The sequence below is a fragment of the Octopus sinensis genome, linkage group LG11 (genome assembly GCF_006345805.1).
Source record: "Octopus sinensis linkage group LG11, ASM634580v1, whole genome shotgun sequence".
Classification (NCBI taxonomy): domain Eukaryota; kingdom Metazoa; phylum Mollusca; class Cephalopoda; order Octopoda; family Octopodidae; genus Octopus; species Octopus sinensis.
In genome coordinates, this window is record NC_043007.1 from 64,348,717 (window position 1) to 64,420,805 (window position 72,089).

The 72,089-nt window shown below is 35.3% G+C and overlaps 3 protein-coding genes across 14 annotated transcripts in view; 1 reads left to right on the forward strand and 2 right to left on the reverse strand.

Moving 5' to 3' along the window:
- LOC115217321 (MAP/microtubule affinity-regulating kinase 3) overlaps positions 1-11,154 on the forward strand; it is a 108,182-nt gene extending 97,028 nt beyond the window's left edge. For 7 of the 12 annotated variants that reach the window (XM_036507610.1, XM_036507614.1, XM_036507611.1 and 4 more), the window contains one exon: positions 9,584-11,154. In XM_036507610.1, coding sequence (XP_036363503.1) covers positions 9,584-9,929 — 346 coding nt within the window. In that variant the 3' untranslated portion in view covers positions 9,930-11,154. The remainder of the gene's footprint in view (positions 1-9,583) is intronic. The other 5 variants (XM_036507606.1, XM_036507613.1, XR_005001322.1 and 2 more) reach the window with 4 other exon arrangements.
- Positions 11,155-13,690: 2,536 nt separating this feature from the next.
- LOC115217123 (adenylyltransferase and sulfurtransferase MOCS3) lies at positions 13,691-51,672 on the reverse strand. The gene is made up of 12 exons (XM_029786727.2): positions 51,520-51,672; positions 47,162-47,303; positions 45,760-45,852; positions 44,480-44,600; positions 42,891-42,965; positions 40,151-40,268; positions 37,030-37,138; positions 32,852-32,914; positions 29,704-29,864; positions 25,691-25,738; positions 19,208-19,307; positions 13,691-17,510 (listed from the first exon to the last, which is right to left on the reverse strand). The coding sequence occupies exons 1-12, from the start codon at positions 51,613-51,615 to the stop codon at positions 17,290-17,292; spliced, it is 1,347 nt and encodes a 448-aa protein (XP_029642587.1). The 5' UTR covers positions 51,616-51,672; the 3' UTR covers positions 13,691-17,289.
- Positions 51,673-62,555: 10,883 nt separating this feature from the next.
- The window catches only part of LOC115217344 (zinc finger protein 830), a 30,059-nt gene continuing 20,525 nt past the window's right edge, over positions 62,556-72,089 (reverse strand). The window contains exons 8-9 of the mRNA XM_029787007.2: positions 68,636-68,712; positions 62,556-63,398 (exon numbers count right to left, since the gene is read on the reverse strand). Coding sequence (XP_029642867.1) covers positions 63,233-63,398; positions 68,636-68,712 — 243 coding nt within the window. The 3' untranslated portion in view covers positions 62,556-63,232. The remainder of the gene's footprint in view (positions 63,399-68,635; positions 68,713-72,089) is intronic.

Below are 72,089 nucleotides of genomic sequence, written 5' to 3' on the forward strand. Positions count from 1 at the left end.
AGGTATGTGTGTGCATATATATATATATGTGTATATATTTATATACATATATGTGTACATACTTTTATATATGTGTGGAGATGTATTTGTATGTATGTTTGTATTTAAATAGATATACGTCATTTTATGTGTGCATTTTTATGTGCTCAATGTGCAAACTAAACAAAGTATCTAATCGCCTTTGGATACTTTTTTAATGTCATCAAGTAATACTTTCTACCCCTATATATCTTCCCCTCCTCTCTCTCTAATTTTCTGTTTCTTTTTTATTTCTTTTTCCTCTTTTCTACTGTTTTCTTCCTCCCCACTCAACATTTTCTGATTTTTTTCCTTCTCTTTCTTTCGCATGTAACAACTAACTTGTATAAGCATATGCCAGGAGATTTTGTGCATGTGCATGCATACATATATATGCATTTGTATATATTTACTTGATGCATGTTATATGTCCAGGAATGCCAAGTATGGATTCAGGACATCTGTATACTGCAAGCCGACCTTTACTGGACAACACCTCAACTTCAATTCACACCATTCATACAGTGTAAAGAGAGGAATTGCTTAGTGCCTAAAACATCGTGCAAAGAATATAAGTAGCAATCGTGATACACACCACGAAGAAATGATCAGGCTCAATAACGATCTGTTAAACAACAACTACCTCCAATTATGAAGAGAGAGGATGAGGCCAAAAAACTGTTTACAGTCTGTCTACTCTATGTGAAAGTCTCTCTGAAAAGATACAAAAGATATGTGGCCCATATGACATCAGGACAGTGTTCAAGAGTACTACAACACTTAGCAAATATCTCCTTCAAGTAAAACCACCAATAGAAGAGAATATGATGAAAGACTGCGTGTACTCCATCCCATGCAGCTGTGGTAGGTTATACAAAGGCGAAACATGCTGTCCCCTCAAAAAAGAAGGGTAGACATGAGGAGATATTGATAAATCAGGTATAGTTGATCAATATATGGGGAAATGGTGACCACCTCCCCCTTGTGGGATGAAGTTAAAATAATAGACAAAGAACACCACTGGAAAATACAGAAACTAAAAGAAGCAGCACATATGCTAGACTACAACAACCTCCTAAGCAGACTGAGTGCAGATATGAGCAGCATATGGGAACAGGTATTAAGGAAGGATAGAAAAATATTAGATTTATAAGCCCTAAAATTCACTCCATAATCGCCCACGGGCATTTGGTGTAGTGGTTAAGAGTGTGGGCTACTAACCAAGATTCTGAGTTCGATTCCAAGCAGTGACTTGAACAATTATAATAATAACATCGGAAAAAAAAAACCTTAGTAATGAGAATTTCCTCAAGACACTTGAAGAAGGTTGGAGGGTATATCAGCCGAAATGTGTTTATCTTGATGTGAAGATATGTCTTTATATGTTTATGAGGACAAATATCTATTGAATGTAAATAATGTACATAATAGAACAGTAGGATTCTTATGAGATAAAAGATAACAGTCTCAAATTGCCTAATAATAGCAAGAAGTCTCACACCAAAAACAGTCTTTTAGATATTGAAAATACACTCATACTTCCCATGAAAAAGAAAGGGAAGAGAAACCCAAGGTAGTTGAAAATATAAAAGGAACCGTAAATTTGCAGTAGAATCTGTCATGTTGATAGAACCATTGTTTATTACAACAGTCACTGACTGCAGACTCCAGGAGGTTAAACATTTCCAAAGTGTTTTTCACCTATCCACTGGACAATATGCAAATAAGGAATCATGATGAGTTTTTCAACACTGCAGCTCCACACAGAGAAGAAACAAGTATCCATTTCATTGGTGAGAGGAACTCAGCATCAGGTCTTGATTGTTTTCCGGTTATTGTTTTAAAAACAAGAAAGCTCTTGTAAAACTGTTGCCGATTCTTTTACCAGAGTTTCCTTACAAATGGCAACTTTCCCAAAATGTTAGAAAGGAGGAAGTAGAGCAGATGCTAACAAATACAAACCTATCTCTCTGACTCCACATGTCTGCAAAGCCATGGAAAACCTTGTCAGAAAGAAGCTGATCACATCTTAGAAGGAAATGACCCACTCATTGACATATATAGCATGGCTTTCATGCAGGAAAGATCTGCCTCACATAGCTATTACAACTTTATGAGTACTGAAGCAACAAGTCAACCAGCCAATTGTAGATGTGATATATCTCAACTTTGTCGAGGGTTTCAACAAAGTCAGTCATGGGATGATCTGTCACAAATTGCATGACCTTGGTATCATTAGTAAACTAAGGGAATGGTTGTGTGACTTTTTTTTTTAAGTCACAACCAATGGTCTTCACTCTAATTAATACTAATTGAGTTACCTAGGAAACTGTATTAGTTCATGGTGATTCCCTCAGACACGCTTCAATCAGATATTCAAACACTCTCACCAGGTATGCTGATGATAAAAAAAAAGTATCACAAGCAATCAAGGACCCCGAAGATACTATGGAAAAATTTGAACACGGTATTCAAGTGGGTTTAAGAAGTCAATATGCAACTCAGTGCTGTTTTCAAGTATTCCAATATCGACTCACAAACGTGGCAATCAAAATACACTGGGCCAAGGAGTCATTATGACTGAAAACAATAGTAGAATAGAATATATGTGTGTGTGTGTGTTTGTATATGTAAGTATAGGTATATATACACACACATAGTTTATTGTTTCCTTAAAAGTATTCCATCCAATAAGGGATAAATATCATTTAATGTACACAATATAAAGATATAAGCTATTAATAGTTGACTTGCATATAGAGTGCTCAGCCTGAAGAGTGCTTGGAGACACAAGGCATGTTATAAAATCCTGTCTAGGCAAGTGTCTCCAAAGCAAGAAATTATTAGCAACTTGTATCTTTATACTGTATACATTAAATGATATATGTATGAATTTGTGTTCTGTCCTACTGCATGACACCTTAGCCAAGTGTCTTGTGTTATAGCTCCAGGGCGATAGAAGCCTTGAGAGTGAATTTTATAGATGAAAATTGAAAGAAACCCATTGTATGAGTTTGCATATGTTCATGTTGCCTTGTCTTGATATTATGTGATAGTTGTAAAATTATAAGAAGTGTTGTTTTTTTTCCAATATCCTGCATAAACATGTCTGGTTATGTGGAAATATTACCTTGCTTGGAAACAAGTGAGGGTTGGTGATAGGGAGGGCATCTAGCTGTAGAAAAATCTGCCTCAATAATACTTTGTCCAACTCATGCAAGCCTGGAAAAGCAGTGATCTCACACACACACACACACACACATGTATGTATATGTTCGTATTTATCATTTTATTGTTATTTATCAATTGTTAATATACATCAAGTATTTCACTGAATTTCAGATGCTTTGTAGATTATTTTATTGCCATTTGAATGGGGCTCTTCTCTTGGGGTTTTTTTTTTTTTATTTTCCTTCTCTTTTGCACATTACATCATGCATTTAATAAAATTCATGTAGTTTTAGGAGAGGTTGACTCTGATATTTTTGACTGCATTTCCCTTTCCCAGAAAAAAACCTAGCTTTCATAGAAACATCACCTCTCGAGTCATACAAACTTGTTAAATTTTATGGATTTATTAATTGGTTTTTCTTAACACAAAACCATCATTACTTTCTTTGAATTGTATTTTCCTCCTATTCTGATATGTTTAATAACATGTTTTCTCATACACTGTTAAAATGATAGCTTATTGATTTTATTGTATCAGTAACTGTTGTAAGTTTATGACTTGAATTGTCAACTACCAACTTAAGATTTTTTTTTTTTTCATTCATTGTTTGTTATCACTTAAGCATTAGTTGTGAACTGAGAAATATCACACTTGATATGCATCACACAAACTACCTCTGTTATATTTTTGAGGTTTGAAGAATCCATATAAGTATCTAATTAATTAATTACAATAAAAATTGGATGTAAACATAAGGTACTGAATTACTGATAATAAAAGCAGGAGATAAAATGTTGCTACATACACATTTATACTCCAAAGCATACTATTGTACTTGTACTGTTGACCTGAATATAGATATAGGTCCCAATTCATAATCAATGTTAATTGTATGATATGAGAGTATTCGTTCTGGTCTAGTTATTCGTATGTATATATCTAAAACTGTCAAAATACAATGTCTCTTGCTTGTATGAAATAATGGATATCTTGTGACAAAATGAAGAATACAAGATCAAAATACACATATAAATTGTATTGGATGACTACATGTATATATGTATCCATATTCACAGGTGTGTGTTTGTGTACACGCGCACACACATACACACACACAAATTTCATAATATTTTAACTATGCAAATATTAATGTAACTAAATTGTTTGTAAACCACTGTTTCTCATTTCCTGTATCGTATGTGTGTACACACATGCATGTGTTTTCGTTTATAGCCAAATTTTAAAACAGTCCATTATTAAATTGAAGGATCTCAATACTTTTCCATAGAGTAACATATATTTTACAAAGAAATGTCTCTTTGAAGATTCAGCTGTGTTATCATCATTGGACTGCTAATTATTTTGGTTTTGCAAGTCTTAGATATAATTATTTGTGGTTCATTTTGTGGAAAGAGAAATAAAGCTGTATGTGTGGTATTCTGGAGTATTTTCATTGCATGTATAGAAATACCATTATGTATGTTTTAATTGGGTGGGAGAAAATTTTGTAGGAATACAAATTAGTAGTAGAATAAATTTGGTGAGAGGAAGCTGAAAGAAAAGAAAAATGAAAATATCTATAGGTGAGAGTAGGAAAGAATGATGGTAAAAACATTTTTCTGATCAGATATTTAAAGTTGAAATTATTTGGGTGGCTTAATGAATTATTGTTTGTTATTGTTATACTTCATTTGAGCATGTATGTAAAATATAGGTACTGTGAGATTTGTATAGGAGTACAGATCACGGACAGTTCATACTCAGTTTGTTAAAATTAGCTTTGTTGAATATCTTCAGATGATTTTTGACACTAAATATGTCAGAAATTAATGGTTGATTATTAATATGGGTGTATATATAGAGGTGAAGGTGATATGTTAGATTTGTATTGGGGCATAGGTCAAATTTAGGTTAGACACAGCACAGATTCAGTGATTTATGACTGAGTAAGAATTTTGATTTTTCAATATTGGCTTTGTGATGAACTCCAAGTAATTATATAATGAGATTTGCAAACAAGCATAATTTACACTCTGATTATGGCTGAAACTTCCAAGTAACTATCAGTATTTTCCTTGTAGCAGTAAAATAATGCATATGTGTGTGTGCACGCGTACACACACTGTAGTCTTTGTAATATATAGTTGTGAAAATAATACTTATGTTCTACTAGTACATATAATAATATTTCTGAATAACAGCTATTACATTTTTCCATGAGTCTCTGTAAACAAAGGACATGTTTATAAGTGTGGAACACGGCCTCCAAATTTCAGTTGATTCACTAGCTCGTTACTTTGCCTTGCTTTGGGTACTCATCATCAACCAACCCACTTCTAATATCAAAACTTATTTGTTTCTCTATTGTTACTATTTTGATCACATAACCCTCCATTCTTTTAGATATTCAAACATGTGTATTATCTGAAATTTTTTATTTCTATTCCATATCTAAATCTCAAAACTTTAAATTTCAGATTCTTCTCCCTAGATATAAGTAGAGAAATATAGTGGAAAATTCATACCTCTATGTGCTTGTTTAACAGCTGTTGTGAAAGTAAATTCCATGATTTCAAAACAGCATTAACAATTAAAAGCAAAACCTGATAATTTCCCCAAAAGTTTCCAACCCTGTTGTTTGTGTTACATGTATAAATAGTAGTTTCAGAAAAAAAAAATTCTCTTTTATTATTGAAAATCTAGTTGCTTAGCTCTGGGTCATCTATGATCAAGCAGAGCAGCCTTGATCACTTAACTTTTTTTAGGAGATGTGGCTATTATTTCTTACTAATCCGGGAACCATCTAGTTTTATTATCAAACATCTTAAAATAAAGGAGGATTTTTTAAATCTTAAGTCATCATCATATTCTCTGTTGATGGTTAAGGATGATTGTTAGTATCTTAAATCACAAGTCATTTCAAAAGTGAACACTCCCCTCCACTGGTTTTTCTCCTGAGCTGTTGGGGTCCAACTATAGGTATCAATGTTCAATTTTCCTTCTTACATTTGGAATCTGATCATGTTGCTGATACTGTAGGCAATTGTGAGCAGAGTATGTCTCAGTAACTGAGCTTTTCTCCACCCTTTGCACATACTCAAACCAGCTGATATTTTACTGTGCCAACATCTCTTCTATGCTGGTGTGCTTGATTTTCAATAAGAAAATGGTGCTGACCTTATCTTTTCAATTGCTATGAATGATCTACTTTGAGTGCTTCATGAATGCATGCATTATTTTTTTTATATACTTGTTTGCATGCTTGTGATGCATATAATAGTGTGGATAATTACTTTGCATTTTACTTGGGATATTACAAGCTGCTAGTTCCAGTCATTCCCTCATCCTTTTAAATGCAAAACTGGTCTTAGTGAAGCTGCAATCTACTTTATCACTGAAACTACTTTCACTACTGATTGTACTACCTTAGATAAGTAGATTGATTTACCTCTTCTGCCCATCAATAATAATGGGCTTGAATTGTACCATTCGACTAAAGTGAGGATTTGGTTGATAAAATAACTTCAGTTTTCCAAATATTAATATTCAAGCCAAACTTTGTAACTACTGCCAAAAGCAAATACTAATATGTCTGTTTGCAGAGTTAGTTTTGAGGTATAACGCTGGTCTTGTCTGTATGTGTACAATTTCTGTTGAGTTGAAGGATGCCTGCTTGAGCATCTCTGATAAACAAAGTGAGAATAATGTTGGTTCTAGCATTCAGCCCTGCTTGACTTCAAATGGAATTCATCTGTGTTGCCCAAGCCCTTTTGCTAGTGTTGAGATTGTATCATATAAGCGAACTTTTTCAGATATCCCAACACTCTATGTACTTATCATAGGCCAACCAGTTAAATACAATATTAAATGCATTTGTGAAATCTATGACAACCACACAAAGTCTCTTGTTCTGTCCATGATATCTACTGCATCATGATTTTCTCAAAAAATCTTGCTTGAGTAATTATCTTACAAAATGTCTGTATTTGAATAAGTTCAAATGACTGTAGAACACTTAGGGGAATGTTTGTTAGAACAGTATTAAGCATCTATTATTTCAAAAAGTTCCATAAACTACTGTTTAGATTATCGAAACATTGTAAAAATTGATTGAGCATGCTTAACTGCTATGCAGTACTGATGCTAGCATTAAAGCATTTCAATATAGAAAAGTTAGAACTATTGATGGCAATGTTAATCTCAGTTGGTTTTAAATCACATAAAGCCAGCATAATATTTATCCATCAATACGTTATATTAGACCAAAGAATCTTTGATGAAAATTCGACGAACATTTTTTGTTATTTGTGCCAGTATGTACACACATTTATTAATTGCTAGACTTTTTATTTTGTAACACTCAAATTTTTACTTTTACTGTTGCTCAAATAATTTTACAAATGTGAATAGATTTATCTGTAATTCTCTTTCATATTTTGCTTGCTTTGGATTCATTTTGCTTTTCTTTCTGTTAACTCAACCAATTTAACTGGATGTGGTTTTCTGACTGAATATCCTTGAAATATTTGATTTTCTTACAAAAATGCACACTATAACAAGTTTACAAAGACCATTGATCATTCAGCTTTTGTTTATTAATTTTATCTAATCTTACATATTTTATTTCAAATTTCCTTTACACCCAAATCCTTATATAACCCTTTTGTTACCATATTTCTGATGAAATACATTCCCTTTGTTTCAATTAATTTTGAAAATTAGAAGAATTTATTAAAATAACTTCACTGCTAGAAAGCTAGTGTTTGGAATTAAGTCAACATGAAATTTAGATGGATGATTTGAAATTAGATCTCTTTAAAACAGAAAATTTCTATCATAGAACCAGGAGCAGTCACTGGCAGGTTGGTATCAAAAGGGTTAAATATACATTTGTTTTCCTTTATACATTCGAAACTGTACCAGCTATAGAAGCTGAAATACAATTTAAATTCGTTCACTAAAAACACCTAATGACATACTGCTAATGTTAGATATCTCAGTTTTAAGAGGCTTCCAATTGGAATGTTCATTTGAAAATAATGAATTAAGTTTGTCATTTTAGATAATCATTATTAGACAAAGTTTTTTAGATGTAAAATTTCTTTCTACTTTGTTTCCTTTTCCTTTCTAAATGGATGCTTAACCAATGATAATTAAAACCTTTGGCTTTCAGCTAATTCTATTTTCCTCTCTGTTATAATTGCTTGTGAAAAAATCCAGTTGTACTTCTGTTTTTGACCAAATTTGTCTGATACATTCTTGGGACTGTTTTTTCTTTTATTTTGGCTCTGATTTAAATTTTACTCATAACTTTAGACTAAGTATATGAAGAAATTTTTCTAAAATGTTATAAATCTCACATCAATGCATTGCTCCTCCTCAAATCAATAATCAGGAGGATGCAAAGCTATGCCTATTAAATGACTGAACTGAATTGCACCAAGCATTTGTATGCAATTATTTTTTCTTATTATTTTTAGTTTAACACGCTTAACAGTTTTGTCCAATTTAATTGTTATTGGAACTTACCAAACTAGATTTCCTCTCAAGTTAATTACATTTATCAATGTCTAACAATATATTTCATTTGTTTGCTTCCTCATTGTTATTATTTATGTTGAATGTGGTGAAATCAGAGAACACAGAATGTTTTGTTCATTTCCTATGTGTGCATGTTTGTATAATGTGCTTTTATATATGTATGTATGTATATATATATATATATATATATATATATATAAACACAACCACAACCACATACACACATAAAAACTCAAACTCAAACACCTTCGTATATCTACACATACACCAACATTTTGTTCATATTTGTTCAGTTCATTAAATGTTACATGCAAAATATTTACTTCTGTTCAATGTGGCCTTTTTTAATCTTAATATCCCCTATTTACAGTTACTTGGTCCTCTTTCCCAAACCTCCATATAAAGCCTTTATCCTTTCATAGCAATTTAGTTTTTTAACCAGAAATATTTTACATAAATGTTTTAGTTAATCCTATTTCAAGTTCCTTTTGGTTTCTTTTTCTTTCTAGTTTTTTAAAAAGAATTTATTCTGCTTTCTATGAAATTATTACATTTCTTTGAAACTGATGTACTTATTTTACATTCTTTTTAAAAATGTCTCTAGTCTCTTTCATAGATACAAATTTTTTGTTTTGTTCTAAAAAGCTCATACAGAAAGGAACAGTTGTTTTCCTAATTTCATCCTTTTTTTTTTTTTTTGATTATGAGGATTTTTAATTCCTCACAAAGAAATTACTTCAGTTTTTCCAATAAGAACCATTATATTCTTTTTATTTAAATTATAGTTAATTCTAAAATCCTTTTAGTTTATGTCCTCTGATTTCCCCTACCGATTATCTTTCTAATTTTCAGCAAATTGTTCCGCAGGTCAGTGAATGATAAAGAAGATCAAGTTAAGCCGCGTTCGTTGAGGTTCACATGGAGTATGAAAACGACCAGCTCAATGGATCCTAATGATATGATGAAAGAAATTCGCAAAGTCTTGGATTCAAACAACTGTGATTATGAGCAACGGGAAAAGTTTCTCTTGCTCTGCATCCATGGAGATCCAAAAATAGACAGCTTAGTACAATGGGAGATGGAAGTGTGCAAGCTTCCAAGACTGTCATTGAATGGTGTTCGTTTCAAACGGATTATAGGGACATCAATAGGATTCAAAAATATTGCATCCAAAATTGCCAACGAACTGAAACTTTGATCTCGGGGGAAAAAAATTTTTGAAAAAAAAAAAAAAAAGATAATAAATTACCAGATCTTATGTCTTTGGTTAAACAGCTTGAGATTTCCAGCGTGCAAAGTCCTGCTACACAACCTGGTATTGGTTGATCAGTCATCTTGCTCTACAGTGGATCTGTAATTTCTAGCAGTTCATTATCCCCTTTGGTGGACTTACTTTATTAGGCTTTTATTTTGTACAATGTGTAAAGACAAACAAAATTTTAAAAATATCTGAAGAAAAACTGTATCCCAGAACTGTACAAAATAGAGAGTCAATTGGTTAAACCTTTGGATGGTAACCGTGTAACCTTTTAAATGTAAGTATTTCACTTAGTAAAAAAAAAAAACAAACAAAAAAAACCTATGAAACAGGCGATATAGTTGTGGATCATGACGATGGCAATTTAATTGAGTAAGACTACAACTGGTAGGTAATACTGCTATTTTAAATGGAAAAAAATAATATTAATAAAAATAATGAAATAAAGGGAAAACTCTTTGAAATATTAGATGAATGAGTGTGAATTTAAGATTTAAATAAGACACTATTGTTCATCAGTTATTAAGGAAAATTCTGGATTAGTCTTGTACAAACTGATATCACGGAGAAAGAAAAGAAAAACACCCTCCATGTTTTGTATTTGCACATTTGTTTTTTAATTACTCCATAAAGCAGGTTACCAGGATCATGTGGTCTTTGAGCCATTTTTATGGTATTTTCAAAACTGCTCTGACTCCTCTGACTCCTACCAGCTGGGTAATATCTACCTCTTATTGCCCGTCTCTTTCTGTGTTTTCCCACCCTTCATTGCTAGAGTTTGAATGTTAAAAGGAAATGCCAATTTCTTTCAATATTTCTTTTCATTCACATATTCATATGCTGGGGTTATGAGATCAGGCATAAGTACTGCTATTTCAAGTTAGTTACTTTTACCCCCTTTCAAGCTCTTTTTAGTTGATGACTAATCATATATCATTGTTCTCAAAGTTTTTTTTTTTAACTAAAACTAATCAGTGCTTAGCTATTGATTTCAAACTTGAAACCAAATGTGATGAAAGTAAAATTATAAAACCAGCTTCTTTTGGGAAAGGAATTGAGCATTTGTGAAGGTAATATAGATAAGGTCCCAACAATTGGTTTGGTATTGAGGCTAATTTGGCCTTAAGTGCACACTCCAGGTTTAAAAAATAAAAAGGAAAAAAAAGAGCTTATTTCTCTAAATATCACCTGCAGCAAGTTTATTTTTAAGAAATTATATTGCTTATGTTAATTTATCTTGATACTACATCTATATATATATATATATATATATATATATATATATATATAAATCTATTTTGACAAGTGTTCTTGAGACAATTCCTTTAAATTACCTTAGAGCTTAATTATTTTATGTAATATATGTATGTATACATACATACATATACACACACACATTTAAAATTAATTTATTTTACTTAGATTTTTAAAAAAATTCTAATTTTGTTTTATTCTGTATCATTCTCTGAAACCAGACTTCTAGCCCAAACCCCTAGCCTTTTTCTACTATAAAAAAATATTTTCTTGTTCAGCTTTCTCATATTTTGGAGGAGGGGGCTCTAGGTTATTATTTTTCTACTAAAATAGAATTTTTTACTTTTCTTACTGCTGTATAGATCTTTCACCAAACTGGTACACATCTTCCATTTTTTATTGCTGTTTGTTGCTGCTTGTACAGCTGTGGTGCATTCAGGTGATATGGAGTTGCTTCCAGAGAGGCAGTAATACTAATTGCTTTATTTTTCATAAGGGACTGCTAGTATACTGTATTTTGCCATGGTGAAATTGCTGGCAAGACTTTTGCTTTCATAAGCAATATTACTGTCAATGTTTGTTGTCTCAATAATATTGCTGACAAGATGCCTGTTTGCTATGGTAAAGTTGCAGGGAAGCTGTCTGCTGCTGTGGTAAATGTTGGCAAGTTGCTTGCTTCCATAATAAAGATGCTGTCAGGTTCACTGTTGTCCTAGAGTTTGCAGGGAGGCTGCGTGGTTGTAAAGTAAAATGTTGTTGAATGAGCTGTATTATAAAGGCGAGACATGAATATTTTTTTATCGCAGCATTTCATTGAGTATCAAAGCCTTATTATAAGAGTGCAGTGATATGTTAAGCTCTGGCAAGCCATGTCCATAAACTGCTTTAACTTCTACTAATGTTCTTTGGAATAACATAATCACTACAATTCCTTATTTCTCTATTAGTGTAAATTTGATGCTTCATGCCTATATAAATCATTATTGTAATCACAGTGATGGAGGAAGACAAGACCGTGAGAGCAAGATTGGATGCTTTATAAATATTTAAACACTTTCCTGAGATAGTTTCTCCAGAATTGATTTAACCTTTGGTTGAGAAAATAGTGCCAGTAACACTATCCTTTCCTTTTATTTGACATTGTCTCCACTCAAGAATAATGATTTCTACATAGGCACATAACCACAAAATTTTGTGAGGAGTGTAGTTGATTAAGTCAGTGCTTATTTTACTGGTCCTGAAAGGATAAAAACTTAAGTTGGCTTCTGTGGGATTTGAACGCAGAATACAAAGTATTTTGCTAGTGGTGTGGAAACTGAGATGCAGTTGGAAGCTCTTGATGAATTGAGCTGCCTGTTTGGCATGCTATTAAAGAGTCTTGGAAATAAATGAGTTTTCCAGTTCTCTCTTAACCTCTAACATTTCATACGTAACGAAAATTTGTGGTGGATTCGTGGTGCAACTATATACTCTTGGTAAACAGTCATTCTTCAGGTTGGAATGCTAATGCCTATATGAAAGATTTTAATATATCCTTATTCACTCTTCTGTCATGAAAATTTGGTATTACACTCCATCATAAGAAATTACTCTGATGGTAGCCTTCTTTGCAGCAACAAGCTATCGATCTCTAAACCAAATCTCCAACTTGGTTTTGATACCTAATTTGAAACTACTTGCATCACTAATGGTCTTGGGAAAAGCTTCATAACTTCCTATATCATCAATCCTAAAAGTTACCTTTGACTTTATTATTATTATGGCAGTGGTGCAAATGGCCAAGGCAGTAGAACAGTAATCTACTCAAATATGCCTTACAAATATTACCTAACCAAATCCCTTTGTGATCAAGTTCAAAGTTGACTGTCATGGTCAACTTTGCCTTTCACCTCATGGAAATTTATAGATTTGATTTAGTAGGTTTATTATAGTAAATGATTCAAATATACAATTAGGATATTAATAATAACCAAACTGACAAAATGTAGATACGCTTTTTAAAAACAAAAAATATTCTTGTTATTCAGTAACTCATACATTTTATTGTAAATTTTTTTTCCTTCAATATTTCAATTGAAAAGAATATCACCTATTTCCCTGCCATGACTTGATTTGCTGTATCATCAGTATATGCAACTCTTTACTTGGATGATAGAGCCGAAAAATAGATTTATAGTGTTTGTAGTATTGCTGACTCAAATATTCCAGTGTTGACTTTCTTTCATCTCTGCAGAATGAATAAAAGAAGGTGGTAATTAGGAAAAATTATTTATTTGCATTCTTGCATCAGTCCCCTCCTCCCCACTTCTTAATTATTTTTGTTTCTATGTCAGTGTTTGTTTTAATCATGTCCTAAGTCATTGTCCTGTCTTCTTAATACTTCTCACATTCTATTCTTATTTTAGCCTACATTCAAAGAAATTAAAACTTAGAATTTTTTTTTTAAAAAGATACATGTTTAGAGCCATTTATTAAACCTATGCAATTTCTTCTCCCTTCCTTTCAAATCTTTTATTTCAAGTGACTAATTTTCTTTTGACTGTTGAAGTACATAATTACCTCTTAGAATTATACAAGCCTTCATATCTGAAAGAAGTCAGTGTTATCTAATAAAGTATGAATATACCAAGAAGTAATCTACCTTGCTGAATTTTCTTGGTTTCTATTTAATGGGTGTGTACATGGATCTCTTTCTGAATGCAATCAATGGCAATATTCATTAAAATCTAAAATTATATTTAGTTGTCACCTCATAATTTATTTACCTTAATGAAGTTTCAAATAACTCTAGGAGATACTTCCCTTTGAACATTGTTGTTTCATGCCTTTTCCTTTTATTATCTCTTGGAGAAGTCAGAGCATAGTCCTGCTAATTTTGAGCAATTGTAATGGTTCTACTCTAGATGCACAAAAGATATTTATTTTTAAAAAAACTGTCTTCTAACTCAATACGTTTTCTTTGGTTAATTTTTCTCTTTCTTTTCACATAAGAAAAAGAAAATTGTTTAAAAGATTTGGGTTGTAAAATTGGAGTATAAAAGAAAAATTGTTATGAGGCAAGAGCTTGAAAGGGGAATTTTCTCTCATTAATCTTATTTTTCTCCAAATATTTTTCATATTTGACACTGGTTGACCTCGTTTCCTTCATAAATACAGCCCAAATTAAAATATGTAAGCTAGAATGAACAATGTCTCCATCCAAAGAAAAATTACATCGTTACTTGACATAGTGTAGTTTGCCTAAAAGAACTGAATTAAGATTGAAGAGCTAGCCTTTCCTTTTAATCTTTCTTCACCACTCCCTTAGAATTTTATGTCCAACTTACCAGCCGTCCCTCATGTGCAAATCTTAACTGCCATCCATATTTTGTGTTGACATGTCCATAAGCTATTCTTGTATATTCTATTTCTCTCTTTATTGCTGTCTGAACCACACATTGTGTGCATAACTCTCTTAAAATTAGGGAAAATGTCACTTGATCTCTACTGCTTTATACAACTATCAGTTATGCTCTTGGGTTTTTATACTGTTGTTATTAGCCCTGTCTTGTCTGGTATTTCAGATAAAAATACCTACACACATCTCTACAAATATTTTCTTGGTTCATGATGCAAGGGGGATGGTATGGAGAGGGAGTTGCTCCCTCTATTTTGCTGGGAGGGAGAGGGCAGCAGATTATAGGAAGACTGCTATGGATTGTACAGTTGTAAATTACTGTACCGTAATTACTTCAGAATCAGGCATAACCTTACATGGCACCCTTTCTCAGCCAGGACATGACTACCATTCATGAATGTTGTATTGTTATAACATCCTGTCCATAAGATTTCAGTTCTTGTCTTATCTAATCTAGCCACAAGCCTATGTTTGTTAACTGTCAGTCTATTATTTTCTGTCTTACTTGAAATATTTATTGCTCAATCTTCTTAGAATCTCCATTTTTATTTCTTAGGCATCATTATTATAAATAGTTTTCACAATATTTCATTTGAATTGTTAGAATTAATTCTAACTTGCCCTGGCCAGCTATTCAATGTTTGTATTGGAATGTCAAGCCTAGTCTTGCCCTGTAGTTTATTTTGATCTCAAATAGCAGACAAAATATATATTCTTCAAGACTTTAATTTGCTTTTTGTTCTGGTTTCTCTTAAGAACTTTGTTTCGTGTGACTACTAAATGCTAACAGCACAGTAACTTGGTCTGAGATAATTATTTCCTCCCTTACCATAACAAAAACAATTATTGAATAATATACAGAATTAAATAAATAAAAGTGGAATATTTGGTTATTTTTCAGCCTTTAAAGAACACATTTTAGTCTTTATATTTTTTTTAATTAAAAGTCCTCTTAAAGTTTTAACCAATCATAATTTCTTATAGACTACAATATTTATTCAAATGAAAACAATAAATAAATTAAACAAATTCTTTTCATCACTAATATCAAAGATATGATTCCTGATGAATGAATGGTTTTTGTGTAGAATACAATTTTGATGGAAGACAAATTTTTCTAAAATAGGTATTTTAATGCCCACTGCCACCCTAAGGCCCTTTAAGAATTATTTCAGATGAGGTGTTAGTTGATATTGTGCAAACCTTCTCCCACCCTGCCCAACAATATAGCTTCTCTATATACTGTGTGTGCAAAGAGGTTTATGTAAAATAACTTCGTAAATATTCATACAGATATAGTTTCCTTTGGAAAAAAAATTGCTCTTGTTTCTATTTTTTTAATTCAATGACTTCAAATTGTACAATGGATAAAGAATAAACATTTTAAATAATTATTTTGCAAGCACTTCAAAGCTTTTTTTTTTAATCCTCCTACTTTTCCCCCCCTCTTTCTCTGTTTTAATTAGTTTGCCTTTTTTTTTTTATATTTTTACTATTGAACCTCTTTGGAAGTAAAAGGTTTTTCTAACAAATTTTTGGTTTGATAATATTTTTTTCCACATTCTTGTGAGAAAATTTAATATTTTGATTAAGAAAGAGTACGTTTCTATCTCTCCTATTTTTATTTTAGTCCTTTCTCAAATTATTAAAAAGCTGTTTATTTCAACTCGCATTTTTACAAATGCTTGTAACAGATATACTAGTGTTTATGTGTGTATAAATATATATGTCACATATATACTTCATTACACATATATACATACCTATTGTTTATCCACTGGTGGTTGGAAAGAGGAGTCTAAAAATATTTGCAAATATGTATAACAAAACCCTTAAATATTGAAATGCATAAAATATTTTCATCCATCTTACTTGGATTTCTTCTTTTTTTTACTATTGATTTTTATTTATCTCACCTCACATATTATGACCTGAAAGTTTATTTAAAATGTACATAAAAATGAAGTAGGAACATTTGCATTTCTTATAACTTGTACCTCAGTTCATTACCTCAAAGATTGAATCTAGTTTCTCTATATTATTTGAGTATTAGCCTCAGATAGGCAAGGTCCTTTATTTGATGATCAAAATGAGGATGACATAAGTACAGTTTAACCTTTCCCCTAACCATATTAGACAACTGAAGTGTTTCCTAATTTGGTTGTAGTTACTAAAACACCTAATTTTTATACTTATTTCTGCATTATGCTGTTGTTTCACACATAAGTAAACAAATATGGGTTCTTACAAGAAATTATTATAGCAAGTTAGTTTAAATACAAGCATTTAAGTTGTAAGGCAGAGACAAAAGATTGTAGTAAATGAGAAGTTAGTTTATTATTTCATTTTTTAATTATTTTCAATATTAAACATACAGGAAGTGTATTAAAAAATGTGATAACAAAAAAAATCAAAACTGTCAATGTTGAAGCAGAAGCTTCTGAATGTCCAGAGAAAGTACCTGTCAGCTAGTCGTGTTTTCTCAACACTGATAATAGCTTTTGAGATATCATTCACTATCATGGCTCCTTGTTGAATAGAATGCAAACAACTCATTTATTTATATGCCAAAACTTTTAAAATCAGATTAATTTTTCAAAACTTAGCTTAATTATGGCAAGTTCAGAACATATTAAGTAAGTTCTTCCATCAATATTGAGGAAAATTTGGTACTAGTTGGGCCCAAGCTGAGATACCACCTCGTATGTCTTTTATAATCAGGTTGGTAAAAACTTCCTGTAGCTTTTTCACTGCAATTTGTGAATCGTTACCATGGTGACACACCACCACAATCAATTTACCCTGATCTTGGTCTTCTGAAAGCAGTGACTTGATTTTCTTTGCATTTCTTACGTCAGACATTGGAATATCTTTCTGTTAAGGAGTAAAATTCCACACCACTGAAAATCATGTACAGAAGAAAATCACTTGCAATAAATGTATACACTAAATATTACTGCAACACTAAAAGTACCAAAATATTAAAAAAAAAATCCCAAAACCAGTATTTAGAAGTAATGATAATGGTTACTTTCACTAAGTTGTTATATTGAATAAGAGCTGTGATTACCTAAATTTAAAAGTTTTTAATGAGAATCTGAAATCTATAAGTATACAATATTTTACATATTTGTTATGTAGATTTTCAATCATCACAAATGCACCAAATTGCATAAGATGAATTCAATATAAATGAATTCATAATTAATTGTACAGAAAATATAAAATTGTAAACCACCTATTTATTTATAGTGTTGAGATTTCAAAACAAAATTTAACACTAGAGACAATTTATGATCATCACATTTCCATGCCTGCATGGGAATTGGATGAGGCAGGTTTCCTATGGCCTGTTGCCCTTCCTTTTGTCAACTTCACTTGTTTCCATGAAAGGTAATACTGCCTCATGGCCTGACATGTTCTCATGGAAGATTGGAAATTGTGGACACCATTTGTACAATGGTGATACTTCTTTACAACTAGTAAGCGATATCAAAGACATGGATACACCTATATATGTGTGTGTATGTATATAACAAATGCCTTTCCGTTTACATCTCCCAAATCAACTCAAGGTTTTCGGTGGCCCAGGGGCTATAGTTGAAGACACTCAAGTTTCTTCTACAATTTATGTTTATATCATTTGTTCCACTGATTATCTGGAGTACACATCTAGTACACATTGGAGGATTTGACCGTGGACCTTGTGAGTGTTCATATTTCACACTTATAAAGCAGAATTATAACAATTTCTTTGAATATTCTCTTTCCAAACTGTCTGGAAAGGGCTCTACATATCTTGATACCCTTCTCCAAGCCTGTTATGAATATCCTGCTGAGTTCACATCCTAGCACTGTTGTTGTTTAGCTCCAGGTCAATTCAGTTTCAGCAAACCTATGATCAAATGCATTCCAGCCATGACTATTCAATCTTATATTCAGTGTGTAACTTAGACACACAACTATGTCCTTGTTTTAGGTTATATGATAAGACAGAAATTAGCTACTTTTAATACATGAGCTGTCATATAGAGGTTCGTTCCTTTAATACATTGTATCTACAGGCAACACATTTTCAATGAACAACTCCCATCTAGAAATAAGTATTGCAATTAGCTTGATTCAGCAAATTGTGGCAATATAGTGCAGTTGGGTATTTCATTAACTTAGTGTAGCAGTTATTGTCCCTCATTCGTCATTGACATCAATGTTGATAACTGAATTGATAACCTATAGTGGAGTTAATGATTGTTTCATTTATATACAGCAGCAGAATTATAGGCTTTCATATAAAGCCATGTAAAGTTGAAAACATTCTATCTCTAAGAACATTACTCTTTCATCCATCTAAAGGTTGATTATTGTTTTCTATTAGGAAACCATACCTTTTTGTTTTTAACTTATTGTAGATATTAAATCTGGTTTCTTCTCTTTCAACTACATTAATTGTACATTTTTGTTTGAAATTATAAGTTTTACAGATTTCCCAAAACAGTGGCTCTTGACTATTTGCAAAAGTAATCCAAATAATTCTGTCACAGTTTTCAATGCAATTCATAAAGGATACTGATGGCCTTCTTTGGCAGAGAACAGATTTCTAATTCAACAGGTTGCCGAACATCAATAAGGACATGAGACAAGTGTTGGTCAAGAAAAGTTTTGTATTCCTGCAAACAACAACAATAATTTCTAATTTAGGGACAAGGCCAGAAGTTTTGAGGGGAAGAGTTAGTTGATTATACTGACCCTACTACTTGACTGATATTTTCTTTTATTGACCTGAGAGGAATGAAATAAAAACTTCACTTAAGGATTTGAGCTCAGAATGTAAAAGAGCTGAGAGAAATACTGTAATACATTTCATCCAACATCCCACAGATTCTGCTTAAGGCGGCGAGCTGGCAGAAACGTAAGCACGCCGGGCAAAATACTTAGCATTATTTCATCTGTCTTTAGGTTCTGAGTTCAAGGTCGACTTTGCCTTTCATCCTTTTGGGTCAGATAAATTAAGTACCAGTTGTGTACTGGGGTCGATCTAATCGACTGCCTCCCTCCCTCAAGTTTCGGGTCTTGTGCCTAAAATAGAAAAGAATAAATTTTAAATTTATGGACAAGGCCAGCAATTTTTACAGGGGGGTAGTTAGTCCATTATATGAACCAAGTACTTGATTAGCACTTTATTTTATTGACTCTGGACGGATGAAAAGTAAAGATGATTTTGACATGATTTGAACCCAAAATGTAAAGAGCTGGAAGGAAATACTTTTTCTAATGCTAACAATTCAGACAGTCCACCACCCTTCATTGCTCTTATGGTAGGCACTAAAAATCAGTGATGCTGCAAGAATTATCAGCAAATATGTAAAAGGTAGGTAAAGTGTGGTTCATCATATATAAAGAGTTGGATATTAGTGTTGAAAAACCCCTGGAAAGGTGGAATATTTAAATCTTGGAGTCAATTTTTGTATCACTATGCTACTTAAAACACCAAAGTGGTTATTGTGGGGTGTTAAGTCTCCAGATTGAAAAACTGAAATTGTTAGTGTAATTAGAAAAAAGATAGGTTAATTTGGAAGAGATTTAGCTTAAATGAGATGCATAATGAGGTCCTACCAATAACCTCTTTCTAGTGAGGCAACTTCTGAAGAAGGTCTTTCAGAGAGTACCATATTTAGAATAGTAATGTTAGGTGCAGATTGTGGAGGTACATGGCTTAGTGGTTATGGTGTGCAATTGTGATAGTACCTGGACTGGGCAACATATATTCTTGAGCAAAATACTTAATTTCATGTTGCTCTAGTTTACTCGGCTAACAAAACTTACTAATCTTGTGATGGACCAGCTTCCTGTCCAGGTAGGGAATATATTTGCCACAGAATTCTGGAAACTAGCCTTTTGAGGTGTAGCTAAATAGTTTGTGAGAGACCCATGTCAACCATATACAAAGATAAGTCAAAAAGGTAAAAGTTAGCAATGTAGACAGGTGTCTCACCAACACTAATTTCTCAGCTTATCCTTGTTTATCACAGTTCAACAGGCCATAATATAGGAGTTTAAGACCAGCTATCCATGTAAGTTGATGACCTAATTCTCATAACTGATTCTGTCAAAGAATTAGAGAAGAAATTCCAAAGGTTGAAAGAAGACCTAGAATGATACTTTATACTAATTATCAGATTACAGCACACTCACTAGGAAGAAAATGGGATTATGAGCACAAAACTGAACCAATATAGTGTGAAAGACTCAAGATATTAAAGTGTGTGAAGAACAAAACCACAGTAATACACAACAAAAAATATTAAAAGAAAAATGTGCAATATGAAGGGAAATTCCATGATGCCTATCTTTTATGTTTAAGATTTTTTTTTCAAGTAGAGTGACTTAGATTGTTCAACAACAAGAATGCGAGTGGCTGTGTGGTAAGTAGCTTGCTTATGAACCACATGGTTCCGGGTTCAGTCCCACTGCGTGGCACCTTGGGCAAGGTCTTCTACTATAGTCTCAGGCTGAATAAAGCCTTGTGAGTGGATTTGGTAGACGGAAACTGAAAGAAGCCTGTTGTATATATATGTTTGTGTGTCTGTGTTTGTCCCCCCCCCCCTCAACATCGCTTGACAACCGATGCTGGTGTGTTTACGTCCCCATAACTTAGCGGTTCAGCAAAAGAGACCGATAGAATAAGTAGTAGGCTTACAAAGAAGAAGTCCTGGGGTCTATTTGCTCGACTAAAGGCGGTGCTCCAGCATGGCCACAGTCACATGACTGAAACAAGTAAAAGAGTATCAGGGTAGTAAATTAGATGAGCATGCTTTTATAAGAGCACTAAACTCAATATAATTAAAATACATCATGCTAAATTGATATGAAATCAGCTGTTACACTGATTTGAACAGGAAGACTGCATCAATTTAATTACAATAACAGTAACAAACTACCAAAATTTATCAAACAGAAACCCAAGTTAACAATAAGATATCTCTCAATTGTTTAAGTAAATTCAACCTAAATAACAATAAATGGTAATTATAAGTTTAAACATTAAGCAATAGCTTATTGTCTTTGATGTTATGACTGCATAATGTATCCCATTCCATTTCAATGAACAAAATATTTAGTACAGTCCTTAAACCATATTAAAACAATATCTGCTGTGTTTTGGAACAATGGCCTACATTGCTCTTCATGTGGTTACTTCCATGCCATAAATCAATAGAGATAAGAATATCTAGTGTCAACCACAATAGAAGCTGCAGCTTCCTTAAAATACAACAAATAGAAAATAATATATTTTGTCTTCAGTAACCATACAATGAAACCAGGTACGAGCTGGATATATGTGTGTGTGGTATAGTGGGACAACAGAAAAAGCAAACCCAAACAACAGATGCAGACAAATTCAGCCTCCTCATCAGTTGACAAAATATCATCACAATTTTGAGCTTTTTAACAATATTGTCAAGTTTGTCAGAGTCAGCAACATATGCTACTTATGTATAAAGGACAGAAATTGAGACAAGTACAATAACAAGAAAAGAGGTTTGTAAACCAAAAAGTAAATAAAGATGAGTTATGAGGAAAATAGGCAAGGATAAAACAACACAGATATTTGTAGAAATATAAAATGTCTTCTGACTGAATGACAAAAATCAGAGTTGTGCAAAGTAATGCTAATAGGAAAGATGAGAAAAAATAGAAAAGGTTTTTGGGTTTTTTTTAAATGAAAAAAAAATAGACAAACCAGATGGAAATAAAGCTACTGACAAATAGAATGAGTAGTCAATTGAAAAAAAGAATGGGTAACTTGAAAACAGGAAGATCAAATGGTATCTTTTGGGAAGGAAAAAAGGGAATTCATGCAGATGGATTCAAAGACAGAGAATGAGAGAGGAAGGGCTGTAGCAGAGATAATACAGAGTAAGTAGGGGTAATATGAAAAAAGGGAAAAAACAAAAAGATAAACAGCTACAAAGAAGGAAGGTAAGCGGAGAGATAAATGAATGCAAGAAAGGTATGTAAATAGAGAAAAATATAAGGATGGTTACCTGAATGATGCGATGATAGGTGAGCCAGTAGAGAGTGTCTACCATGATCTCTGATCAGTGGTTCCCGCTCTAGCAAAGATCAGCCCTGAGATAAACTTGTCCAAGTCAGAGGTCAAGAACATCAACTGCAGCCTCCATCTTAGAGGTATGTTCACTACTTCATCAAGTACAGGTGACCTCAAAGGAGGATATCCTTACCTTTGGTTCACTGATCTTTCTGCTTGCCATTCTCTCCACCTTCAGGTCTAAGCTCCTGCAGCTTGAAAAATGTCCATCAAGCTCTGTTCCTGTAAAGGAACTGCTTCACCATGCTAAAGCTATTGTACATCCTCCACAGTGCTTCTCAATGCCTGTATTCAACAGGTCACTAAAGAGATATGCAACATTCAGTTTGACGACAGTGGATGGCAACAGGTCATCTTACTCATCACATATGGCGACCTTGGCTTCATTTTCCAGTCTCACTGGCCTTGCTGGCTTTTCTCTCATTGATGACTTCTTACCGTGTCTTCATTAATAGGGTTCTTCACAACACAGCTGAACCACCTGTGATTGAGGCATGTGAAGCAGCTTATGCAACATGGAGCCAGCTCAGCCTGTGTCCCACTGATGTCCATCTCCTCTCCTGTATGGACGTCTGGACCTCTCAAAAGAAATGGGACATCATCCAGTGTAGTATGACAGCAGACAAGTTAGTGCACCAACTTGACCAGCACTGTCTGGCATGTTTCTGCTCAGCCTCTGAGCCTCACAGAAAAGCTTGGATCAATGCAGTGCCATCACTTGCAAATGGCACTAACCTTGATGGCAACTGCCTGCACATTGGTGTTTCCCTGAGGCTTGGTCTTCAGATCTGTGAGCCTCATGAATACCGCTGCAGGTCCATTATGGATTCTTTTGGCCTCCACCCACAGTCATGCTGTCATAGTGCTGACTGCCTTTAACAAGATCATAAAGCATGGTGTAGATGTCACAGGCTTCCCTTCCCAGCTCAAGCCAGCAGGGCTAGACCGAGGGGATGGTAGAAAGCCGGGAGGTATTACAATTTTCCCATTCTGTGGCAGTAGACCACTCATCTGGGATGCCACATGTTGTGACATAATCTCCAGGGGTATCAGTTACTCTCTGACAGGTTTATGGTTGAGCCTGTGGCGGTTGAGACCTCCAGCATCCTTAGTCCGCAGACCATATCCCTGCTCACTGCTATCAGGGCAGAGATTGCTGTCTGCAAATGGAAGCCCAGAGAATCAGAGTGGCTGTTCCAGTGCATCTCCCTTGCTATCATCCAGGGCAATGCCTTTTACATATTGTCTGCTGGTGCCATGAGAAATGTTTCTATATTGTGAGAGTCAAGATTCTCTGTATTTGAGTAATACAAAGAGAATGGGAAAAGACATTATTTTAATGAAAACAATAGGCATAGAAAGCTAAGCATAAAGAAATAAGAAAGGGTAGATAAATATATAGAGATATAAAGAGAAGATATCACATGATAAAGGGCAAAGATAATGTACCTTTCAGCCTGGTTTACACAAACAAGGGGATAGGAAAAAAAAAAATTAAGACTGACCGTCAAAGTGATCAATTCAAAACAATGGCTAGCTTGAAAAATGGGACGGTCATGTGGTGCCTTTTGGGAAAGGAGAGAGAGGAAGAGTAGAGGTAGGTAGAGAGTAAGATAGAGAAAGAGAGACAGATAGGGAGGGGAAGGGCCATTGCAGAGATAAAACAGCTGGGAAGGGTGAAACAAGATTAATAAAGTGAACAACAAAGATAAATGGATACAATAGCAGAAAGCTAAATGGATGTAAACATAAAAAAGAAAGATACATAGAGAAAAAGATAGAAAGATAATTAAGTGGAGCTGGTAGACAGAGTAAGCAATAGAAAGGTAAGTATAAGGAAGAAGAGACAAGTGGACAGATGGATAGAGAGAGAAAGAGAGGCCTCGAGTAAAAATCTCAAATTAAACACCAGGAGATGGAAAAACACCATTAACCAGTAGAAAGGTCAATTCAAAAAAGAACTGGTGGTCTGAGATTCAGGAAGAAGGCTTCATGATGCCTTATGAGAGAGGAGAAAGAGAAAGGTACAGGTGGGTTGACAGAGAAGGAGTGCCATTGCTGAAATAAAACAGAGTATGGATGCAACTGGTACTGTTGGTTACAATGATGAGAGTTCCAGTTGATCCGATCAATGGAACAGCTTGCTTGTGAAATTAACATACAAGTGGCTGAGTACTCTACAGACATTTACCCTTAATGTAGTTATCAGAAAGATTCAGTGTGACACAGAATGTGACAAGGCTGGCTGTTTGAATTACAGGTACAACTAATACAAAGATAGTTATGAAGTGAAAATGATGGACAATGAAAGCAATAAGGAAGTATAAAGAAAGAATGAAATCATCATCTAATATCTGTTTTCCATGCTGGCATGGGTGGGATGGTTTGACAGGATCTGGTGAGCCACAAGTCTGCATCAAGCTCCAATGTCAACTTTAGCATGGTTTTGATGACTGGATACCCTTCCTAACATCAATCATTTTAGAGTGTGTACTACGTGCTTTCTTTGTGCTACCAGCACTAGTGAAGTCACCAAGTAACTTGCAAGACAGGAAAAGAACACAAAAAGGTAAAAGTCCCTAAGTGGAGAGGGAAATATTTGAGGAGGGTGGAGGTGAATTTATGCCAAGTGTTGGTGGGTAGTTTAAATGCAATAAGGAACAAGCCTGTCTTGCTATAGTGAAGATACATGGCTAGCCTACATGGGACAAAAAGATTGTAGTGATGGGGAGCGAGAGCAAATACTTAAGGAGCTATATATCAGATATAAATAACCAATCAGTTATGGCTGCATCGTAGATTTTCTTGATGGAGCTAACAACTCCATGAACACAAATTAAAAACTATTGTAAATCAGAACACTTACACATAATGTCTGGTTGCAATAAGGAAAAGGAAATTTACAAGTTGTGTGGCAACTAATTGGTTGTATAAACTTACCGCAGCTGAAATTCGGTGTTCATTTGACAAAGTGGATACATGAGTTTCCTGAAAATATATAATGACCAAAATTTAATGATACTTGGCTTTGAAGGAGTTATTGTGTTCCAAGACAAAAGTACATCATTCCATTCGTGTTTTATGAACCTAACTGAACACAAAATTATATTTGCCACATCACAATTTATCAGAAAATATTATAAAAAGTTAAAATAAAAAACAAGCAAAAACATTGATATTAAGTCATTACCATAATTGGCTTAACATTGACCTTCCAGTGTGTATACAACAGTTTCTCAAACTGGTTCTTTGCTTCATGTTAAAGCCTCACATCTTAAGAGTTAATTACTTTGTCCTAAATCTTTCTCAGCCTGCCTCTGCTACCTTAACCAATTCAAGAAGTACTTTGAATTCAATATATACATATTGGTTTACATGTCCACACCAACTTTATCTGGTTATCCTTTACCCTCACACTTGAAGTTCTGTACAATTTATGGCTACAAATTCTGCTTCCTCAGACCAACAAAAATATAAAATGAGATGTTTATCGCATACACCAAACAATTATTTCAAATGTACATGTGTTTAGTTTGTCATTCGTGTTCATGCTTCACATTTAATATTACATTCATCATATAATGAAGGATTTATCTCTTCACTGCATTTGTTTATCATTTCTGTTCATCCCATCTGGACATTGGTATCATACAATAAACTTTCCATGTCATTTAGTGCCAGTCAGTCCTAATCAAGTAGATCCATGATCAGAGATATTCCAGAACTGGCCATCTTATTTATCCAACATCATAAAGTGATATCCAAGAGAGATTTGACTGCTATTCCTAGGAGGTTGAGCAGCCATGTAGAAACTTCCATCATGAATTCCTTTGTTACTTTCAAAAGTACAACTCAAAACATTAAGCTATAGTGGGTTATATCACCCCTCTAATTAGATTACATATCAAAATTTTACCAAATACAACCAGCTAATTAACATTGCTTGTTAAGAAATTTAAATTGTATTTCAAAGACTGATTCTAAAATAAAATAATTCAATACAAGCAAATGCGACAGCAAAAATATATTGGATCAGGGCAAAAGAAGCTGAGTATGAAAAGGCAATGTGAAATCACCCATGCTTATGTTTAATCTCCAGAATCATCAAGAGATGAATTTTGATTTTATGGTTTTATAAGCAAAAACATGTATGTGCTATATTTAGACATGCATATATTTCAACTAGAGGCATTCAACATTGCATACATTCTACTATATCTTTCTTTGCTGATAACAGTCTTATGGTAAAGATTTTACTCAAAGAAAGAAACTTAAAAAAGTATTTCTTTCTTCATATTGGTCATATATAGCTACAAAAACTACTGCCACCACAACTACCAACAATTAATGAGCTTCTTAAACAACTGCTCAACATATACTTGCCTTAGAGGGAGTGCTTTGTCCCTGGCAATTCTAAAGAGCATTCTCTAGCCTTGTTTCTGATGAGGCAATCTTTCAAGTCCTTTCTAACTTTATGTCTTCATTCATTTGTCAATCCATTTAGAGAGTGTACTGGGTGCATTCTGTTGTGTCCCCAGCAAGACTTGTATCCTCACTGCCTACATTGCCACCACCCATTCACCAATTACTTTACTGAGTGTATTGGGTGCAATTTATTGTGACACCAGCATTAACCAGGTTGTTTCATTCCCAGCAATACTGGAGTTTTCTGTATTCTGGTTTCCCTCTTCCCTTAATTATCGTCATACACTCATTCCTTTCTTTCCCATACAACTGATGGGAAAAAGAGTCAGAGTGGAGGAAAGAAAGAATAGAAGCAAGAGGATGATAAAAGAGAAAGCAAGGGAGTGGTAGATAGCTACATGATTGTTGTTTGTAAGGAGATTGGATAGAAGCAACATGACCAAATGGGTGATAGGAGAAGAGTAATGGAAGGGGACCAGATTTATATGAATGAGAGGGAGAAAGAGAAAGAAAGTAAAGAGTACATGATGATGGAAAATGGATTGAATAGAAACAGCATAAGCATTATGATTGGAGGCAGTGCACACTATAAAGTGAATGATGAATGAAAAGAGACAACATATAGTAGGAAGGACTAGAGAGATTGCCTTGTTGCTAGAACAGACTCTTTAGCCTTGCTAGAAACAAGACATCCATGAACAATAAGGGAGTAATGAGAGAAACAACAGGAGAGCAATGACTGGCAATAAAGGATGATGGTGAAAAAAATTGAAGATAAACAAATTCAACTTGATATCATCCCACATCATGCAGATAATGTGATGGGAGAGAAAAGTGATAGAAGAGAGACACATTGATAGAAGGGTGAATGAAAGATGAGGAAGTAATGAAGACAGAGGGAGAGTGGTAAATGCAGGCTCAATATGAACTTAATAGTAATGAGCAACCCACAGATATTACAATCCTAATCCCCATGACCACTACCATCATTTTTACATATATTTTTCCTGGCTCGCAAGTTAGGTAGTTCCACTGCAGCATAGCATTTCACAAGTCACAGGCCCCTGTCATCTCCCTTATGAGGTTCTACTTCTCAATATTAGTCTTCACTACTTTGTCCAATGTCTTCTTTGGTTTCTCTCTTCCACAGATTCCATCTATTTGGAGCATTCAGCATTCTTTTATAGTATGGACATACTCCATAGGCAACAGTGTAGTCTTTTACATCCAGTTTTCCACTCACCCTCAGCTCATTTGTGTTCCATCACTTATGCAAACTAACATTCTACATCCAGTACAGCCAGCTTGACTCATTTCTTTTCAGCTTTCCTGAATCCTCTGCATTCAAGGTCTGTGTCTACAATGCATCATTACATTTCACATACTATCATTGTAAATCTGTCCATCAATCCTTGTTGCTAGCAGAGGTAATAGTATGCTAAACTTTGTTCACTCAGTTCTTATTCTGGAACTATGCTTTAAAACATTTACACTACTAATCTGGTCACCTGCATAACAAAAGCTACCTCAATTAATCTAGTTTCCAGGAATAAGTACATGTTCTTCAGGAAATGTTCTGTGAATGTTGTTTAGCGTTACAGCTCCAGATTAGTCCTGATTGAGTAGTCCTAAAATCAAAGATGTTCCACATGTTACAATCCCATCTTTACTTCAGCAAAGTATATTTACAACCACATTATCCCAATGTGTTCTTCCTTTTTTAAGGGAGATTTGACTGCTCTTTCTAGAAGGTCATATAACACATGGAGGCACCATCCCTGGCTCATGTTCTGTGAATATATTTTCATTGAATGAATTTATCTCTCATCAGTATAACAGTGTGGGATTTGGTATATGGGTCATTGTTGAATGGTATTAGCCATATGTTGTTACATAATAAACCAAATGTGAAATTTGTTGAAATACATTTTATTGTTATTGAAGTCATTTACAATATTTACATTTATACATAAAAGTTTCCCAGTAGTTGCTAATAGTGTACTGTATAAGGCTATAATTGGACATAGCTGTAATTAAATTATGGATAGAATGATTAGTATCATGTGAGAGGCAAACTCCAGGCTGAATTTCAGCAAAGAAAAACTTGATGTTGTAAAGACTAGTTGCTTATGCTTCAAAGGGCTGCTCTTTGTTTGATCTAGTCAGCTTCTACCTTTATAACTACAAAAGCACAGGAACCTCTAGAACTTTGTAGAATGTTCTATATGACATAAGATTTCTGCTAGCTGATTGGTTAATAACCAGAAAACATCACCTGGCATGAGTGTGGTCTTGTACTGGTAACTAAAACTGTGAGATTTTTATTCTAGGTCTCACTACAACAGTATTGAATCCAGAGCTCATGAAGACATCATTTATCATTAGACACATACACACATTGTTGAACAGTTTATAACAACCAACAACAAAAACAACCTTAATGCAAAAAAACATTTCATCAGGTGTCTGTTCCAGAGAATAATGGTAAATTTTGTGAAAGGAAGAATAGCTACATTATAAAAACCTACCTTATCATTTGATCGAGAGCCACAAAACTGTTCGTAGTCTATCAGCTCTGGTTTTGACCCATCTCCACAAGCAATGCAGTTCTTTTGACTAGGACGAAGTTTTACTTTGTGAAACGAGCAATCCATACCATCAAACAGAAGTAAGTGCTGTTTCAGAGAAGCTAAATCTATTGTTAAGGCATAATGCATTTACCATATTACAGTTGTCTTTGTGTTTACAAATTTATGCAAATATGTGACAGGTACAGGAAATTAATTATAAAAAGAAAAAAGGATGAAAGTGTGGATATGTGGTTAAACAGTATGTTTTTCAAATGCATTTCTGTGTTTGATACTATAGCACTAATGAATGACTTAAACTTTGTAAGTGAAATTTTTGTATCATTCTGTCTTATTAATAATATTAACATGCCAATTTATTCTTTTTATACATATGGAACTGTGGCATGAGTCACACTTACTTCGGAGGAAGGTGTGAGTGACAAAGCAAGAAAAAGGTAGTGAGAGAGAAAGAGAGAGAGTGAAAGAGACAGTGAATGGTAACGGTGTTTCTTTTGTGTTTTTAAATGTTTCAGAGAGGAAGTAAGAGAGAGTGAGAGAGAAAGAGTGAGTGAGAGAGAAAGAAAGAGAGAGTGAAAGAAATAGTGAATGGTGACAGCGTTCATTTTATTTTTAAATGTTTATCACATCGCAAGGAAAGTAGACACATAAATCGAAAGAAAAGTTGATACATACACACATTGTTAAATTAAAAGCAGGAGAGAGGAGAGACACAAAGAAAGTGAGAGAGACAGTAGATACATAGATCAAAAGAAAAGTTGATATATAGATACATACACACATTGTTAAATCAAAGACAAATAACTACAGCAAATACTGGATGTCACTTTCACTTTTCATTACCACATGAGGATAAAATTAACTTGCAAGTGGCTGAGCACTCCATAGATATGTATATCATTACCTTAGTTTTCAGAGAGATTCAGCCTCACACAGAACAACTCATTTTGGCCAACTGAATGGACTGGAGCAAGATAAACCATCAAGAAAAAGATCCTATACAGGGGCAGGAAAATCCTTTTAGTCATTAGGGTCACCATGAGTGTTAATCAGGTCCTAACAGCAGCCTTTGTGGGTCGCACAGATCTGGAAGCCAAGCCCCCAGATAAACACCAATGAGCAGGCTGTTGTTATCAAACTGAGCATGAGTCAAAGGTAAATACACAACAGAACAACAATTATTTTGTCGTAGCTTTCACTGCTTATACTAAACACATGACGTTTTTGCCTTATGATATGGAACATTTCCTTTCCTTTCACTCTTTTTTAAAAAAATGGCACTCGGTCAGTTGTGATGACAAGGTTCCTGTTTATCTGATCAATGGAACAGTCTGCTTGTAAAATTAACATGCAAGTGGCTGAGTACCCAACAGACATACATACCATAAGGTAGATTCAGGGAGATTCAGCCTCACACAAAATGTGACAAGGCTGGCCCCTTGGTTTTGCCAGCTGAGTAGACTGCAGCAAGGTGAAGTAGAGTAATTTGCTCAAAAACACGGTGCGCCACAGGGAATTATACTCATGACTTTACGATCATGGGCTCAATATCCCTAACCACTTAGCCACATATCTGCACTCTATTAACTGTAGAGAAAAGGAATGAGGCGATAGAGACAGAGAAAGGAAAGCCTCAGTCATTTACAATGACAATTATACTGAAATACAATTGATCTTTTCTAGCTTCTTTACTTTTAACAATGAAGAAGAGGGAAAGACATTTAGTAAGGAATAGAAGGAAAGACTAAAGTGATAGTATGTTGTCAACTTAATGTGACAGTCCCATGAAAGGGAAGAATTCCACTGTTATTTAGCCCAAGGAAACACCATTTCCTGTTGGACTTGACACATTTCCTGTGTCCTTATGTTTTCAAAGTGGAGATAAGCACCTCCACCCAGCAAAGCCAGCATCCAGAGACTAGTTTCAGAGTCATTGCTCATCATCAGTCTGGAGTAGAATGGCTTGCTAGCTGAATTTTTTTATTTAGACAATAATGTCACATATAGATAATACAGCACAGGACAACACATACAAATGAAGTTAATGTGAGTTCAAATGAACCTTATTTGAAAATTTTAATGAAAAGATGAATTTTATATTATATAGTCTTTTTTTTTCTCCCTTTGCCTGGAAAAAAAATGACCTAATTATTCAAAAAGAAAAAGAGTAACAGGATTAGATAGAGCGAAAAATGGGCTTTAAAATGATATATAAAGTGATATATATATCATAAAATGATATATAAAATGATATATACATCATTTAAAACCAAAATTAAAAATTCCAAAAGAGACAACCTAATAGAAAACCAGAGCCAGAGATGAAGGATCCTGTCACGAGTCCTTGCATTCTAGTTTTCCACACACATTCTTTCAGCACAGCAACTGTACAGAAAAAAAACATACTTCACCTTCATTATTTACATTCGATGGATATTTGTCCTCATTTTATTTGTTGTTAACACAACGTTTCGGCTGATATACCCTCCAGCTTTCATCAGGTGTCTTGGGGAAATTTTGAACCTGGGTTCTCATTTCTAAGATATTTTTTGATATTATTACTATTCTTATTGTTCACGTCACTGCTTGGAATTGAACTTAGAATCTTGGGTTTAGTAGCCCATGCTCTTAACCACTACGCCATATGGAGTGAATTTAGGGCTTATAAATCTAATATTTTGTATGAATAGATTCAGTAGGTAGAAACTGAAAGATGACCATTGTATATTTACACATATGCATGTGTGTTTTACACTTGTGATTGCTTGTACAATGCAGCAGGTATGATGTCAATTTCTCTTGTCAACAAATTATCCAATCACATCGAGCCTTTGAAACCATGTGGAATAAGAGATGTTTTATTCAAAAAACAGATAAAGATTCATATCAGGAAGGGCATCTGGCTGTAAAACAATGCCTCAGATAACATATTCATCAACCCAAGCAACTATGGAAAAATGGACATAAAACAAATGTATCAATATTTGCATATTCTAGACTTTACCAAACTGTCAATAGCTCCTAAAGTAAAAAAAATACTGATATAGATCAGACAAAATACAATTATCAGCTGTCATTTGAAGGATACACTGTAAACCACAAGCAATTTTAATGACTTCTAAGGCCTGTAAACATCCAATAATTCCAGGAACTGAAAAAAGATAACATTATCATCATCATATCAGTAATTATCATTATCATTAATGACTACTGTCATTAATGTTCGTTTTTTTCCCTCCTATTCTGGCAGATGAGATATAAATGAAATGGATAGTTCTAGCAACCCTTACAATACTTCACTCAACATTAAACCAGCCAATCAATAACAATAATAATGGTTTCTAATTTAGGCAGAAGGCCAGCAATTTCTATTGTGCCATACAAGTAGTCCAATAACGCAATGCAGAGTGGTTGGTTGTCTATTCGACTGCTGTTCCCCTAGCCACTGAGCTGACCACCTTTTATCAGCGACAGTGTATTTAACAATGTGAAACTAAGTACATTTAGTTTCGTATCATTACAATGTCCACCTTTCCTTTAAGCAATTCACAGACAAATAAAACTGACAAATGAAAATAGGGTTTCTTCTCCCTCAAAGAAAGAAAAAAAAAACTGTTTTGTTGCAAGAGCAATACGCAACATGCACTTCAAATAACATGAACAGTTTTATGGTTTTTGTAGTGCTCCGGTGTTTTCAATGTTCTGCCTAATCTTGTGATTCTTCTGGGGGTTGGCATTGAGCACTTCTCATGCATCTAGCCATTATTTTGTGTTTCTGTGTTGTTATCAGGAGGAGCATGTGTAATTTCTTTCCTTGAGTCAAGTTGAGTAACATGTTCCATAGAGTTTGTAGGGTCTGCTGGATGGTTGTCTGTCTCTATATTGTAGGGTGATCTGGCAGGTGTTTCCATCTGACTGGTCTGTTCATACTGTCTGTCTATGTCTATGCTAGTATCTCTCAGTTCTCTTCTGTTTCTCTTCTCTGCAAATCTCCATGCATTGTTTTCACAATGTAAGACTTTGGTTCTTTACATTGTCTTGCTTTTCTCCAGGTATCCAACATTTGTTGTTTTTGTCAAGGATTCATATAGCTTGTCCTTTGTGCAATGGAGGTAATTCCATCTTTGCATGCTGGTCATATGCAGTTTTCATTTGTATTTTCTTTTCTTCAAGAAGTCTTCTCTGTCTTTGAGTTTCATGACAATAGCTCCAGTGTAATGGCACAAGTGTTGCCCAATAGGATCTCAGCAGGTGACGGCATCTTTGAGTTAAATGGTGTGGCTCTTAGATTCAACAATGCATTGTTTATGTTTGCTTTGCTTTGTTCACATTTTTGGATTGTCTTTTTAATTATCTGTACCTTCTCTCTATGAATCCATTTGATTGGTGATGATGTAGTGTGTTGAATTCTCCATTTCTGTGAATTGTTGAAATGGTTTTCCGGTATATTGAGGACCAATGTCACTGAAAATTTCATCAGGTCTGCTGAAGAGAGACATAGTCTTTTTGAATTCCTCTGTGACTGCTTTGCTTGTGGTTTCGCTGAGGTGAGATACAATTGGAAATATGAAGTAGTCACAAATGAGCAGATAAGTTTTGCTGTTGATTTCAAATAGATCTGTTCCTAGTTTTTTTCATGGTGCACTGGGAATGACATCAGTGGTTCTTTGTTGTTGGCAGTTGCAAATTCTTGGCATATTTGACAGGATCTGCATTTCTTCAATGTCTTTGTTGATGTTTGTCCAATAGACATCTTCACAAGCTGTACTAGAATGTCATGTTGTATCAACACTTGTGTCCCTTCGAAGCTGATTCCATCTTCTACAACCAATTCATCTCAAAAAGACCAGTATGTTTATGTCATCTAAGAGTTGTTTGATGCTGTCCGGTCACCCATAGGTGATTGTTTCCATCAGTGTAGCCAAAGTAGAATCTCTGCTGGTGAACTCATGCAGTTGGTAACGTTTGTTGATGGAAAAATTGACAAGGTCAAATTCAGATTGGTGGATTTCTCTTGCAGTCAATTCAATCCCATCCACTTTCAAATCCAGGTCAATGTCTTCATTGTCTTCATGGTTTGAGAGGTAAGAGAGGGTGTCGGCCAATGTCATGGTATGAATTGGGCAGTATTTGATTTTGAAACCATATCCCTGAATTTTTTGGAGCATCTTTTGTAGTCAGCATGGTGCTTGAAGAAGGGGTTTTTCTGTGATCCCCATCAGGTGCAATACTATATGATAGCTAGTAATGGACACAGTTGCTCTATGAAAGTCAGATTTACAGTTCTCTGTTCTAAGAACCTAGCTAAAAGATATTTCTTTAGGTTACCAGATTCTTGTGCCAAAATAAATGTTAATGGTTCAGAGCAGTGCCACTCAACAGAACTTTGTAAAAATACTCTTGATCCTAAGTGGAACCAACACTATGACTTATATATCGGCCAAAAAGATTCTGTTACCATAAGTATTTGGAACCATAAAAAGATCCAAAAGAAACACGGCACTGGCTTCTTCGGATGTGTACAAATCACTTCCAACAGTTGAAAGATACTAGCTTTCAACAGCTGGAATTACAGAAAAGAAATGCAGATTATCATAAGCCTTATATCCAGAGACAAAGATAGTTCAGCCCCTGCTACCATTATCACACCTTCTATTCAGCCAGTTATACTAAATGACCCCAATGAACTTCCTGATGGCTGGGAAGAAAGGACAACTGCTGATGGTAGATTTGAGTTTGTCAACCAATGTTACAAGAACAATTTGCTGTGAGCAACCTACAAGGCCCGCATCAGAAACACCATCCAAACGTTTATCAACTGCCATTATCTCAGATCCAGCTGTGGTCATGTCTCCTGATAAAGAGACCACTGGCAATGTCAGAAGTAGTAATAGCCAAAATACCAGTAATACTGGTGACAGTAATAGCAGCAGCAGTAACTGTACAAGTGTAAACCACAGCTCGTCAGCAAACAACAGTAGCAGCAGTAACAACAACACTCCTTCTATAGCTACAAACAATAACAACGGAATGAGCAGTAGTAACAACACTGGTGGTGATGGCAATAATAGTTTGGGTATGTTCTCCAGAAGACAGTCTATGCGGCACTGAAATTACTTGAATAGATTCCATTGCTATCATCAGATTGTGACATACAAGAACTCCAATAACGCAATGCAGAGAGGCTGGTTGTCTATTTGACTGCTGTTCCCCCTAGCCACTGAGCTGCCTGCCTTTTATCTGTGACAGGGTATTTAACAATGTGAAACTAAATACATTTAGTTTCGTATCGTTACAACAATTTCAAAAGGAGTGGTTTAGTAGTTACCATCATTGGAGAGATAAAAAGCATTTTGTCTGTCACTCTAATGATTCTGCCTATTTACAGTCTGTGCACAAAGCCAACAATTTTGAGTAGAGAGATTTACTCAATACCATCATCCCTGGGATTTGACTGGTACTTTATTTTATCAAACTCAGAAGGAAGGCAGAGTAAATGTTGGCAGAATTTGAAATCAAAATGTAAAGAGCTGGAAGAAAAACTACAAGGGATTTTGTTTGATGCTCTAACGATTATGTCAATCTACTGCTTTCATAATTGTTTCTAATTTAGACACAGGACCAGTAATTTTAGGGGAAGAGGTTAGTCAAATCAATCTATGAATTTGACTGGTACTTTATTATTTTATCCACTCTGAAAAGATGAAAGGAAAGTTGACTTCAGTGGGATTTGAACCCAAAATATGAAGAGCCAGAACAAATACTGAAAGACATTTGCTTGATGACCTGATGATTCTGCCAACCCACCAATATTAACAATAATAATTCTTTCAAATTTTGGCACAAGGACAGCAGTTTTGTCAGGAGTAGAAAATCAATTACATAGACCTGTGCTTTACCTGTACTTATTTACCTCAAGAGGATGAAAGGAAAAATTGACCTCAGTGAAATTTGAACTCAGAAAGTAAAGATGGACAAAATGCCACTAAGCACTTTGTCTGGCATGCTAATGATTCTACCAGCTTGCCACCTTAACAACAATAATAATAATGCTTTTTTTTATTTAGGCACAAGGCCAGCAATACCATCAACCCAGTACTTAACTGGTACTTATTTTATTGGCTCCCAAAATGAGGAAACCCAAAGTTGACCATGGTGAGGTTTGAATTCAGAATGTAAAGAGTGATAAAAAATACTGCAAAGCTTTTTGTCTGATATTCTAACAATTCTGCCAAATAATAATATAAATTAAATATAAATACTTACTCACGCCCAAAACCCCTCCATCTGAGCAGTTAGTTACTGTTTCTGGTAAAGGAGGCTGAGGGAAGAGACAGCGGTAACAGGGACCTCCATCATAGTTGTAAACAGTCAGCTGTAAAACAAAATAAAACTATGAATGCCAATCAGGCTTTGATTTGTTTGGTTTATTTGTTAATCTTTAATTTTAAAGTTAACTTAGTAGATTATCAATTAGTAAGTTTTATGTAGTGAGGGCGCGTGGTTTAGTGGTTAGGGCATTCGGCTCATGATCGTAAAGTTGTGAGTTCGATTCCCGGCGACGCGTTGTGTCCTTGAGCAAGACACTTTATTTCACGTTGCTCCAGTCCACTCAGCTGGCAAAAATGAGTTGTACTTGTATTTCAAAGGGTCAGCCTTGTCACTCTCTGTGTCATGCTGATTATCCCCGAGAACTACGTTAAGGGTACACATGTCTGTGGAATGCTCAGCCATTTGCACGTTAATTTCACGAGCAAGCTGTTCCGTTGATCGTATCAGCTGGGACCCTCGTTGTCGTAACCGGCGGAGTCTTTTGAAGTTTTATGTAAAGAAGGGATTTTTTAAATCTTTAATATAAATAAAATAGATTTAATAAAAGAGGAGAAACATGCTCATTTACATTTAATGAAGATAAAAAAAAATATTCTGCTTTGTATTTTTATCTTTTAAATATGTGATCCTATTATAACCATAATCATCAACAGTAATGTTAATTCCTCTCACTACTACATGCCCATTATCACAACCTGCGTTATAACTTCCACTGGCACGATTATAAATGTAGAGTTTTCATGCCATTAACACTGACATTGTTGCACTCAAGTTTCTTTTTATTAGGTCATCAAGTATGAAATTTGTAGAAAAGAAAAAAAAGTTTGCTAATGTTTTATAAATACAAGGAATAGTTTTATTCATCAAAGTATGTACCCATATCGTCAATACACTTTTGCCATTTCAGCGATAGCTTATCCTGCCTGGAACTGTAAAAGCCTGGCAATCTTGAATCAATAAAATCTTGGAAGGCTTGTTTTACAGCATTGTTGGAATTAAATTTTTTTTCTTTCAAAAAGTTATCCAAATTCTGGAAGAAGTGGTAGTCAGTGGGGGCAAGATCAGGTGTGTATGGTGGATGATGGAGAACTTCCAACTCCAACTCCTGAAGTTTCGCAAAAGTCATTTTTGCGATGTGTGGTTTGGCATTGTCTTGCGATAAAATAGGAGTGGATCTATTGACTAATCTAGGCCGTTTCTTTCGTAAGTTTCTGCATCATTTGGTCCAGTTGGCTGCAGTATACTTCGGCTGTGATTGATGAGCCAGGTTTAATGAAATCAGAATGGATCACACCTACATCAGACCACCAAACACACACCATTAGCTTCTTTTTGATGAATTTCGCTTTTTATACTGTGTTTTGGTGGCTCGTCTTTGTCTAACCATTGTGCTGAATGTTTACAGTTGTTGCATTGGATCCATTTTTCATCACGTTACAATTTGATTACAAAATAATTCATTTTTGTGACAAGAAAGTAGCATAATGCAGGCTTCCAAACTTTGCCGTTTCAGATTTTCCTGGAGTTCATGTGGAACCCACTTGCTCAACTTTTTCATTTCACTGATTTGAACTAGGTGAGTCAATATTGTTTACTTGCAAACACCGAACAACAACGCTAATTCATGGGCAGACTTGACAGTGGCTTTCAGTTCATCATTATCCACCTTTGCTTCTGGTCGGCCGCGTTGCTCATTTGTGAGGTCAAAGTTACCAGAACGAAATTTTGCAAACCAATTTGATACTGTCTACTGTGTAATAACATTAGAATGAAATACTCCATTAATATTCCGAGTTGTCTGTGATACTGTATATCCAAGAAAGAACTCAAATTTCAAATCTGTACAAATTTCCGACTTATCCATCTTTTAACAAAAATAGCAAAAAACAATTTATGAATACTTTATAAATTGCAGAATAAGTTAGAATAAAGAAATAGATGTATCAGCTTTGTAACAAAAAATAAAGATTGTCAAAATATAATAAAGGCGCAAAATGAGCAGCTGTCAAAGATTACCATATACCTTACTACAAATTTCATACTTGACAACCTAATAAATGTGTAAGGCCCCTACCTACCTGTATTTGTAATAAATACATGAGTCAGATTTTGGGTGGTGTATTCTAAATGCAGTCATTTTTTTTTCTAGTTTTTCTGTCCAGTTCATTTAACCCCTTGACAATGGTTGATGCAAATATGCGATCACACTTTTGCTTGCCTACCCACGGTTAACGTAAATATATGATGTAGAGATGCCCTACATCTATCACAAACTTTTTAGCGGCTGATGTATGTTTATGTTTGCTATTGTGTACTTTATCTCTTTAGGTGCATGCGCTCTCAGCCCCGTGCATTATCTTAGCTATTTTAGGTTCAAGTCATGAGACTAGCAGTAGACCAATGACATGTGGATACTTTACGTGCATAATACCGTGTTTTGAGTTGTACCACACACAAGTTATTTTTTTAACTTGAGCAGAATAACTCATGCATATCATATTATGATAAATAGCTTCATATAGTTCGTTTTCATAAACCGGGAGACATAAATGTACGATGCTATGTTATTGTAACGGTGAACATAAGTAGACGCGAGCTCGTTGGCACTTGTGTTTTTGTGTGGCCTCGTTAGATAAAAAAAACCCAGTGTCTTGCATGCTTCGGGTAATATTGGCGTCAAGGGGTTAACATTCAGTTGAGAATGTTATAACTACAACTTATTAGTAAGTCATTTAGAGTATTGATGCCTATAATCTTTTATTTGCATTTAACTCTGCAGTAATTATTAATATGTCTATAATATTCCTTCCTAATCTTTCATGTGTTTCTGTTGTACCTTGTTTAGTACATTGAATCCTAAATATTCCTGCATTTGCTCTAATTTTTTTATCTGTATATTATTTAATGTTATTAGTGTTCTTGATAAATTTTCCCCTTTTCAAAGTTGCCATGACACATTTTTCAAATTTAAATTTTATACAAATTTCTCAAATAAAAAAAAATCCCTAAAGCAAATAAAACAAGTGTCTTCAAATAGATTGAAGAACAAACTCACCTGTCCTTCAAATCGTAGAGCACTACCAGAAACCAGAGGCTTGCCAGAGATGACACATGCATCATTAACAAGGTATCGTGTGGCAACATTGTCAGAGGCATCTATCACAATGTCATAACACAGATAAGTTAAGGAGAGCAGAATAATAGGATGGTTTAACAGAGCAATGTGAATAACAATTTATGATATGAATAGAAAACTTTAGTCATATTTTTTTCATAGGTTAGTTACAAAGACTATACCCATGATCTTTTCCAGGTCCTTTGGGATTGTAAGCAGAGAAGTTATTCTCAGTCCAGAGAATGCTGAATGCTGACAACAGAACTGATTCTGTTAAAAGTATCCAATAACCAGGTGCTAGTATTAATCAAGGCAATGTGTTAAAACTACTGTCTATCTAAGAACTGGTACAGTCCCCCTGTCAGACATCCATAAAATTTCTACCAAACGAATTACACTCACAAGATTTTAGTTGACTTACAGCTATGGAAGAAGATATTTAAACACTTCAAAGTGTAGAGTAGTGAGATTAAATCCAAAACCATAGTTGTGAAGCCAAAACTATTCTTTACATCAACACAAGAAAAGGAGATATAGTAATTCAAATTGATTCCAATATATTACTGATATTTATTTGATTAACACCAGAGTACTGAAGAACTCATTCCAATCCTTTTGATGTTTTAACATGTATAGTTGAGGTATTGAGGTCAGATTAAAGGTAGGTGTAATGTACTACTAAATATTACATTTTAATACTGATATTTTCAAATTATAGCATAAGGCCAGCAGTTTTTAGTGGGAGGAATGATAGTTGATTATATCTACCCAAGTACCTGATTAGTATTTTTACATAAAGGATGAGAGACAAAGAGGCCTTTCGTAGTGTTTGAACTCGGAACATTAAAAAAATCAGGAGAAATGCTGCTAAGTATTTTGTCTGACACACTAATAATTCAGCCAACTCACTGCCTTCCATCTTAATACTAATAATAATAAATGTGAAACCTGAGGTCTTTTACAAATGTGAACGTTGGAATACTAATGCAAGGGCTTAAAAAAAAAACAAAGAAAATAGTTCCAGCTAAGGATTTAATTGAATACCTTAAATGCCACACCATGGTGATAACTAGTGTGAAAGGGAAGAGGTTAGAAGTCCTCCCATGACAACTAAGCTAAAACATGTTAAGCTGCTGAAGTGATGATCAGAAGGTCAAACCTTGACATGGATACCTTAGTAAAAGTACATCACCTAAGGCTGTAAAATAAACATCAATTTCATTTCACTTTTGGATACACAATGTAACTTTTGGTACATATGGAATAGATATGTCAGAGGTGGCAGAGTCATTCAATCCATGTTGATTAAATACTAAAATACATGTTAAACTATTAAAACAATATATTGTTATTTAGTTCTGGCCAGTAGATCTATGGACAAAGTATTTTAAACTGTGACTATTCTTTCTATTTTCACACAAGTATATTCAAGTGTACATTATGCCAAGTGTCATCCCTTCTTTAAGAGTGTGTTATTTGTTTTAGCAAGTCAAACAACTACCTTTCACACATTCATTCACTTGTTGTACCTGGAAGCAAAGTGTGTGATTCTACTTGCCTAAATTTGCCTAGCTTTGATTTCAAACACACACACACGTATATATGTGTGAATTTCTGCTAGCATGTTTGTCAGTCAGTCTTATTGTCTATCTGTCTGTTTGAAAACTAAATCGCAAAAGCTTTTATTTTCACCACCATCAGTCACCATTGCTTCTATCACATTCACTACACACAAGCATGCATGCACGCATGCGCATGCATGCACACACGCACTTCAAATCAACAATCCCTAGGTAAATTTTACATTTTCAAAACTATCTTAGCCATTCTATGGTAGGAAACTGGATGTTAATGAGAAAAACACTTTTTAAAAAATGATTTTAATATTCTAATTCCCATCCAGTCTCCATTGGCATAGATGATAGAGAGATGGATTACATATATTCATCAAGGTTTCAATTTTAGAGTTCCATAAAAGTAAACTTTGCCTTTAATCTAATTAAAGGAATAGTAAAATATCAGTTATGTTAGAAAAATAGCATAGGAGGATCAATACATTGCAATAATATAAAAAGATTATACATACAACATTAATATAGTAGGGTCAATACATAGTAGTAATGTAGGAGGCTCAGTACACATAGCAGTAATTATAGTTGGGACACTAGAAATGTAGTAGTGATATAGTAGCCTCAGCATACATAGCAATATTGTAAGATCAATATACAGAGCAGTAATATAATAGAGTTTACACACATAGTAGTAATATAGTAGATTTAATACACATAATTATACACTGATACATATTTAAGATCCGTTTCCCAAAGAAAAGTTAATGGAACCAGTTAAAGATCCCTCAGTATATTTTGGTAGAGAAAAGATTGATGCTAAATGTTCCACATTTGAATAAATAACAGAAATATCAGTTTTATGTCTCTCTGATGAGGTCATAATAAGACTGAAACACATGCAGAGTTGTTTTTTGTAACTGCCAAGATAATGAAAATAACACTAGTCATGGTCAAATACTGTTTTCTTTTCTCTCACACTGCATAATTCATTGTAGTTAACATTTTTTTTCTTAAATTCTAACACAAATTTAACCATTGTCAGACAATTGATTAGGTTATAATTATTCAGTCAAATGATCCACCAAAGTATAGAAGCAGTTAAAGGATACTGTTGAATTATCTCAATGGCATTGCTGCTGGACAACTGTAAATGGTATGGTATATACTGTACACTGGAGTTTAGTCTAACAAAGGAGAAAAATTTGTGAAAAATTCAAATCAAAACAAAACACAGTATACAGTCTTATAAATCTCTGGCCCCACCAAGAAGATGTCCAAGTGCTGTTAGATCATGTGAATTCAATAAAGTCATCCATACAGTTCACAATGGAAAAGGAAAAAGACAATCAGCTAGCAAGTATGGATTCAGGACATCCGTACACCACAAGATGACCTTCACTGGACGATACCTCAATTTTAATTCCCACCATCCATACGGTGTAAAGAGAGGGATTGCTCAGTGCCTAAAACATCGTGCAAAGAATATAAGTAGCGATCGTGATACACACTACGAAGAAATGATCAAGCTCAGTAACAATCTGATAAGCAGCAGCTACCCCAAAAACATACTATCCACTCCAATTATGAAGAAGAGAGAGGATGAAACCGATAAACTGTCCACAGTCTGTTTACCTTATGTGAAAAGCCTCTCTGAAAAGATACAAAAGATATGTGGCCCCTGATGATTACATCAGGACAGTATTCAAGAGTAATACAACACTTTGCAAATATCTCCTTTGAGTAAAACCACCAATAGAAGAGAATATGACCAAAAACTGCGTGTAGTCCATCCCATGCAGCTGTGGTATGTTATACAAAGGCAAAACATGCCGGCCCCTCAAAATAAGGGTAGAGGAACATAGCAAATCTGTGATAAATTGAGTATAGCTGATCATGTATGGAAAAATGGAGACCAACTCCTCCAGTGGGATGAAGTTAAAATAATAGACAGAGAACACCACTGGAAAATATGAAAATTAAAAGAAGCAGCACATATGCTAGGACACAACAACCTCCTAAGCAGACCGAGTACAGATCTGAATAACATATGGGAACCAGTATTAAGGAAGGATAGGAAAATATTAGATTTATAAGCCCTAAAATCCACTCCATAATTGCCCATGGGCATATGGCGTAGTAGTTAAGAGCGTGGGCTACTCGCCCCAAGATTCCAAGTTCGATTCCAGGCAGTGACCTGAATAATGATAGTAATAATATCAAAAAATACCTTAGGAATGAGAACCCAGGTTCAAAATTTCCCCAAGGTACCTGATGAAGGTTGGTGGGTATATCAGCCAAAGCGTTTTGTTAACAACAAACAAGATGAGGACAAAAATCCGTCAAATGTAAATAATGTATTTTTTGTTTGCTTGTTTATTGATTTTGCATATTATTTGTAAGTAAAACCGCTGGATTGAAATGTTTCCAGTTGAATTTATTATTTATTCACTAATTACTGTTTAGAACTTTATATCTAATAGGTGGCAACTTTTTTTCAGCAAGACAGTGGAAAGCGAAAAGATATAATAGCTCTAGCAGATTTAAATCCATGAGTATTTGGTCAGGAATTGGAGACATTAACTTTATAGTGATATTAACATATTAACATGTTCAAATTTGCTGAAAAAGGAAAAAGTGTCTTTTTGTAATGCTAACATGGAGAAATTAACAGTGAGCAAGCAATAAAAGGAAATCTTACTGAGCACAAGAAGTTGCTAAGGATGCAGTTTTGGAGGTACCAACTCTTTTCTCTGTATGAAGAATTTGTCTGTGTAAATTATTGAGTTCAACATCATCATAATCTACAACACCAAGCCTACCTGGAACAAAAAATAAAACAAATTAATACCTTTCTGAAAAATACAATCAACATAAAATGTATACAGCTTAAATAATTTTATTTGGACACATTACTTCTGATATTGAATACTCTCTTTTTCTCCTCCTTGCATACTCTTGAAAGTTAAAACATGCACATATTTTGTTTCAGTCATTTGCCTGCAGCCATGCTGGAGCACCACCTTTAGTTAAACGAATCGACCCCAGGACTTATTCTTTGTAAGCCTAGTACTTATTCTATCAGCCTTTTTTTCCGAACTACTAAATTATGGAGACATAAACACACCAACATCAGTTGTCAAGCAATGGTGGAGGTGGTGGTGGGTGAGAAAGCGCGACGATACCTAGTTGATCCTGCCAGTAGTCATATGCTTGTCTCAAAGCTTAAGCCATGCAAGTGTAAGTTGCATGCATGCATACATAAATATATGACAGGCTTCTCTCAGTTTCCGTCTACCAAATCCACTCACAAGGCTTCGGTCGGCTCGAAGCTTTAGTAGAAGACACTTGCCCAAGGTGCCATGCAGTGGGACTGAACCTGGAACCATGTGGTTGGGAAGCAACCTTCTTACCACACAGCCACTCCTGTGCCTATATGTATGCATAAAAAAAATAGTCGTCAAATGCAAGTGATTATGACCTAGATGCATGCACTATGCTTTCTTTGATCGTTTCAGTTACTCATGTAGTTATGAACAGATATAGACTCTCAAAAGCAAATATAAAAATTCAGTAAACGTAATAGCTCAATTTATGATTATTTTACATTTTGCTCTTAGGCAAAAGGTAAGTGATTATGTCATACAGTAGCTATCAATTTGGAATGAAGATTGTGTATGTTTCCTCTGAGGAGTGGTTAGAAAACTTGAAAACAGTCTGTCAGGAGACATCCTCTTCCTTTTTACTGCCCATCAAAAGCCCATTGAAGGAATGTATGTATATATTCTTATAATTTCAATTAACAACTAACATTCAAATATATTTCAGCCCCACTGATTCATACCTTGTTATGCATAAAATATATATTTATATATGTGTGCACGTGCTTGAAAACAATCAAACACCAGTGAAATTAATGAAGTAGACAGTATTAGAAAATGAAAAAAATAATAACAATAAATAATATATAAATTGACATACCAATACCAGCTGCTGCAAGATAGATTGCTGCAGGACAACCCAGTCCTCCAGCACCAACAATCAAGGTGCTGGTCTTAGATAATTTCTTCTGTCCTGGAAGAAAAGAATACAATAAAATAAAACCATAGAGTGAATAAAAGAGACATTCTCAGTAATGGATACATTACACAGTGTGCATATTTTCAGGTTACATCAGTAAAAGTATTAATGTAGTAAATCCCAGAGAATGGTAATCAGAATGAAGCCGACTGAACTGTATCTGTAAATAAGACACCACATGTCATTTCTATAAGGCTGACTGAAAAGTAAATGCTTCACCCACTCAAGTTATTGATTGTGAAAAATCACTGGTTGTAAATCTACTGAGGCAGATTTATAGGATGAAGATGAAAGATCATTTGAAGGACCTCAAGTTCTGCACCCCAGATATGCTGTAAAGCCTCTTCTCAGTTTCACTTTTTTTCTTTAAAATTATCATTAATTTTTTTCTATTCCTTGTCTCTTGTTTTCTTTTTCTTTATTCTCAGTCTAAAGTAGAGGGGGCTCTGGGTCTAGCAAAAGAACATTTTTAGTGCCAGTACTCAGATAAAATTCCATTACCATCTTGAAAATCATTTTTGGGTGGTATGTCTAAAATGCTTTCTGGCTTAACATCATCACCTGGCCCTTAAATACTGTTAAACAGAATACATTCTGCTACAAAAACTTGGTTACTGACTGAAGATAATAATAACTTCTAATTAAATGTTTTTAACTACACTTTCCTTTATACAGAGTCAATGTTTACCAGAGAATACAGTTGGGAAAAGTTCCTAATAGATGGTAAATATGACAAAAACTGAAACCAGTGAGTAATATCTTGATAAGCTGTTCTATGAGCTTGTGCATAACCCTGTATCCTCTTTTCAGTTTTGTGATGCATCCAGATAAGCACAGGAATTCAAGAAACCTGCAACCACTAGATGAGTTATAGAGAGCAAAGTAGTATTTAACAGCAACCCATGAACAATAGAATCAGATGAGAAACACTAACAATCTATTCAACAAACCTTCTTCTACATATCTCTGAACTTCAGTCCAACTTAGACTGAGCTCAGCAGTAACGTGTCTTATTCCTTGACGAGAGGTAAGGGGATGAGCGTTTTCCCGGTCCCTATAACTGTGAATGTGTGCGTGTGTGTGAGTGCATTTATTCACCCTGTTTACACATGTCTATATACATAATGGTTGATAAATCAGATCATCAAATAACAGCAAAAAATATTTTGTAACATTTAGGAAGCGTTATGTCCCTTCCATACAAAATACAGGGTTTATCAACTAAAACTTTGTAGCTGGTGACTCAGCATGGCCACAGTCCAAAACTGAAACCCTTAAAATAATAACTGAATGCTCCTAATACCTTTCACTCCAATTTCAGGAAGAATAAGTTGTCTGCTGTATCGGGAAATAGCCTCATTACTAAGAGAAGTCTCTTTATTTGTCATCAGTGGCACAGTTGTAAGTTGTTCTAATTCAGTCAGTGAGTGAAATGCTGGTGATTCCTAAAATATAAAAGTAAAAAAAAAAGAAAACTATTAATTTATATTTTTAATATATACCTTGTGGGTATACATACAATGTAAAATCCTTTACCCAGCTGTACAAAATCCAGAACATTCCCCTTTCATTCTCCCTGATATAGGGATCCAATGTGCAATACTTAAAATGATGATAACTCCACCTGATATCAAGTAGTGTCTCTGGTTCAAAGTGCCACCAGTATACCACTGCTTCTATGCTCCATAAATCATATAACTTGGGACGGTGTCAAAAGGGTTAATATATATGAACTGCATCTGTAGTTCAGAGGACACACTGAATCTGTTTGATGATTATGTTAAAGAGACAAATATATATATATATATATATATATATACAGGGGTTGGACAAAATAATGGAAATACCTAGCAGCATAGAATCATAATTTTGAAATATCTATAAAACTGTCAAAAGCTTGTTTATTTTCGTTTTTTGATTTATTATTAGTGTTGCTTAGTATGTTTTGCTAAAATTACTGTTTCTTTTCAGATATCATCAGAAAAGGTAATTAAAATTCATTAAAATGACAGATCTATCAGTCTTTCAAAGAGGCCAAATTGTTGGTGCTTGTATAGCAGGCGTTAGCATAATGAAAACAGTCGAAATGTTTGGAGTATCAAGAAGTATTGTCTTGAAAGTAATGACAATCTTTGAGAAAGAGGGAAAAACCTCCTCATCGAAACAAAACTTCAGAAGAAAACCAAAACTTTCAGATAGGGACTGTTGGACTCTTATGTGAATTGTTAGAAAGCATCACAAAAGTAAAGCTAGTATACATGTGGAGACAGCCAAAAGAAGCATTTGACCCAGACTGCCTTCTTCCATCTGTTAAACATGGAGGAGGATGTGTAATGATCGGGGAGTGGGGGGCTATATCTTGGAAATCTGTCAGCCCAATGGTTTCCCTTTATAGCAGAATTAATAGTCAAGACTATTTAAGCATTTTATCTGATCAAATTCATCCTATGGTTGCAGAACTATTTCCAGAGGTAAACACAATCTTTCAGGATGATAATGCACCAATTCACACAGCTAAAGTTGTTACTGAATGCCACAAAGAACATTCTAGTGAAGTTGAACATCTTAGCTGGCCACCACAGTCCCCAGATCTCAATATTATTGATGGTGCATTTTAGAAAAACAAGGACGGAGTCGATATCCTCCACCATCATCACTACAAGAACTGGAGACTGTTTTAGTTGAAGAATGGACAAAAATTCCTTTGGAAACAATTCAAACTTTGTACGAGTCCATACCTCATAGAATTCAAGCTGTAATTACTGCCAAAGGCAGTCCTATCCCATATTAAAATAAATTTTTTTGAAATTTTATTTCCATTATTTTGTCCAACCCCTATATATACATATATATATATATATATACACATACAGACACACACACACACTCACACTAATAAGTTATTCCTGCAATATCCAATATCTAAGTAATCCTACACACATATATAGCTCAAATAATAGCCAGAACTGAATGAATAATTTGTTCACATGAAACATTATTTGCTGTAGAATGTAATATATCTAGTAATAACAGATGTAGAAATTAGGGGCAATATAAAGTTGGAGACCTGTTAACAAAAACAAAAAGGAGCCAGCCTGCTAGGTGTTAAAAACTGTGTGGTAAACGAATATGAAAAAAAATTTGTACAAACGATCATGGGGTAGTGGGGATAGGACTTTCAGAAAATTCAGAAAATTCGATTTTTCCCTCATAACTTTCTGGAAAATGGATATATAGTGATGAAATTTTATAGAATTACTGTTCAAATGGCACAAATTACGATTATAAAGACATTTCAGGGAAATTTTTTCCAGAGTGGTGGGAGAGGACTATCGGAAAATTCACATGATCTGTTTTTTTCCCCTCAACTTTCAGAAAAATGGATATCTTTTAATTAAATTTTACAGTAACATCTTTCAAACAGCATAGATTACGATTATAATGAAATTTGTGGGGAAAATGTTTTCTGAAGGGGTGGGGAGAGAACTGTTGGAAAGTTCACACCATCCATTTTTTTCCCCCCTCATAACTTTCAGGATCAAGTTTAACACTCGGTCACCAAAAGGTCTTTTTTTTTTACCTTTCACTGGATTCCTACTTTTTCAATGACAGAGATTCTGTATATGCAAAAAACCATGTTTTCAAAATTTTTAATTCCAACCCCACTCCAAATCTTTAATTTTTATCTTTTTTTGAAATTTTTTTCAATCATGTTAATGACATAGATGCCAACTTAAAGAATGCCACAGTGCTGAAATATGCAGATGACATCAAGCTGTACCTCGAAATAAAGAGGTCAGATCCTATACACTATAGATCTCTATTGCAATCAGACCTGGACACAATGCAGCAGAGGATCATGGACTGGCAACTCAAGCTGGCTGTGGACAAATGAACCAACATGCATTTTGGAAGAAGAAACCCAGCGTCTACCTACTCCCTCCACAACACTAATCTCAAAAAGTCTTCGTGTGAACGTGACCTGGGTGTTATTGTCGACAGTGATTTGCGTTGGACAAAACACATTGCAAAATTGCCAAAAAGGCTGAGGGTGTCTTGGCATCACTCACCAAGTCCTTTGTGAGCCGCTCTCTGGCTATCTATCTGAGGCTTTATATAGTTATGGTGTGGCCTCACCTGGAATTTGCATCACCAGTCGGGAACCCCTATCTTGCCCAGGATATTAATTGTCTGGAAGCCGTTCAGTGACGTGCAACCAAAAGAATACCCTCCATCCGGCATTTGCCATATTCTGAACGCCTTACTTCCCTGGGCATGGACACATTGAAACTCCAACGTATGGCAGCTGACTTGGCAGACACCCATAAAATTATTAACCATCTTACAAACAATAACTCTGAGCACCTTTTCAAACTCCACCAGTCTAACACCCGTGGGCATATTTACAAAGTCAGAAAACAGCACAGCTCCCATGACTTTAGGAAACATTTTTTCACGCTGAGAGTTGCTGAAGCATGGAACAAACTGCCAGCATCAGTTGTTAGTTGTCGGAGCACTGCATCCTTCAAAACTTCCATGCTTTCTGAGATTCGCCAACACTACACCTGATTTTCTCCCCTCCATACACACACAAGCATGTATCTGACTCATACATTGTTCGCTTTCCAGACATTTGTACATTACTGCATATACTTTATACGCACTTTCTGACAAGTTGTGGTGCACCTGAGCACTGTATACAATAATTTCATTATTATTATATTCTAAACCCCTTGAAAGCAGTGTCCCTGTATGGCCGTAATCCAGTGACTGCAACAAGTAAAAGATAAAAGATCAAGAAACTTCACAGAAATAGCTAAATGCAATGCCTTGTAATACTCTGTGATCGATATGCACCAGTTGTTTACCCCAATTAATCCCAAGTGATCTGATCTATGATGAAAAGGCATTCAAAAAGTGACAATTCTGCCTTCTACTCACAATCAAATATAGTCTAAAACCTTATCCACGGAGACCTTGACTTTTTTTTATAAGATGGTAGAGCATGAATCAAGAGATATGTAGTTGGCATTTCTAGTAGATCGAGCTTTCACATAGTAGCACCCGTGTTGGTTGGTCGGAAATCATTCAGTAACTTGAGTAGTTACGAAATTTAGTAAGTTGTGCTAAGACAGACCTTTCCCAAGTATTTAACTAATGTAACTGTGATGTTCCTCTCATATTTTGATTACATTTCGTCCTCCGCTATTTATTGTTCTTTTGGCAGAAGTGCAGCTTGTAACAGCCAGGTGACGCACAACAAATGGGTGATGAGGATATTTTAATATAGAATTGTTAGTGTTGTTTTCGAAATAGCTGTCCTTCGAAGTTCCATACATCATGAAAAAGGAAAACAGGGTTTTTTTTTTATTTCTTTCATTTTTAGCATTCCCATGCTTCGTATAACTATTCAGAAAAAATATTTTTTCCTAAAACGTACAAAAAGTTCCAATTTTTTTTTTTAGGTTTTACCAACCCCACTTCCTATGCTATTATCCTTTTCCATGAAGTATGATGACTTCGAGGAACAGCTTTCCAAAACACCGCCAAATTGTTTTAGAATGGCTAACATACACATGTTAACACGCAGTTTCTCCTCTCTCTTCAAGTCCAACATCAAAATATCTTATTAGTCATATAGAAAGTCTATATTTTCAATACCTTTTTATCTAATTCCTCCTTTAAACGTTGTATCTCTTCATTCTGTTCGTTTATTATCAATCGCAATGTTTTGATTTCGTCAGTTTCATTTGCCATGTTGATAAATATTCTTCATAGGGATAATTACCTGTAAATTGAGAAGAATTATCTCCCTTTATGAGACAACGCACGGCGCCTCATGTTAAAATCTCTTCCGCGATACAGTTCCAGAAGTAAAATTTTCAGAATAATTTGACACGCATTTTTCACAAATGTCTAAAAACACCAATTATTATTATGGTTTGTTGCCTTATACAAATGATGTAATTTTTTGACAAATTTCTGTAATATTTGTTCCTATAACAACGGTCCTATGATGTGTACTAATTATAATTCCTGCCAGTTTGTGCAATCTAATTAAAGTGTATTACAAGGTAATATAAGTTTTGTGCCTTGCCTAGCACAGAAAAATTACTTTTTTATTGGAAATAAATGATATGATGAATCTACATTGTTATATCTACAAGGATGAACTCAAGTGAGTTGAGAAAATGGCTGTCAGAGGTATGTATAAGTGAGCTTGAGAGATATCCATGCTGGTATGGACATGTTATGTGAAAAGCAACATGTACCAAGGTGGTAGTAAATAGCAGCAAAAATCTAACCTAAATCACATTTAATCATCTTCAAATTAAAAAAAATATTAAAAAACCCCAAAAACAAAAGGAAAGATAATGTAGACGTAGCTACACTCAGTCTGAAAATGGGATGGATGGTCATAACAAGAATGCTTTTTATCATAGCTCTTAACAACTGCAACTAGATTTCCAAAGAACTAACTAAAGCAACTGTATTTTTTATAAGCATAGAGACAGTGATGGTATTCTGCTACTAGTGTTAACATCTGTGGTTAAGTGTATATTTCTATTTAATGTCTTTCTTTTTCTTGCATAGTTGCAAGTGTTTGTATTTGAAAGAAAGAAATGATATTGAGTAGAATTCATTTTAAGAATATCTCTAATGCTAATTACTATAAATCTATTACATCTAAAAGTTCTGGTTCCTTGCTAATCTTCCAGAGATCCTGTTGCATCTTTTGTGAATCAGATGCTTGTACTGAGCTCCTACTTAAATATAAAAAAGAAAATTCTCAGCTAGTACTAGGATGTGCTTTACATTACTAGCACTTTGGTCTTTGCTGTGTTGAATTTTTTAATGAGGAAGTCACCCTGGTTTTACTAATGAATCATGTACATCATTGTATAATATAGTGCATGTTTGTTTGTATTAGTAATAAGAGAAACTATAATAACATTGGGATTTTATGCCTTTGTAAAGTGGTACAGTGGATCAGAAGAAGAAACGTTACAAGTTCTGGTGGTTGTTGTTTATCCATCAATTTGATAATTCAGCTTGGATCATCATTGGTTGCAAGGGCTTTTTCATGTCAGTTCTCCTCTGGACAGCAAGATCTGCAAACTTGCCTCAATGAAAGCTCTCACCCTCTTAACCCTTTCGTTACTATATTTCTGACCAAAATACACCCCTCATGAGTTTCAATTAAATTCTAAAATAATCATGAATCTAGGCTTGTTTCATTAAATAACTGTAACTTTTTTACTTATCAACATATTAATGTGATATTTGGAACATAATTAAAGAAAGGGTTCTTAATCAATTCTATTGCATAACTTTTGTCTCAAAGTGACTTTAATTACAGGTAAATCCAGGTAAATTGAGCAAAAAGTAAAAATATTAAAATTTTAAATTGAGCAAAAAGTAAAAATATTAAAATTTTGTTTAAACATCACCATAGAAAATGAATCGTCAGTTAATATTCAAATGGGTGTGCAACAAAATTTTGATAAAGAAGAATTGTGCACATCACTATATCATCAGTTGAATTTAATGCACAACAGGTGTACCATAAAGGTGGAATAAACTGAAATATTGGAATCCACCGTAAGTTTGACCGAACTAAAGAAATCGGTCAAAAAATAATATACGGCCCTGGTTATGGTATGGAAGTGATACATTCCAGACCACATCGTTCCCTAGGCCATGCTGACTAACATTATTTTCCCTGTATAAAAACTAAATCCACGCAGTACCTAGTATTTGCTTCACAAATTTTCCGAAATTTGAACCATTTTGCGTTTGTTTACGTTCTGCGTAAGTTTGTTTCCGCATTGATCGCTGACTAACATTAGTTTCCCTGTATAAAAACAAAATCCACAACAGTACCCAGTATTTGTTTCACAAATTTTCCAATTCGGAATCAATGCTTGATAACATGAAACTCCTATCTATTTTCAAAGTTGAAGAAAAATCGATGCCGAAAAAAATGTGGAAAAAAATCTCCCAAAATTCAGGGAATTAAAATTACGCGTTGATCTTTCTACAAAACTGTAGATGAACTGTTTACGAAGCATAATCACGTGTTTTCACGAATGTACTAAAGAGATTTGCTCTGATATTCTCATTTAAATATGAATAGGCAAATTCGGACGGATTTGGGCGGTTTGGTCACATTAACCAAAATTTTTTCTGGACGGCTTTGGGCGGTTTGGTAACGAAAGGGTTAACTCGATTTGTGGCACCAATTTATGGAGAAAAAGAAGCTCCAGGACACATACAAGATTAGTCGTCTAATATATATTACGTGCAGTGTGACTGGAGCTTCAATCCAATTCCCACTCAACACTTAACTAATCATGACACAGGGCTCAATAAATGTCCAATAACTTGTGTGATAGGTATTTTAATCAATCATAACAAATTAGCATGGTGAACCAATATAAACCAAACTTAATGGTCTTAGATATGTAATGTGGTGTGATGATGAAGGAGTGTGACGGGACGGGCGGGAGCGGAAGTGATGCTTACAGGTCTTGCAGGGCGCATGCGCCGGCGGAAGCGGAAGCGACAGACTGAACGCACGTACGGCATTGACCGGTTGCGACAGACCCCAGCAAGGCACCGAGACGACGAGATGCGAGCAAGTTGGCTGAAGGCCATCCGACTTCATCCCCTGTCAGGTAAGACCTTATTGCACTTCTGTTTCCTTTTTCCTTGTTCTGTTGTGCTCCTTTCATCAACCACAAGCTATTTCGGCAGCTTGTGGTTGATGAAAGGAGCACAACAGAACAAGGAAAAAGGAAACAGAAGTGCAATAAGGTCTTACCTGACAGGGGATGAAGTCGGATGGCCTTCAGCCAACTTGCTCGCATCTCGTCGTCTCGGTGCCTTGCTGGGGTCTGTCGCAACCGGTCGATGCCGCACGTGCATTCAGTCTGTCGCTTCCGCTCCGCCGGCACATGCGCCCTGCAAGACCTGTAAGCATCACTTCCGCCCCCGCCCGTCCCGTCACACTCCTTCATCATCACACCACATGTAATAAAAAAAATTGGTCTCACTACAAATTGTTTCATTCTTTTTGGCTTAGAACTTGCATGCAGTTGATTGCTTAATCTAGTATTAACCAGAGGCTATGTCTTACAATGGAATCAATTAACTCTCACACCTTCCCTTTACTGCATTTTGTTTTGATATGAACAAGTCAATGTGGCTTTCATATTTAGCTGAGTGGAAGGCAAACAGTTGGTTGGTGGATGTTCTGAAGTTTTCATTGTGAACAGTAAGGTTTTTTGTACCACAAAACCATAAGAGTTTTGATCCTTCTTTTGTTTCTTGAATAATGATTGTGATATCATTGCTATGCTAATTTAACATGTTTATACATGATCAAGACTACTTAAGGTGACTACCAGTCCAGCATCAGAGTGTTTAATTATTCAGATGAATAAAGATTTTGGATATAAAGGATTGTATATGACTACAACTTTACTTGCATAAACTTAATATAACATGACAATGGTATCACAGGTTAATAACAATGAACTTATATATAACAACCCAGATATGACAGAAGTTTGGTTTTGATTTTTGCTGCTAGAATAAGAATAAAAATATCCTGTGGACACTGTTGGGAAAAAAAAAAATTGATTTTATCAGAAGCTGGTAAGATGGCCATGTAAAAAGTTTCCATAATGGTTAAACCTCTGGAAACTGGAGAAATGAATTTTTGTTTTTGTGAATTTGAAAAACTGGAACTCAAGGTCAGAATGAAGATGATGAGACAATTCAAATGAGACTATTAGAGGGCATAAAATCATTTGAGCATTAGAGTATTTTCAATCAGTTGATTCACGTCCTGGCCTACCACCTGATGTATGCCCAAAGCTAAGATCTGTAGCATCCTTAAATCGCAACTCTGTGCCACAGGAAAGTTTTAGCCTCCGCGATGATGGGCAAATCTGGAAATTTGTCAAGTTTGGTGAGTCGTGGATAAGGGATACCAGCTGGACTGAGCAAACTGCACCCACAACAACAACTGGCAATACAAAAATCTTGGGAAACTAACCAAGAATAATCAGCCATCCCCTGTATATCATCATCTGAAATCCAGATACAAACTGCTTTCCTTGAATGCCCGTAGTTTATGCAACAAGGAACATCTTTTTGACTCTTACGTCAAAAGTATCAACCCAGATTTCATCATGGTTACGGAAACATGGGCACATTCTGCACTCTGTGGTGGAGTTTTCAGCGTAGCCGGCTACAACCTGTTCCACAAAGACCGCATTAATCGCTGTGGAGTAGGTGTGATGGTTTATCTTTGATCAAATCTATCGGTAATCCCTTGTGATGATTTCAACCAATCTCAGCAGGAAGTATTTTTCTGCAATATACACATGACCATGTCAACACTTCTGCTTGGAGTTGTTTACCGCCCACCAAATTATCATCAAGACACACAGCTTTTTGATATCCTCAGAGCTGCTGCCATGAAAACAGCCCCGTATGTTTATATTGTGGGTGACTTCAATTTCCCTGAGATTGACTGGGAGGCCTTCATTGGCTGCAAAGTGTGGACGATTTCCTTGAACTGGTGCTGAATTCAAATTGGTCCCAAGTCGTAACCTCCCCCACAAGGGGAAACAACACTTTGGATCTGCTACTTACCGCCTCTCCTGAAACAATCATTAGTGTCACTACTGAAGAACCTTTAGGTGACTCTGATCATTCCATGATCATGGCCAACTTGTCTCTGATTGGTTGTAACAAAAACCACAACCATCTTTAAACTGCCCGCTTTGACTGGAATAAAGCAGACTAGAGCTCTTATTGTACTGAGCTGCAATGCCCAAACTGGCTCGAATTTTATGCCTCTGGAGATGTGGACACTATACTCCAGAACATTCTGAATTCAATATGGGCGGCATGTGCAGCATCAGTACCATGCAAGCACAAAAAAACCCACCCAATAGTGCAATTTGGGAGACTGCAGCAGTTCGACTTGCCAGGAAAAGACGCCGTAAGGCTGAACAGGATTACAAATTGCACAAATCAGAGATCAACAGGAAAAAGCGCAATAGGTCAGCCAACCACCTCAAACAGGTGACAAAAAAGGCAGTGCTTGATTTTGAACAACATGTTGCAACCAACCCTGACTGCAAAGTGTTCTGGAAGTATGTGCACTCAAAGCAGAGACCTCACTCTCCAGTTGGTCCCCTTCGCAATCCCCACACAGGACAGATTACTGGCAATCCCAAAGAATGTGCAGAAATCATTGCTGGATGCTATACTGGCATCTTTACTGTTGAAGACCAAAATGTTCCATCTTCATCACCACTGACACCGGACTCTATATCTACTATGCAATTTACACCAGCAATGCTACAACGCCACCTTAAGAATAAACGCAACTATGCCTCTCCTAGTCTCGATGGTGTTACATACCTACTTCTCAAATGCAGTGGGTACTTTCTTCTAAGTCAACTTTCTCTATTCTTCCAATTCTGTCTTGACAATGGTGTTACTCCAGAGCAATGGAAAACTGCCAGTGTTATCCCTCTGTTCAAAAAAGGTGACCGCACATCGCCTGTCAACTATCGCCCGATTAGTCTTACTAGCTGCATCGCTAAACTGATGGAATCCTGTGTCAGGGAAACCCTCTGGAACTTCTGGAAGTCTCACAGCCTCATCCAGCCGTCACAATTTGGATTTATTCCTAACTCCAGCTGCTATAATCAACTCATCGAGTTTCTTGAGGACATTACCCAAATCACTGATTGCGAATCCTGGGTGGATGTTGTTTACCTGGACTTTGCTAAGGCTTTTAACTCTGTGCCACACAAAAGACTTATGGTGAAACTCTCTGCGTTGGGCGTAAGAGACAAACTCCATAACTGGTTGAAGTCCTTTATTTTCGGCTGAAAAGAGGTTGTCACAGTTCTAGGACAGCACTCTTCACCCTATGAGATGACATCTGGTGTACCACAGGGATCTGTTCTTGGCCCCCTTTTATTTGCTGCATATGTTAATGACATAGATGCCAACTTAAAGAATGTCACAGTGCTGAAATATGCAGATGACATCAAGCTGTACCTCGAAATAAAGAGATCAGATCCTGTACACTATAGATCTCTATTGCAATCAGACCTGGACACAATGCAGCAGAGGATCATGGACTGGCAACTCAAGCTGGCTGTGGACTAATGTACCACCATGCATTTTGGGAGGAGAAACCCAGTGTCCACTTACTCACTCCACAACACTAATCTCAAAAAGTCTTCATGTGAACATGACCTGGGTGTTATTGTCGACAGTGATTTGCGTTGGACAAAACACATCGCTAAAATTGCCAAGAAGGCTGAGGGTGTCTTGGCATCACTCACCAAGTCCTTTGTGAGCTGCTCTCCGGCTATCTATCTGTGGCTTTATATAGCTATGGTAAGACCTCACCTGGAATTTGCATCACCAGTCTGGAACCCCTATCTTGCCCAGGATATTAATCGTCTGGAAGCCGTTCAGCGATATGCAACCAAAAGAATACCCTCCATCAGGCATTTGCCATATTCTGAACGCCTTACTTCTCTGGGCATGGACACATTGAAACTCCGACGTCTGGCAGCTGACTTGGCAGACACCCATAAAATTATTAACCATCTTACAAACAATAACTCTGAGCACCTTTTCAAACTCCACCCATCTAACACATGTGGACATATTTACAAAGTCAGAAAACAGCACAGCTCCCATGACTTTAGGAAACATTTTTTCACGCTGAGAGTTGCTGAAGCATGGAACAAACTGCCGGCATCAGTTGTTAGTTGTCAGAGCACTGCATCCTTCAAAACTTTCATGCGTTCTGAGATTTGCCAACACTACACCTGATTTTCTCCCCTCCATACACACACAAGCATGCATCTGACTCGTACATTGTTCGCTTTCCAGACATTTGTACATTACTGCATATACTTTATACGCACTTTCTGACAAGTTGTGGTGCACCTGAGCACTGTATACAATAATTTCATTATTTATTTATTATTTATTAACAGAAATTGAAATGATTTTTTAAATTTCAGGTGTCCCTAACTCTAACATGAATAAATCTGTTTCTAAATATTAAGTTTTGTCACTAAGCATATACCATCAAAATGCTTACATTTTGATAAAATGTGTAAAGAGTCTGGGGAAAATATCACTCCTCAGGCAGTTTGAGGATATTGAAAAAAATTCAAAACGAAGAGTCTGTTAATATTTATGAATGTTGGATAAGAGAACAAATGTGAATGTAAAAAAAAAGAAAGGCTTGCTTATTATGAATATGATGAATGCTGATGATTCAACACAAGTTGTTAATTAATTGAAATTCAGGAGAATTTGGGAGATTAAGAAATTGAAAGGTTAACATTATTCTCTAAGGAAATTGAAAAGACTCTTCTTGGAGGGAGTAAACAGGCCTCATCTATAGTGCTTGCGTGAAAAGTTGATGATGATCTCAGAAAATGTGGAAACTATAAAGTAGGTGGAAATGAAGGAATATATTCAGCTTATGCAACTCTACATACTGAATATTTCATTCCCACTTTGGCTTGAACTATTTTTCTAATGTAGTTTTAATTCTTTATCATTCATATTACTCTGTCAAATATAAGGCTTATTTATTCACATTGTTTTGAATTAATCATGCATTAACTCATAGCTTTAAGATTTCAATAATGTGATAGTTAATTTTTTAGAATGACATTGTAGGGTAGGTGTGAGAGGCCTGATCTGGTCAGTTTGACCATAAAATAGGTAAAATTTTGGGCTGGATATGGCTAGTTTGAATACTAAAAGGTTAAAAGAGACAAATATATCAGATATAAAAATGTGTTCTGAAGCATAAGAAGTTCTAACAATAAATATTCTAATGGGTCTTTTAAGAAGGATAGGTTTTTCCATATGAAATTAAAGTAATTAGTGCTGTTTCTAGAACAGAACAAGCTGGAAATGACACTGATATATAAATTGGTGCTAAAACTGTTGAAAATGTCTGTTTTATGGTAGATAAGATCATAAAAGATTGGAATTATCAGGAATGATGATCATTTGAGCTAAGTTTGTGTTTAGAGACTGATGAATCATCTTTTTTGTTATGGACATAGACTGACAAAGATAAGTATATCAAAGGCTCATTTTAAAGAGATAATTATGGTATTCACCATTGGCTATGCTTCTACCCTTGTTTGTCATTCATCTCTAACCATTTGCCACTCTTTTTTCACACCCATGAACTTAGCTATTCACTCTAGCCAATCCTCTGTTCCTAATCTCTCACACATTCACCTTCTTGTACCTTGAGAGTACACCTTGACATCTCATTGACACTATATCTCTCTTTCTAGTTGAGGTAGCCTTGTATCTCCTCTATCACAAGGCACATGTACCAGTCTCTATATCATACTTTAACCTCTCAACACCAGGCATAAAACCATCTCCCTCCTTATAATAACCTCCATTTACCTTGCGAATTACTTGTTTCCTCATTAGTGTCAGTACCATAAAAAACACCCAATACACTCTGTAAAATGGTTGGCATTACAAAGAGTATCCAGCTATAGAAACCATACCAAAGCAGATACTAGGGCTAGACACAGTCCCCTGGGTCATTAGATCCAGGTGAAATGTCTAACCCATGCCAGCATGGAAGATAGATGTTAAATGATGATGAATTATAGAGGTAAAACCACCACATGATAGAAACAATTAGAATCTTTTTTTGAAATAGTTAATTTCTATGGGAGATATATTATTTAGAGACCACATGTAGTGCTGATTGCATTACTTCATAAAATGTGTTCCGTTTTGAAGGGGAGTCAAATGATAAAAGACATTTGAGGATATAAAACTGATGCATCATATTCAGTGATCCAGATCCATGATATTACAAAAATGTTCACTGATGCAAGTAAAAAGGCTATGTCAGTAACATTTTCACAAGACAGCCATCATGTACTAAATTTGTCAGGAAATTAACCACAGCTGGAACAAGATACTCAAATATTAAAGACAAACTACAATTTATTGTGTGCTTAAAAAGTAACTTTGGTTGTGTATTTTAAGATGAACCTTACAGATAAAATATATTGTTTAAAAGATTACATAAAGGGATCTGAGGTAGCAGATGCAAATACATTATCATGATGATGATAATGATGCATATTCAGCAGAATAAAGTTTCTGAATGTGAAGGATTATGTGTAACTGCAACTTCACTTGGATAAATTTGGTACGAGGCTGCAATAATCATAAAATCTCTGCATACCAGTGTCTCATTGGTGTTAGCATTTTCCTGTCCACAAGAATCTCCAGCTTTAAGGATAACTTAACTGTTATCAATTCTTGACATAACATTAATCCTACTTTTGATATGAAAATACTGATCATGGCTGTTATTACTGTCTATCTCTAGTCCGAGTTGAATTGTTCTCTCTCTTATCCTAACATTTACCTCTTCAGATAAACACATATTTTAAATATTTTACATATATTTTTTGTTTCATTGAATGAACACATACTTTTCTATTAATACTTATTTCAATGGCTACGTGGTCAGAAAGTGTACTTCACAACCATGTGATTTCAGTTCAGTCCCACTGTGTGGAACCTTGGGTAATTGAGCAAATGTCTGCTTGTATAGTCCCAAGCCAACCAAAGCCCTGAGCAGATTTGGTAGATGGAAACTGAAAGAAACCTGGTATGTATGTGTGTGTGTGTGTGAGTTTGTATTTCCTTTCATTTACATGGTTGCTGGTTGTAAACAATGGCTTTGTTGATGGTGTCATTTGCTTGCAGCCGATCATGAACGCATGGTCAGGCTATTTGTTGTTTAATAGACTTGGAGAATATGACCTTAACTGAAAACACATTGGGTGGGGGTTACAGGTGTGAGTTTGCATCAAGAACATCTAGCTATAGAAAACTTTGCCTCAGCATACTCTTGCCTGACCCATGCAAACATGGAAAAGATGTTAAAATGACGAAGATGATAGCAACTTGGAAAATGGCTATTATTTTCTTCTCATATTATCAACAATTCCGATATTAATCTCTACAAAATGAAGTTGCAGTGGTGTAAACATTAGGGACAAAATGCCTTACAGTATTCAGTTCTGCTTACACACATTCTAAGTTCAAATTATGTCAAGGCCAATTTTACATTTTATCAGGCATGTGCAGGTGTTTGAATCCCCTGTCCCTGTCATTGACAAATCTGAAGTCTTGTGTCAATATCAGAAATCATTTGTCTACATACATATATGCATATAATATATACATTTAAAAATATATAAAAATGTTAGTTTCCCAAGCATGACAACTCAGTATATTCTCACAAAAGTATAGACGTTGCTCACAAATTATTTTTATATATCTGTGTAGTAGTAAGCAGACATAGATACCTTCTCATTGTTGACACTGTGGAACATTGAGGATGTGACAACTGGAGAGAGAGAGAGAGAGAGCTATACCAGTGCTAATCTGTACTTAATCAGAGCTGAGTAGACTAGAGCAAAGTGAAATGGAATGTCTTGCTTAAGGACACAATGCAACACTCAGTCCGGTAACTGAATTCACAACCTTATGAACATGAGCTCCAACATCCTAACAACTCAGCCATGTGCTTTCACATATTTTTGCAACGAAGTGAAAAGAACTATATTGAATAAAATAAAAACAATTTTTTATTTAATATACATTATTATTGTTGTTGTTGTTATTAAAATTAATAACATACATTTTACATACAAGACTGGCATGAAGCAAATTAAAAATTAAACTCAGAAGTCTAAGAAACAAGATCTGACAAAAGTCAGTTGGTCAACCTCAGCAACATTCTTTACTTGATAACTGAATTGTTTCATTCTCTCAACTGTTATATTACTAGAAATATTGATACCTGTAAGAAAATATGACATTTTGCTGGCAATAAATCCAGAAACTGATATGGTGACAAATAAATCTAAAGAACAGATTTAGTGTCGCAGTCATAATTTAATATACAAGGAGACAAAATTTAGAAAGCAGCTTTAGTAAGAAAATCTGGATGCTAGCTTTAGTAGGAATGTAACCAATTTTTAAGTAACACATAGGAGAGTAACGAGCTTTGGGTATGGAAGATAAAAAAATTTGGAAGTTACTTTTACTTAATTTCAGAACGCATGAAACTAAATTCAGAAACGAAGTTGATCAGGAAGCAATTGACCATATATCTTACTTAGGAACAGCTTTGACATATGAAGTCAATGGATTGATATTTAAGATATTTCATTTTCACTTAGATTATTTTGGTGTTCTGCAATTTCAAGTTATTGTTGTCATTTCATAAATTCAAGTTAAATCTTCAAGTCCATGGCTTTTTTGACCGCCAGTCCAGAAAGTCTTTAAAATCATCTGTTGAAATGCTATCCTCATCTTCACTTCCATCACCACAGTGATTTTTCTGAGATTTAACTTGCATTATCTTCTCTTTCTGATCTTGTAAATCATTGATTTGTGACCAGCGATGTCTGAAAAGAAATGAAAAAAGTGAATTGCAAATACACACAAATTATATATTTACTTTGTAGTGTCTGTCCTGGATCTGTGTGTTGCAAGTTCAAAACATATTTTCAGTCATGGGAATAGAAAAAAAAAAACAGTGACACTTCTGTCAGGAATTGCAACTGACAAATAGTATCAGCAATGGAAAAACTATTGGAAACATTGTATTCTGCCACTACTCTGTGTGTGGGTGTGTGCACACGCATGTGTTTGGACGAGCAAGCATGAGGTACACGTATGTATGTACATCATCCTCAACACTATTTAATGGCCATTTTTCCGTTTGGCTTGGTGAGTTAGGGTCTACTAGTTTTATTATAACAATATAATAAGAGATAACTGTTTGGCTACAAATATGACATAACTGTAGCTGAAATATGCTGTTTTTTCTGATTTTATGTTTGAGTGGCTGATGACATTCATCTAAGAACCAAAGAAAACAAACCAAAAAACAAAAAAGCAGTTGTGCTAACAATGCATGTGAAGATATACAAATTTACAGAACTGTAATGCAAGCAATGGAAAATTCATGTAAAAATCATGTTTAGTATAACTAAAACAAAATAAAATATATAATTATATTGGGTAGTTCTGTGTTCTACATAAATCTCTTATTATAAAAGGCAGATTTAATCTGCCTCCCTTTGGGAGTTATACAAATCTACAATATAGGATTTCTTCAATTACAATTTACCTAGCATTTTTAAGAGTACAATGCATCGCGTCATGCCAGGTCCAGTTTTTAAAATTTAAACTACAATTAAGCAAAATTTACAGAAAACTCACATTCTGGTGTGTGTGTCAAATGCTTTTCTTAGTCTGGTTTACACCACACGCAAACGCACACACACAGTGGGCAACGAATAAAATGAAAGTAAATAGCGACAGAGTGATTTGAGGAAGACTAAAGTGAAAGTATTCTGTCTATGACGCTGATAGATACATGAGTAAAATGTATGGGAAGCTAAGAGCTAAGAGTGACTGAAAATGTTCTTGGAAGAGAGTAATTAGTAATAAAGTAAACATACACTCATACATACATACATACATACATACACACACACACACACACATACACACACACATACATACACACACACATACATACATACATACATATACATACATACATACACACACACACATACACACACACACAGTATTGAAGCTTGAGAACAATCAGATACATTTGCAACACATCTGTTGAAAATATTATTGTTCACACACATACATATACATATATATACATACAGACAGACAGACAGATAGACACACACACATGATCCAGCATGGCCACAACCTCAAGGCTGAAACATATAAAAGAATAACAGAATATAAATGTGTGCAAAGTACAAGAAATATTAATGCAGTATATGGGGATTGGACAATAAGCGTAAGGCAGTGTCAATGGTGGTTCCAGAAATCCCGAGCCATAAACTACAGCCTTGAAGACGAACCTCATCCTGAAAGATCTGTAGAACTCGACAAGGACATCCTGAAAACCCTGGTGGAACAAAATATCATCGTAACTGTTGAGGAACTAGCAGAGAAGCTTGGATTTGGTCATTCAACCATTCATTGACACCTGTGTGCTATCGGAAAAGTCAGCAAATTGGGTCAATGGGTTCCTCACGAACTTTCCAAGTCTAATTGCATGCAGAGAGTGAATGTATGCTTTTCTTTGCTGTCATATCTCACCACTACTGCGCTATGTATATCTATATATATAAAACTGTAGTTGTGTGAGTGTCTGTCCCCTTCGATTTAGATTCCTAACTACTCCCACATTTTGTGGTACAGTTTAACCAAATTCGGGTAGCTTATAGTCGTGATTCATATCGAGCCCGTCTGAATATTAGCGCGCGTCTACGATGAGTCTACGATTTTTAAAACAATTTAACATCATTTTTTATTCCATTTTAATGCATAATTTTTCGTGTGTCGATGGCGGCGGAGTTGGCGTCCACGCTCACACCTGCACCTGTGGGGAAGGGAGTGTAAGGAAATCAACGTCGTAATGCGTTGTCAAGGAGACCAGTGTTCTTTTAGAACAACGACTTCATGGCTTGTAGACACCAAAACAGAAATGGCTAAGAAAGCGTCTACATGAGTCTACGATTTAAAAAAAAATTTACCATCGTTTTTTTTTCCATTTTAATGCATTTTTTCGCTATTATATAAGGGAAGTAACTCTCTAAAAATGTCTACGATGAGTCAACGATTTAAAAAAAAATTTACCATCATATTTTTTCCATTTTTAATGCATTTTTTGCTATTTTTTGGCTATAACTCTCTAAAAATGCTTATATAGTTATTTCCCTTACAAACCCGAGCAACGCCGGGCGATACTGCTAGTCTCTTATTATAAAAGGCAGATTTTATCTGCCTCCCTTTGGGAGTTATACAAATCTACAATATAGGATTTCTTCAATTACAATTTACCTAGCAGTTTTAAGAGTACAATGCATCGCGTCATGCCAGGTCCAGTTTTTAAAATTTAAACTCCAATTAAGCAAAATTTACAGAAAACTCACATTCTGGTGTGTGTGTCAAATGCTTTTCTTAGTCTGGTTTACACCACCTGCAAACGCACACACACAGTGGGCAACGAATAAAATGAAAGTAAATGTAATATTTGTTTCTGTCTATCACGCTGATAGATACATGAGTAAAATGTATGGGAAGCTAACAGATAACAGTGAGTGAAAATGTTCTTGGAAGAGAGTAAATTAGCGACAGTGATTTGAGGAAGACTAAACTGAAACTATGAAACAGTGTTTATGTATAAACAGACGACACTTATATAAACCCTTTCGTTACCAAACCGCCCGAATTTACCTATTCATATTTAAATTAGAATATCTGAGTAAATCTCTTTAGTACATTCGTGAAAACACGTATTATACTTCGTAAACACTTCAAATACAGTTTTGTACAAAAATCGAAGTGTAATTTTAATTCCGTGAATTATGGGAGATTTTTTTCCAAAATTTTTTCCTATTGTGTTTTCAAAATTTGTAATTCTGACAAAAAATGGATACGAATTTCATTATATCAAGCAGCGAGTCAGAATTCGAAGGATTTTCTACTGAAGACCTTCATAAATCTAACTCTATGATTGAAAAAAAAAAGCATCTTTATATAAGAGTGAAGTTGTGTGTCTGTCCCCTTCGATTTACATTCGTAATTACTCCCACATTTTGCGGTGCAGTTTAACCAAAAGCGGGTATCTTATAGTCGTGATTCATATCGAGCCCTTCTGGGTATTAGCGCGCGTCTACGATGAGTCTACAATTTAAAAAAAATTTACCATCATATTTTTCCATTTTAATGCATTTTTTCGCTTTTATATAAGGGAAGTAACTCTCTAAAAATATCTACGATGTGTCAACGATTTAAAAAATATTTACCTTAATTTTTTTTCAATTTTTAATGCATTTTTTTTGCTATAACTCTCTAAAAATGCTTATATAGTTATTTCCCTTACAACCCGAGCAACGCCGGGCGATACTGCTAGTACATATTAAAAGAAATATAAAAAGATGAATGATGGTGCTGCTGTATATTTTGAGTTGATAACTAGAGCATGAGATGTCAAATAGCCAAGCAGATAAGCTAGTGGATTATCGGTTCAAAGATCATCTGTTTCTGGGCCAGACACTTTATTCTACATTTGCTTTATTTTAACTTCCAGCTCTATGTTTTTATCTCAGAAATGCGTTAGGAAAATACACAAACATTACATAATCTCATTTAGATAGTCAAGTGCAAAATAAAGGCAATATTATTATGTGTCATAAACCAGTTCAAAGAAGGCTAATATTTAAACTTTATTCTGCTCACCATTTAATCCATTAATCATGGCTGTCCAACGATTAAGACACATTGTTCTATATTAGGTAAAGACAGTATCAATCTATCAATGTCATTTGGCACTATGCAACATTTTCATACTCAATACAAAATAACATATCTATATCTTTATCTATTATTTACTATTGTAGATAGGAATTAATGATAGGATATAATAATTCATAACTGTCTTCCCTGCTGAATGAAAAGTTAGTCACAGTGCATCCAAAACATATAGTACTTTAGTTGAAAAGGTATCTTGATAATTCATCCCGATCTCAACTTCTTCATCTCTTTTGTCCTTGAACAGTTGGCATTTTGATACCTGTATTATTCTTGTTCAAGTACTCTTCGTCAGTTGCTAATCTGCTCATGTTTTCATATGCTGGAATGAGAGCTCTGTTTCTTTGTTGATGCATTACTTCTATTGGTGTACCGTCAGGGTCAGTTCCTTTTGATTTATTATTTGTGGATCTTATTGTTCTGTATCAAACTCTGTTTGTCTAGTTAGCCTTGGTTGTGTTTGTGTGTTATCTTTGCTTCCTTGATTGAAAGATTGCCCTGCTGGAGCGAGATTGTGTGTTGACACTGTATCGTTTCCTCCATTACCAGAATGTATGTGTGCAAAGTGGGGAATAATCCTCTCCAACAATTTAATATTTTCTACAAGTGGATCCCCCTTATTTCTGAGATGTCAACAATGTAATATTGTGCTTCCGGTATTCTGGAGGAATTCAGGTAGAATGGTCATTGCAAATGGTACAACTTGATATGTTTCCCCATAATGCAACATTGTCACTGATGAATGCTCAGTAGCGATGATCTTTGATAAGCAAAGGACATCAAAAATAAAAAAATTAAAAACTTATACACTGGCACTTGGACCTCTTGGACATAAATTACACAATCTCCTATAGACCAGGAACTCAAAACAAAGCAGTAGACACACTATCAAGATGTGCAGCAACAAGAGTCACTACAACACTAGTAATTCTTCAGAAACAACTGTGCCGCCCAGGAGTGACATGCCTACTTCACTACTGTAAAGTACGAAACCTGCCGTTCTCCCTCAATGAAATCTGTGAAATGACACTGGCTTGCTCTACATGCAATAAACTCAAACTCCGCTTCCACAAACCACTTATGGGTCAATTAATACAGGCATTGAGACCTTGGGAGCGCCTCTCCATCAACTTATTAATTTATTATTTAGTGATCACGAAATTACAAGTGTGAGATATTTTTAATATTTTATGTGTTTCATAATGGCATGAAAACATATAAAGAAAAACACATATAGGAAAAATGGAGTTGAGTGTAAGCAGAAATATAGAAGTAGGATATTACTCACATTTGTTCATCAATTTCATCAATATTTCTATCTACATTAGCTTGTTCATCATCATCTTCAATTATAGCTTCAGATACCTGTTGAAATAGATTCAATAACTTCAAGTTATATATGAATACAGCTGGTGTTATAAAAAAGCTAAAAATAAAAAGAAGTTGATTATACGAAGTTTCTATGTACTTTTCCATAGTTTATCCAGTGTTGTTTATCACTTACTGTTGCAACTTCTTTCCACCTCCTTCTAGATCATATGCTGTTTGGTTTTATGCCTGGGAGAAGCACAACTGATGCTATATTCCTGGTAAGACAACTACAGAAGTATTTAGCGAAAAATAAACCTCCATATTTGGTTCTTGCCAACATGAAGAAAGCTTTTGACAGGGTCCCTCACTCCCTTATCTGGTGGTCAATGTGGAAGCTAGAGGTAGATGAGTAGTTAGTAACAGCTGTACAAGTCATGTACAGGGATGCTGCCAGTGAGGTGAAGGTTGATAGCAAATATAGCAATGAATTCAGTGTATAGGTAAGAGTTCACCAAGGCTCAGTTCTCAGCCCTCTCTTGTTTATCATAGGCTATAACAGGAATTCAAAACTGACTGCCACTGGGAGCTTCTCTACACTGATGATCTTGTTCTTATAGCTGAATCACGACCTGACCTAGAGAAGAAATTTCAGGTGTGGAAGGCCTGCAGTCTTAAAGTTAATTAAAAAAAAAAACTGAAGTCCTAGTAAGTAGGAAAACAGACAAATCACAAGTCCTTTCAGGGAGATGGCTCTGCTCAATATGTAAGAAGGGTGTTGGTAGAAACTCCATATGTTGTACCCAGTGCAAGCTTTCGAAACATAAGTGATGTAGTGGTGTCACAGGAAGGTTAACAGAGAAAATAGTCTTTGTGTGTAGCAAATGTGTGGGTACAATAAGCACTAAAAATGCACAGGTTGATACCTAGAAGTAGTATAGCCTCTGATACCTAGGCAACCATTGCTTGAATGAGAACAGGCTGGGCAAAGTTCAGAGAGCTTTTACCTTTGTTGGTAACTAAGAGCCTCTCCTTCAGAGTGAAAGGTAGATTGTATGATCCCTGTGTATGTACAGCTATGCTACATGGCAGTGAAACATAGGCTATGACTACAGAGGACTAGTGAAGGCTTGAAAGAAATGAAGCTAGCATGCTCTGTTAGATTGGTAATGTCAATTTGCAAACACAGCAAAGAGTAAATGATTTATGAGGAAAACTGGGTATAAGAGGCATAAGATGTGTGCAAGAGAAAAAACTATGTTGGTTTTATTATGTGCTGCATATGGATGAGGACAGTTGCATGAAGTGCCAAGCTCTAATTGTGGAGGAAACCTGTGAAAAGGGTAGACCCAAGAAGTGGGATGAAGTGGTGAGGAAGGATCTTCAGATGCTGGGCCTCAGCAAGGGAATGACAAAGGACCAAGACTTGTGGCAATTACAGGTGCCAGTGCCATGTAAAATGCTTTTGTGCTGGCACTGTGTAAACACACCTATGCTGGTGGCACATAAGAAAACCCAGCACAGCCTGTAAAGTGGTTCGTATTAGAAAGAGTATCCAGTTGTAGAAACCATGCCATAACAGACAATTGGAGTCTGGATAGCTCTCTGGCTGGCCAGCTCCTGTCAAACCATCCAACCCATGCCGGCATGGAAAGCAGACGTTAAACGATGATGATGATGATATATAAATATATATATATCATCATCATCATCGTTTAACGCCTGCTTTCCATGCTGGCCTGGGTTGGATGGTTTGACTGAGGACTGGCGAGCCAGATGGCTGCACCAGGCTCCGATCTGATCTGGCAGAGTTTCTACAGCTGGATGCCCTTCCTAACGCCAACCACTCTGAGAGTGTAGTGAGTGCTTTTACGTGCCACCAGCACGAGGGCCAGTCAGGTGGTACTGGCGACGGCCATGCTCAAATGGTGTATTTTATGCGCCACCTGCACAGGAGTCAGTGCATCGGCACTGGCAATGACCTCGCTCGAATATTGTTTTTCATGTGCCATCAGCACAAGTGCCAGTAAGGCGGTGCTGTCATTGACCACGTCAGCAAATTTGATTTTGATTGTGTATTCACTTGCCTCAACAGGCCTTTGCAAGCAAAGTTTAGTGTCCAACGAAAGAAAGGTATGCATATGTAGGCTGGTTACACTGCTAGCATAGGCTATGAGTTATGGTCTCACTTGGCTTGCCAGGTCTTCTCAAGCACAGCATATTTCCAAAGGTCTCGGTCACTATTCATTGACTCGGTGAGGCCCAATGTTCAAAGGTCGTGCTTCACCACATCATCCCAGGTCTTCCAGGGTCTACCTCTTCCAGAGATTCCCTCAACTGCTATGGTGTGACACACAGCTGTCCTCATCCATTCACACCACATGACCATACCAGCGGAGTTGTCTCTCTTGCACACCACATCTGATGCTTCTTATGTCCATCTTTTCTCTCAAGGCACTTAAACTGTCGTGTATGCACACTGACATTACACATCCAGTGGAGCATACTGGCTTCATTCCTTGCAAGCTTATACATGTCCTCAGCAGTCATGACCCATGTTCCACTGCCATGTAGCATGGATGTTCATACACATGTGTCACACTATACCTATAATACTACATGGACTGAAATCTCTGTTGCCAGGTCACTTGTATGTCATTGTAGTTACTTAATTTAATTACTAATTTAGGTGGTTCAAAGTTGTCAGTTTGGTACAGTGGTTAGCAAAACTATATGGATTACAGCAAAGGCAGACTTCAAAACCCACAGGCAATATTATAATTGCTTTCCATCTTACAAACACACACACAGTATGTATATATGTGTGTGTGCGTGTATATATATATATATATATATATTGGGTCATCCTATAAATAATGTAGTTAGTTCAATTGCATGAACTAAAAGTCAGAGTGGGATAGGATAAACTACCTGCATCAACTTGCTATGAGAGCAGGTAGTTTTACCCTGTCTTTATTCTTAGAGCAAGTTTTGAAGAGTGCAGTTTGATTTCAACAATTATTTTTTCAAAGCTATAATGGAAGTGACAAAGGACCATATTCAGCATATTTTGTTTATGAGCTCAATAAAGGCAACAATGCAACAGAAAGTGCAATTAATACAGTATATGGGGATCAGACAATAAGCATATGCCAGTGTCAATGGTGGTTCCAGAAATTCTGAGCTGGAAACTACAGTCTAGAAGACGAGGCTCATCCTGGAAGATCTGCAGAGCACAATGAGGATGTCCTGCAAACCCTGGTGGAACAAAATCCCATCGTAACTGTTGAGTAACTAGAAGAGAACTTGGATTTGGTCATTCAACCATTCATTGACACCTGTGTGCCATCAGGAATGTCAGCAAATTGAGTCAATGGATTTCTCATAAACTTTCCAAGTGTAATCGCGTGCAGAGAGTGAATTTGTGATCTTCT

What these genes read in the sequence shown, in the direction of transcription:
- LOC115217123 (XM_029786727.2), bottom strand. Translation starts at nt 51,615, where the DNA reads ATGGCAAATGAAACTGACGAAATCAAAACATTGCGATTGATAATAAAC. An exon ending in GCCATTGAGATAATTCAACA is followed by an intron (nt 40,269 to 42,890) that starts GTATCCTTTAAC and finishes AACTTATCTGTG; the next exon opens with TTATGACATTGTGATAGATG. An exon ending in AATTGCTTGTGGTTTACAGT is followed by an intron (nt 29,865 to 32,851) that starts GTATCCTTCAAA and finishes CAATAGATTTAG; the next exon opens with CTTCTCTGAAACAGCACTTA.